General features: G+C 35.5%; 1 pseudogene; it reads right to left on the bottom strand.

Annotated features, from left to right (window-relative positions):
* Positions 1-15,106: 15,106 nt before the first annotated feature.
* On the bottom strand, positions 15,107-66,274 carry LOC129078491 (L-lactate dehydrogenase A chain-like; annotated as a pseudogene).
* Positions 66,275-72,089: the final 5,815 nt, after the last annotated feature.

The raw sequence follows: 72,089 nt of genomic DNA, 5'->3' as shown, positions 1-72,089 counted from the left end.
TGGCTACATCTAAAGATCTTTGGGTCTTAAGAAGACTTATTTGAAATGAGATTTTAATGAATTTAAGGAAAATCAACAAGTATTTAAACTTTGAAATGCTGTCTTTACCAGCTGATTACCATATGCAAATCACCACAGGTCCAATCATAAGTGGTTTCCTGTGATCAGAGTTGAGGCTAGTGGAATCTAAGTGTGATATTCCCAGCTTCTGCCCAAAGATAAATATTTATGATTTATCAAAGAACTTACATGTTCAGAGACTGGTCACAACCTCCCTCCATCCTTCTCAATGTGAAGCTCCAAGCAAATAACTAGAACTTGATTATAATTGAATATGAGATTAAGCCTTCAAGCCATCTCTGGTGAAACATATCTCACAGACTTTTGCATATACATTTTTCCTTGTTTTTAATATGATTCAGGTTTCTAAAGAATTTTGTATACTCCCAGAATAACTTGAAAAATCTTGAACTTCACTTGATAGATAGAAGAATGCTTACCATTTCTAAATTTCAACACCAGGCAGGTAAAAATTGTTAGAACAAGCAGCCAGTGTACCTAATATTATGGAAATGCAGAGTATAATTGGCACTTGCAATGGGGAGTATCACTTAAATTTATTATAAGATTGACTAGGGTAGGCATCCTTGAGTCTACCCAAATATTATTCTATCTTTTAAATGCATTAAACCAAAGATTTTGGCTGAGAGAATTAGACAGTTTATACCCTGACTATATTGATAGTAATATTCATCAGACAAAATGAAAAACCTTTTCACATTATGGCTAGTGATCCAGGAAAAACAAGCAGCAGCACCTTCATTCTAAAGACTTGACAAAGTGGTTTCTTTTGATCAAAAAAAAAAAAAAAAAGGAACCACCCACTGAAATATGGTGAGGGAAGAACTTAGGGCAAGGAGATGCTCAAATCTGTCCAGTCTGGCATTCAATCCAGCACCTGAAAAGAAATTACTCAAATACAAAGGAATTACCATGTGAATAATGTTCCTTCACAATTTCTGCATATGCTGCCTTGCATTTTTATCAAGGCGACAAACATAAACCAGCGTGAGAAAGCAGGTGCCTTTTTCCCCCAAATCTTTTGAACATCGGTATTTCCCAGCAGTTAACTGCATGTGATAATGACCAGAGCACAGAAACGTTTTGATTTGGATCCAAACTCTTCACCCAGAAGCAGTTTTTTGTTTTATATTTTAAGCTTGGAGCTTTTGATCCAGATTTCATTATATGGCAGATCATTTAAATAAGAAGACAAGGAGGTTGATTGAGGGGGAACTTCGTAAGATGTTGGAGTCTCAAAGAATATTTCCGCTCAGAGGGATTTCTTTTTTTGGAGCCAAATTCAGATCCCACCTACTGAGTTAAAACGATTAATTATTAACCACAGACATATTAAAATTACAAGATATCAGGTTGACAGCACATTACAATGAGCCTTCAAATTGTGATTTCCCAACCTAATGATGATGATAAGATAGGACTGAATGGCAAATTGCTATTGCTTTCAGTTGAAAATTTTAAAGTGCTGTGCCCTGATCACTTGTTACAGAGAACTGCTATTCATTCAGCAGTACTCCTAGCAGAAATAAATGCAGGGTCTGGTGTGGTGGCAGCTGAGATGTTAATTCACAAGACAGCAAGCGGAGAGAAGCTGCTAAGTGGCACAGTGGGTTAATGACGCACTACAGTGCTTCACCATGGGAGACATATGGGTTGATTCTGGCATTGTTCACAAGTGAAAATTGGTTTACCAATCTTAGCTTGGTCCCTTGTGGACAGTTGTCCTTGTCTTAGACCTCCTCAGATGTTGTCCTAATTTTCTGCACAGGAGAGGCTCAAGTGTGGAGCAGGAGGGTTACTTATAAGAGTACAATTGGCTTGGCAGAGTCAAAGAAGGAAATGGGCCCAATATCCTCTTTATTTTCATTCTGGTCCCTGCCAGTACCTCATTTTCACAAGCATGAAAATCCACTCAGAGCAGCGAAGAGAGAAAAGCAATAAACAAGGCCAATTTCCTTTCTGATAAAACTACATCCCCGAAGAGCTAACGGATTTAACATTAATTTATTAAAACAGGGATACTTGTTTGCAATAGGCCTTGTCCTTTTTATAGGATCCATGAGACAAAAACCTTAAGATTGGAATAGCTAGTTAAAAATATGCATTTGCTAGAATAGCTATATAATTGTGTGTAACTCATCATTGTAATACTCATGCTTTCAATATCAAGAGAATGTGTGGAATGATATTTATAATTTTTAATCTATTTGTATATTTTAGAAGACAATATATTTTTACATTAAATCAAAGCCTTCCCTTTACAGATTGTCACTTAATTTACTCCTCATGGGAAAAAAATCAACAGGAATAAATATTTAAAATTGCATATAAAATAAAATAATGAGAAAAATAGGATTTAAACAAAAATTTTATACATAAGCTCAAGGGGAAAGAAAATAGGAAATTATAAAAGTAGATAATACTAATTTTTTTCCTAACTCAGGAATTATCAAAAGGTATGATAATACAAATAATAACATTGATGGAAGAATGAAGTGAAATATTTAAAAAAGTAAAGAAATATATAACAAAAAAGAAGATTTAACATTTAATGATAATTAGAGGCAAACATCTATAAAAAAGACTTTAAATTGACAATAAGTGAAAGATAAAATACCAAAATAGTCTACAAATTTCAGGCTGTTCAGATATTTTCACCCTCTATAAATATTTTCTGAGATTATTATATTTTAAAGAATGTATTTATTTATTTTTAGACACAGGGGAAGGGAGGGAGAGAGGGAGAGAAACATCAATGTGTGGTTGCCTGTCATGCACCCCGTAGTGGGGAGCTGGCCCCAGGCATGTGCCCTGACTGGGAATCGAACAAGTGACCCTTTGATTCGCAGGCCAGCACTCAATCCACTGAGCTACACCAGCCGGGGCTATTTTCTGAAATTATTTAATAAACAGTATCATTAAATCTGCCTTCAACTATCATTTCTTCTCAATCATATTTTTTTTTAACTTTTAACTGATTTTGGGAATGGTTCATTGATTCAATATTAAAAGAACACATTCTGTAGGCCAATGCTTCAGAGAGGAGAATCTGTATTTTCATTAAAATTAAAAAAAAAACTTTAAGAAGAAATGAAGATAATAGAAATAAGAAAATCAAAACGTTTTTTTTCCTTCTGTATTCTGCTAAAGAGTCTTTTGTTGACAATACTATTTAGAGTATTGGCAGTGTTACATGGGCCAACTGCTACGCCAGATTTTGTCTTTCAAAATGGTCCCTGTCAGGGCCATGGCCACACCCAGCATAAGACCAACTACCTGAAAATGACAGCCATTTTGAAGAGAGATTTAGCAGAATATTCATCCACAAGACTCAGTCATGAACAACAGTGTCATTTACTTAGCACAATAAACGTTAACTGTGCATCCCTTTACTTCATCTCACATACTATTCATACCATTCTGGGCTTCTTGTCCTCACCAAGAACAATATCAACTACTATTTGATTTTTCCAGGTTGTCTAATCATTTCTCCTTGCCTATCTTGTGTCCATACTTTTTTAAAAGTTCTAAAGACCAGTAAACCTGTTTTTTCTAATTGTTTATGATCTTGTCTTTACTGATTGCACTTCAAAGAATAAAATATCAGGTTTCCCATAGTGTCAGTATTTCTGGCAAGCAAAGAGAGCGCCAAAGAAATATGTTAGGCAAAGTAGAGAGTGCAATGTTTCCAGAAGAGATGATAATCTTTTAGGTACCAGCAAATGGGCTATTATGATTTGATAAGGTTTCAGAACATATGAAAAATTATACTGTAGGATAGAATCCACAAAGAAGGCCAAAAATCGAGATCAAAAACTAATTTAATTACAAGGAGGCAAATAGGAAAAATGGAATCACTTATAAAAGAGGGGTTGAATTAATGCAACGTAAAACATGGCTCACCATTTGTATATGAAATCACAGTCATGAAATGAAAGATTGTAAAGCTAGACTATCCTTTGAGTTCTAGTTTCAACCTATTTAGGCATCAAGTAGTTATTTTGAGGCTAAAAGGAATATACTTAGTAGACAAACACCTCAGACTGGAGAATCAAATAGAAGATGAGAAATTTATAAATATCACATTAAAGTAGAAATGGAAGAAAAGTTCAAATGCAAAATTATTCATTTGAACAAATAATTTACTTTTTCTAAAGATGGTAGACACAAGTCTATTATTTTCCTTTACTTGGAACCTGGGCTTATTCTCTCTAAAAACAGAGTCAGCTTCATGAAGTAAAAACTGTTCATTATTCACTTCCAACAAGAGTCATTCATTCGTGGTCTGTTTGTACCCTAATTCCCACTCCTGTTTCCACATCTACACAAATGAGTTTTCAAAATTCTGTTCTTCTCACATCAGTCTAAGTTTCTCTTTGGATTGCCTCTACTGTCTTGGCCCATTCAAATCCAATCTTCTTTTTTCTTTTTTTTTTCCTTTTTTTTTTTCTATTCACAGCACAGAATTTTATTTTACTATTTATTTATCTATCCTCTTTCACTTCAACTCACTCATGCCCCCCCGCAAATGCAATCACCACACTGTTGTCTGTGTCCATGAGTTCTTTTTCTTTTTTTCCCTTCTTAGAAAGACACCTTTGGTCAACAGTCTTCTCAGAACAATTAAGTCATTAGGAATTACAAAAAAGCTAAAATCCTTGCCTTGGAGTTTCCTAACTTTATATGGTTATGAATTCTTTGTGTGTATTTGTCTAATCTCCTCAAATAAACATTAAGAAAAAATCTATATGACAGACCTGTTTACCCTAAACGTTTTGAGATTATATTTATCTTTTGATTTTACGTATTTATTTTGATACTATACCAGGATGCTATACACAATGCTTTGTCCAGGGAAATAGCTTAATACAGCTATGTTTGAATGAATGAACACCATAAAATAATTACAACTTCTGTTTCTCTGTTAAAAGATTATCTTCTCCAATTCTAATGAGATATTTAAAACCATCATAAAATTTAAATGGAACATAAAGCAGAATCATTTAATTTTCTACTATTAATCTGATGATGACAGACTATAAAAGTAGCAATACTGCATTTTGATTTAAAATCCTTCATTTAACACTTTTTAAATTATGATACAACTCAAGTGCAATTTTGGATTCTTTCAAAATAGTGACAATTTTGAAATTCTTTAAAACCCTTCAAAATTTTTTTCTGTACAAAGCATCAGATAATAGTAGTCTTTGTTTAATTTTAGGCAAAGTAGGTTACCCAATTAGAAATATTTATGCATCAAAGTACTTGAACATATGATTCAACCTAAATATATCCAAAACAGATTATCTGAACACTGGGCTATTAAGAACCTGTTGCTACAAATTGGTGGGACTTTGTTCCATATGCATTCTTCTGGTGCAAGTAATTTTAAACAGAAGACTGCCATAAATAGAGAAGTTATTCATGGAAAAATAATTTTGCTGGAATAAAATAATGTTTGGAAAAAATATATATCCTTTTTTGTGTTTTTGTCATATACTAATGTTAAAAAACTGAATGAAATCAGGCAAATTACTGTATGCCTTCCCACTTTATCTTATCTGTTTAGAACCATCTAATTTATTTCACCTAAAATACAAGACAGCCATCTTTTCATAAGATGCTCAGATTTTGAAGGGGTAAGTGCTACCCCTGCCTGTCCCAAACTTCAATTGCTCTCTTTCATCAACCAGTCTAATAAGTTTCAACTTTATATTTCTCCATAAGGAATGGGAGACAGGAGGAGAGAGAGAGAGAGGAGGGAGGGAGGGAGGGAAGGAAGAAAGGGAAGGGCAGAAATAACAAAAGGAAAAAACTCAAAAGGTAAAGGGATGACCACTAGTGGTACAACACATTCTGGGACATGTATCTACTATACAGCACTATAACAGGGGATAGTAGACACTGGACTGAGAACACATAATTTTGTCTGTGAGAAAGCCCCAAGTCTGATGGATTGCTTCAAGAATATACTGACATAAATAAAAATAGCAATCACAACAATAAAGTGGACTTTAACATTTCTGCAAAACAAGGAAAAATATATATTGTCTGAAATGATTTTCTCTAGCCAAGATTACCAATCAGGGTGCTGTGATACACCTGGGTGCTGCAGACAGAATACAAGTGACTGAAGTTCATCCTTCCCAGCTCTCAGGGTGACCAGGTCTAACATTTAAGCCTTTGATCCATTTTGAATTTATTCTTGTGCGTGGCATAAAAAGGTAGTCTCGCTTCATTTTTATGCATGTATCTGCCCAATTTTCTTGACACCATTTACCGAATAAACTATCTTTAGACCAATGTATGTGCTTGTCTCCTCTGTCAAATATTTATTGACTATAAAGCCATAGCTTTAACTTTGGGGATCTCCATTCTGTTTTGTTGATCTATGTGTCTCTTTTATGATAGTACTATGCTGTTTTGATTACTGTAACCTTATAGTATAGTATGATATTAAGTAGCCTGATACCTCCAACTTTGTTCTTCTTTCTCAGGATCACTGTTACAATGTGGTTCCATACCAGTTTTTGAAATATTTGGTCTAGTTCTGTGAAATACATCATTGGTATCTTGATAAGAATTGCACAGAATCTATAGATTGCTTTGGGTAGTATGGATCTTTAAATAATGTTAATTCTTCCTATCCATGAACACAGTATGTCCTTCCACTAATTTATATATTCTTTAATTTCTTTCTTACGTTTTTTATAATTTTCTGAGTACAGGTCTTTTACATTTTTGGTTAGATTTATTCCTAGGTATTTCATTCTTTTTGAAGCAATCGTGAATTGGATTGTTTTTTTTTAAATTTCGCTTCCTCATAGTTCATTATTGGCATATAAAAATGCAACTGATCTCTGAATATTAATTTTGTGTCGTGCTACTTTACTGAGTTCATTTATCAGTTTTAGTAGTTTCTTGATAGAATCTTTAGGGTTCTCTATGTTCAGCATCATGTCATCTGCAAATAAAGACAGTTTTACTTCTTTTTCATTATGGATGTTTTTTATTTCTTCTTTTTTGTCTGATTGCTATGACTAGGACTTCCAGTATTATGCTGAATAAGAGAGGTGAAAACAGACATCCCTGTCTTGTTCCTAATCTTAAGGGGAATGTTTGTAGCTTTTGCCAATTGAATATTATGCTGGAAGTGGATTTGTCATATATTGCCTTTATTATGTTTTAGGTATGTTCCCTCTATTCCCTCTTTGCTGAGATTTTTTAACATAAATAGGTGTTGGATTTTATCAGATGCTTTTTTTTTGCATCTATTGATATGACCAAGTGGTTTTTATCTTTCATTTTGTTTATGTGGTGTATTACATTTATTGATTTGCAAGTGTTGTACCAAGCTTTATCCCAGAAAAAAATCCCACTTGATTATGGTGTATGATCTTTCTGATGCATTGCCGTATTTGGTTTGCCAATATTTTGTTGAGGATTTTAGCATCTATGTTCATCAGGGTATTGGCCTATAATTCTCTTTTTTGTAGTGCCTTTATCTGGTTTTGGAATTATGATAACACTGGCCTTGTAAAATGAACTTGGGGGTCTTCCCTCCTCTTAAATTTTTTGAAATTGTTTGAGAAAGGGAGGTGTTAGTTGTTCTCAGAATGTCTGGTAAAATTCACCTGTGAAGCCATCCAGTCCAGAGCTTTTGTTTGCTGGTGTCAGCCCTGACTGGTATGGCTCAATTGATTGGGCATTGCCCTACTAAGCAAAGGATTGATGTTTGATTCCTGGTCAGGGCACATGCCTGCATTATGGATTCTGTTCAGGGTCAGGGTGTGTAAAAAGGGGCAGCTGATTAATGTTTCTCTTCCTCTCTTTCTCCTCACTTTCCCCTCTCTTTAAAAAATTAATACATTAAAAAATAAAGAAAATTATTGAGAATATGTGCAAAGTTTGATGTCAATTAGTTTATTAGAATTGATGTCATAAATGACCTTCAATTTAAAGGATAAGGATATAGAAAACAAAATAATATAGAATATTGAAAAGAAAAACATGTTATATTTCAAAAGACCAAACATTAACTATGTCCCATAGTTAAAATAATCTGAAACCATCTACTGAATATAAAACTAAGATTTTAATGAGATTTTATGTTTATTAGGGGAGAAAACCATTGCTCACTAATACAAAACTTATTTAGAGATGAAATTTCACAAAAAAATCAATTGACTTGTATGGTAGAGTTATACCATTTATTCCTGACATTCCTCTTTTGTGGAATTCTAATGGTCAACCTGATAATCTTGAGTAAATATAATAGGAAGTGGTCCATTGATGTCCTTCAGTCCTACTATATTTATTATTTATTGTTTCCTCTACAAAACTCATCTAGTATAAGAACAATGATATGTGGCTCAAACATTAAGGGGAAGTTTTTCTAATTGTACTTATCCATATAGCATTGAGTCCTTATGAGTCAAAAGGAATTCTGGATATGTATCCTCTCTCTTCTCTGCATTTCAGTTCATCACCAATTTCTTGCATTACAGATTAGAAGGTACAGAGTGAAGATCCAAGAGTATTCCATTTTGGGTTCTTTGTAATGAAGGACAGAAATATCCAGGGATATTGATTAACTAATACCAAAATTATTTATATCATATTCAGAAGATTTTTGGGAACGATACTTCTATATCCTTTAGTATTTTGTAATAATATTTTGGATATGGTTTATGTCCCATAGTTTTCTGTATAAAATCAATAATCAACAAAGATATATATATATATATATATGATTGTATCTATTTATTTTTAGAGAAGGAGGGAGAGCAAGAAGGAGAGAAACATCTATGTGCAAGAGAAACATTGATTGGTTAATTCTTGCACATCCCCAGATGGGGACCTGGTCTGCAACCCAGGCATGTGCCCTAAGTGGGAGTTGAAACAACAATCTTTTTGTTTGCAGGACAACACCTAACGCATGGATCCACACCAGTCAGGGTGACAAAGCTATATTTTATGTTTTCTTTTTCTTTGAAACTTACCCCAACTTGTGATTATACTACTGGAAGCCATATTATAAAAAGAAACATGATTCCTTCACAGAAAAGCTTTCAACATTCACCCTGACACAATGGAACATGAAAGCTTTGGGATATTTTGAAATTGATGTCAAAAGTACACATACCGGCTGTAGGTTTTTCATATATGGCCTTTATTACGTTGAGGAATGCCCCATTTATTCCCATTTTGCTGAGTGTTTTGATCATAAATGGGTGCTGTACCTTGTCAAATGCTTTTTCTGCATCTATCGAGATGATCATGTGGTTTTTGTCTTTTCTTTGATTTATGTGGTGTATCATGTTTACCGATTTGCGTATATTGAACCATCCCTGCATCCCTGGGATGAATCCCACTTGATCGTGACGTGGATAATCTTTTTAATGTATTGCCGAATGAGGTTTGCCAATATTTTGTTGAGGATTTTAGCATCTATGTTCGTCAGCAAAATTGGCCTGTAGTTTTCTTTCTTTGTAGGGTCTTGATCTGGTTTTGGGATCAGGGTGATGCTGGCCTCATAGAAGGAGTCTGGCAGTCTTCCCTCCTCTTGGATTTTTTGGAATAGTCTGAGAAGGACAGGGGTTAGCTCTTCCTTAAATGTTTTGTAAAATTCTCCTGGGAAACCGTCTGGCCCTGGGCTTTTGTGTGCTGGGAGTTTCTTGATTACTGCTTCAATTTCCACAACTGTTATCGGTCTGTTCAAGCTTTCTGTTTCTTCCTCCTTCAGTGTTGGAAGATTATACTTTTCTAAAAATTTGTCCATTTCATCAAGATTTTCAAATTTCTTGGCATATAATTGTTCATAATAGTTTCTGATAATCATTTGTATTTCTGTGGTATCAGTTGTTATTTCTCCTCTTTCATTTCTGATATTATTAATTTGGGTCCTCTCCCTTTTTTTCATGATGAGTCTGCTTAAAGGTTTGTCCACTTTATGAATCTTTTCAAAGAACCAGCTTCTGGATTGGTTGATCCTCTGAATTGTTCTTTTTGTCTCTATGTCATTCAGTTCTGCTCTAATCTTGACTATTTCCTTCCTTCTACTTGCTCTGGGATTTATTTGTTGTTGTTTCTCCAGTTCTTCAAGTTGTAGTGTTAGGTCTTTTATTTGAAATGTTTCTATCTTTTTAAGGTAAGCCTGTATTGCTATGAACTTCCCTCTCAGGACCGCCTTTGCTGTGTCCCATAGGTTTTGGACAGTTCTCTGTTCATTTTCATTTGTTTCTGGAAATTTTTTGATTTCTTCTCTTATCTCATTATTGACCCATTCATTGTTTAATAATGTACTGTTCAGTCTCCATGAGTTTCCAAGTTTTTGAAGTTTCTCCGGGCAAAAACTGAAAGCTTTTCCACTAAGATCGGGAACACGACAAGGATGTCCGCTCTCACCGCTTCTTTTCAACATCGTATTGGAAGTCCTAGCCACAGCGGTCAGACAAGAGAAAGAGATAAAAGGCATCCAAATAGGAAAGGAGGAAGTAAAGCTATCATTGTTTGCAGATGACATGATAGTGTACATAGAGAACCCTGTAGACTCTACCAAAAAACTCCTCAACCTAATAAGTGAATTTGGCAAAACAGCAGGATACAAAGTCAACATTCAGAAATCAAAGGCGTTTTTGTACACCAGCAATGCAATAGAAGAAGAAGAAATCAGGAAAAATATACCATTCGATATAGCACGAAAAAAGATAAAGTACCTAGGGATAAATTTAACCAAAGACACAAAAGACCTGTATGCAGAAAACTATACAACATTGAAAAAAGAAATTAAGGAAGACACAAATAAATGGAAGCATATACCGTGCACATGGATTGGAAGAATTAATATCCTTAAAATGTCCATACTACCAAAAGCAATTTATAGATTCAATGCAATCCCTATTAAGATACCAATGACGTATTTCACAGAAATAGAACAGACATTTCAAAAATTTATATGGAACCATAAATGACCTCGAATAGCCGCAGCAATTTTGAGAAAGAAACACAAAGTAGGAGGGATCACAATACCGGACATCAAACTCTACTACAAAGCCACTATACTCAAAACAATCTGGTACTGGCACAAGAACAGACCCATAGACCAGTGGAACAGAATAGAAAGCCCAGAAATAAGCCCAGGTCTCTATGGACATCTAATATTTGACAAAGGGGGCAGAAGCATAAAATGGGGCAATAACAGCCTCTTCAACAAATGGTGTTGGGAGAGCTGGATGGCTACATGCAAAAAATTGAAATTGGATCATCAGCTGACACCATACACAAAAATAAACTCAAGATGGATAAAAGACTTAAATATAAGTCGCAACACCATCAAAGTCCTAGAGGAGAACATTGGCAGGAAACTCTCAGATATCCCACGCAGCAATTTTTTCACTGATATGTCTCCTAAAGCAAGGGACATAAAGGAAAGAATAAACAAGTGGGACCTCATCAAAATAAGAAGCTTCTGCACGGCTAAAGAAAACATCAGCAAAATGAAAAGGGAGCCAACCATTTGGGAAAATATATTTGCTAATGATACATCAGATAGAGGTTTGATCTCCAAGATATACAAAGAACTCACTCGACTTTACTCCAAGAAGACAAACGATCCAATCAAAAAATGGGCAAAGGACCTGGGCAGATGCTTTTCTAAGGAGGAGATACAGAGGGCCCAGAGGCATTTGAAAGGATGCTCTGCATCACTAGCCATCAGAGAAATGCAGATCAAAACCACCATGAGGTACCACCTCACACCGGTCAGAATGGCCATCATAAACAGATCCACAAAGAACAGGTGCTAGCGAGGCTGTGGAGAAAAGGGAACTCTAGTCCACTGTTGGTGGGAATGCAGACTGGTGCAGCCACTATGGAAAGCAGTGTGGAATTTCCTCAGAAAGCTGAAAATGGAACTGCCTTTTGATCCAGCGATTCCCCTGCTGGGACTATACCCTGAGAACACCAAAACGCCAATACAAAAGAACCTATGTACCCCAATGTTCATAGCAGCACAATTTACAATAGCCAAGTGTTGGAAGCAACCTAAATGCCCATCAGTAGATGACTGGATCAAAAAATTATGGTACATTTACAGAATGGAATACTACACAGCAGAAAGAAAAAAAGAAGTACTAAACTTTGCAACAGCATAGATGGAACTGGAGAGCATCATGCTAAGCGAAATAAGCCAGGGGGCGAAAGACAAATGCCATATGATCTCACCTATAAGCGGAACCTAACCAACAATGCAAAGAAGCAAGGAAAATATGACCAGCAACACTGAAAGGAAAAGAAATCAACAGAGACAAGAGGGAAGGGGCGGGGGCAGGGAAAGGGAAGGGAAGGGGAAAGTCAAGGAACATATAGCAAGGACTCATGGACAAAACCAAAGGGGAAGAGCTGAGGGAGGGAAGGTGGGAGGGGGCAAGGGAAAGAGGTGGGGGGAAGGCAGAGACAAATGTATTTAAAAAGTAAATAAATTAATTAAAATAAAAAAAAAAAAAGTACACATACCATTAGTCTCCCCCAACCAGAGCACTATGTTGACTAAATCATTGAGATGTTCTCCACGGAGCTGTAGTTTATGCAGATTCAGCCATTGTCTCAACTTATTCTAAAGCAAGCAATGTATATTTTGCTGTAAAATCAAAAGGGAAATATAAAGAAGTTCAGCAACTCTTTATACAATATTGTCTTGAATCATTTATACATCATAACAGGGATTAATGGATTTTGTGAAAATTGTTGTGGAGAATGCAATCCAAGAATAAATAAACATGACTGCTATTTACTTAAATTGCATGAAGCCAGGAGGTACTTTCAATAATTAGGACTTATTTGATTTTCTGTTTTTAAATGTAGTCTCTGACCACAAATTCCTTAAACGCAAATGAGATGAATAAATCCCAACATGACATCAGCAATCATATTTAGTGCTTAGAATCTATCAACTTTTTTCTCTTCTTATAGGGAATGTGTTTTCGAAACTTGACCTGGATCAAGCTTATCAACAGAAGACTGCTTATTGTATCAGTAAAGAGCCGCTAGTAATCATAACTAATCATAAAGCAGCTTTTCTTAAACACCACACCTTCTACTGTGAGAAATAGGAATTTACTAGATATATATTAGATGTTTAATTAAAGCAACCAAAAGGAATACATTTGTTATAAGCAATTTTACTTCCAGAGAATGAATTCACTTGTGAGCAACCTCTCCAAAGATACTCTGACATTTTATTTTATAAGTATTTGTATCACACTGATACTCAGATATTATTTGTGATAGCAAGCCAAAACTTGTAAAATATGCTTCCTAACTTTCATGAAGGCCAGGCTGAAAAGATAGTATAATAGAATGATATTGTACTAAAACTGATAACTGCAACTTCTGGATTTTTGAAATTTTTCAGGCATGAAACATTCTAAAAGATGAGTCAAATCCTGCTCTCAATCATATTGTCTAATTTAATGGGATAACTTTACACCAAATGACATATTTCTAGTTACAACTTAATCTATCACATTTTCTATTTACATAGGTACGTCACACACTAGGATATCACATTTTGTCCCTTAAAGCAATCGTTGTAAACCCAAATCTTCATTTAGTCTGGCCAATAACTAACAAGTATAGGTGGGTGATATAGTATATTCAGGCTTGTAGATAGTGAAGGGCTCTTCAGGAAGATGTTACAACATTACGATGCACCTTTTATGGAGCCAATGGGGTATGAGAATTCAGTGTCTCAGAGGATTCAAACAAATGAAAATATGGTAAAAAAAAGAAACAATTGTTTCATGTCCAACACAACTGGCAATATGGACTCGCTCACTACATTTACCAAAATTATATAAACACATACTTTTAAAATGGTACATAATTGGTGATTAAGACTACATCAGCGAAGGGGGGTGGTTTGTATATGTGAAGGGTAATGTATGTTTGTATTTTTTATTCATGTGTTTATCTTTTAACCATAACTGAGGATATCAGCAAGAGTTGTTTGGTGAAATAATTCACTAAGTCTTCCACATCTTTTCCTTTGTGTTGGTATATAGCATTACCCATACTCTTTCTTGTGCAACATTTTAAAAGAATATGTATATAAATTATGTAAGTGAAAGGTAATTCTGCAGTAACAAATGGACTATTACTTCCTAGTGAAAGAAGACTAAAAAGTAAGTATTAAAAATATGAAAACCAAACTCCATATATTGCAAAGCAACATGTTAATGACAATTATAATAAAATATGACTATACGTAGTTGATACACTAACTTCTAATGCAGAGTGTTTTGGGTTCAGTTTTGTATTTTTTCCCTTAGCATATTACTAGATACATAGTTAGTGCTTAATAAATGCTTACTAGAACAGATTAATTACAGATATTTCAGGTAGAGCTATGCTATTAGTAGATGAATAAAGTTTGAGCCAATTGCTTCATTATCACACATTGTCTTTTAATAGCAGACATTTTTTCATTATGCAAAGTTCATTTTGCATTTTAATTGGTATGACACTTGGATAGTTGCCCACATTATTTATATGTAGACTTTTCTTTTTACATTATATGGCAATGTACACTAATCTGATACATATAGCTTACAAAATAAGATCCTTTAGAAGAGTATGTATAAGACATAAGCCCAACATATATAGGATTTATACTTTGGATCCAAGGATGTGATTGATTGGAGGAAAAAATTGGACTAAGCATGTCGGGTAAAGGAACCACAAGTTACACACACAGTGAGCACAAATCTAGTTAGAAGGGCAACTGTAGTGTGTGCCACATTGACAGTGGTGCCTGAGGATGTGGAACTATTTCACACGAACCAGGTTAGGACCACACAAGATAAATACCATCCAGCATCAGGATACAGATGCAGGGTTTTATGGACCATTACTATTTCTATCATTAGGATATTGATCATATAGTCACAGGTCAGATAAAAGGGACAATATGCACAATCTCCAACTAAAATTCTATTGTAGCCTAGGCAGTGGAAGTGGCATGACACTAGAAGACTTTAAACTGCAGCTCTCTCTGGATCCCCCAAAGTATAACTGCACTCTTCTTCAACCGGTCTCTCCCTCATGTGTCAGAGTCACCTTCACAACGTCTGAGATTTCATTCTGTCCCAAGATGGAAGGAACACTAAGGAAGATGTTTTCTTTTATACCATACAGACCCTTATTCATGGTGGAAATTGGATGCACCCACCTAAGATCCTTCATTATACTTTCTGCTAAATCTGCCACAGATAGTCCAATGGCTCAGGATGTGTAGCCTTTCAGTTTGATTATCTCATAAGCACTATTAACCACCTGTTTGTGAACTTTTTTCCATTGTTCCTTATCTGCATTTGTGCCTAAATCAGGGCGCAGAGTCTTTAGGGAGACACTGGCAACATTCACTCCACTCCACACAGGCACACTAGACTCTCCATTATCCCCAAGGACCTGTCCATGACAGCTTAATGGTTGAACTCCCAGCCTTTCTCCCAGTAGGTAATGGAACCGGGCTGAATCCAGATTGCAACAACTTCTAATAACATGGTTTTTAGAAAAGTTGCTTATATTCCAAGATACACAGGTCAAGGCATCCACTGGATTGGAAACAATAAGCAATTTTCAAGTTGGGGCTGTATTTTACAACATTAGAAATGATGAATTTAAAGATGCTCATGTTATGCCGGACCAAACTAAGACAGCTTTTTTCCTCTTGTTGATGTGCCTCAACTGTGATAATAACCAGATTGGAGTTTGCAGTCACATTATAGTCTTTGCCAGAGACAATATTTGGTATTCTAAGCAAAAGCCTGCCATGTTAAAGATCCACCATCCCTCACTCTAATGTGTCTTCCATGACATCAACAAAAGCAAGTTTTTCTGCCCAGTCCTTCATTAAGATACTGATGGCACAAGCCATGCCAATAGCACTGCCCCCAATGACTGTAATCTTATTCTGGGGGCTTTGTTCTTCCTTAAGAAGATTCACAATCAGCTGATCCTTGAGTTGCCATTATGGACTTAGAACCAAAAGGAATTAGGAGTGCAGAGTGCACGGTGGGCAGGTGTTGGCGCTACACAGTGTTGCATCAGACTTGGCGGCAGCTGCTCAGGTATCAACAGCAGACGTATTTTTAAAGACCTTTAATTCACTTCAGTAAATAATTTATCATGAGTATTATTTCTTGGAGAGGTAACTAGGTTAACAGCTAGTGTTACTCTGTAGCATAGAAATGATATTTGAATGAAGGACAGGTATGAAATGAAAATGAATAGGTTGCAAATTGGTGCTTAGGAAAGTTCTCACAAATATTCTGAGACAATGCCATTTTAAATTTTGGGAAATAAAGAACTTCTGAATCTCCTTTAATCTTGGCTTTAGAGATGGGAGACTGTATCAAGGACTCTAATATCCCAAGCTTTCAAAAGTTCTCTTCCTGTTATACACTATAATAGGAAAGATGATAAGCTTAAGGTAGATATAGTTATGACTATCCCTAAGCCAATTTTAGTAAAAAAAATAAACTATTCATAGCATGAAGCAACTTGTACACATTACTTGTATTTGATAGACAGAATGCACAGAATGTCAGAACAGGAGTGTTATTTAAAATTGTAGCCCTCATATTAACTTTAATATAAAAAATTGGGATTACTGTTGACAGAATTGCCAAAGGGCATGAGGTGTTCTCATCCAAGTTCAGGCTTGGCCTGACACTCGAAAGGAGTTTCTGAGCTAAAAGAGATATTAGACCTTCAAAAACCTATCTTAAAAGTAACTAAGGAAAAAAGAAAGATGAGCCCACATAAGTTTCTCTGTTCTTTAAATCTCTGTCTTCCGATTATGCTCTGTAGAAATATGTGCCATTCTATATGTCCAAAGGAGTTTTTGATGCATTTCTTTACCACCAAAGACTATGATTTTCTGTTGCTTTAGCAGATAAAAAAGACACAGATCATTTCTGTTAGATGAACCTCTTTGTTACACTATCTGAAGGGTTTTGAAAAAAACAATGTCATATTCACCCAAAGGCAGGGAAAGAAACATAACATTACTGATTCAATGTGATAGCTATTCCTAAGGTAGAATTAAAATGGTATAATTTCAGCAATTTACTTTTTTACACTAATACCATAGTTCATTATTTTATATATCGAAGCACTTTGGAACCTCTTATGTGCTTTTAATCTATCACTTACTAGTTGGCAATTACTACTTCATCTTTGGTCTTTATACTTTTAAGAATTTGAACTCATAAAACAACATTGTTCTTATAATTGAGTAAAAACCACAGGAAAAGAAAAATTCTCTTTTTTTATCAAGCCCCACTTGTGAACATTTTTATATTCATTGTACTTATTATACTTTAACATGTTTTAAAATTAAGGTGGATTTGCATGATCTTTTTGGAAAAAGGGGAGAAATAAATCATTCTCACAGGACTAAATGGGGAAACTACATTAAAAGGATTTCAAAAAAAAATTGAGACAACCAGCCATGCTGCAAAATTCAGTTTAAAAGTCTCTGAACTCCAGTTAATGCCACCAGGGGCTCAAGCCCCAATGGAATAGAGTGATGCTACACCGTGAACATGGAGTCAAATGGGCCAATTCATGTGACAAGAATCAAGGGACATCACAAAAAAAGTGGAAGTGATGACGTTAGGAAAAGCTACTCGATTTTGGTTAAGTCAGGGTTAAGCTCGGGTCTATGAAGAATCTCTATAAGCCATGTCAGTAGGCAGTTTAAACTACCACTGAAGTTAAACTAAACTTCAACTGATAGAAGGGGAGAGAAAGCCCAAAAGTCACAAGACAATAACCAGTGAAATATGTATTGGTATATAAGAAACAATGACAAATTAAAGAACAATGAATGTTGAAAATACTGAAGTAGGAGCACCAGGAACAGTCAGTTGCAAAGCCAGTTAATCATTGGTAAAAGTGAAATGCATTTAATTGATGCTTCTTTTCAACAGGTCACTTACACACTTGCCTTCCCTCATGTCAAGAAGCACAATCTTAAAAGGGTCAAAATCCAATAGAAAAAATCTTATAAAGAGTTGACATTTTAAAATTATGTTACAATTATGTAGGCAGAACACACTGTTGAAAGGCTAATTTGATCTTTACAAATTTTTATAATTTTAAAAGATTATATTTATTATTAATACGGTAGAACTTTGCCTAAAAGTATTTGAAAATTCAACATGTGTCAGTCAACAAATATTTCATTTCCTCTTTCATTGGCATTGTCAAATTCCAGAAAATATAAAAATTAAATGGGCATGATCATGTCCTTATCTTACAAGTGAGAGAAACAGATATTAAGCAAATAGTAACACAGGTAACTATTACATTACAGTTACAATCAATGTTTTGAGAAAAAAACAGTATACTTCACCTAACTTGGAATTATGAGCATGCAGTACATCATATATGATTATATGCCTATTCTCATTGATTTTTTAACAAAATAATTTCTTTAATAAATCTTGAGTTTCAGATAATGATTCTACTAGACAAGTACACCACTCTCTTTTTTTGAAGATGTTTCATTCAGTAAATAGTTTGAAATTTGAGAAACCATAAAAATCAAGAAAAATATAAGAGAATATCTTTTTCCCTTTGTTTTCCCAATAAAGAAAGAATAACACTATTTGTATATTTCAAGGTAGTTAGTGTAGTGGAAAGCATATGTTGGCATTTTTTCACTCAGAGGAAGTTTATAGAACGTGGTCTTTACTTTGTGGTTTATTATCTTTATTTGAAATGAAATATAGAAAGCTCCAACAATAATCAGGCAGTTTGCCATTGAGCCTGTAGCATTTCAAGAACCACAAAGGAAGAATGAATCATTCCCATATACCCCTTAAACCACAGTTTCATATCTACCAATGATTTTTATAGCACTTGGGATTTGTTAATAGCTCATTAAGATGATTTCAACATTCAAACCTCCCATTTACAATTGTTTATATTTCACTACCCCAAAAATGATCAGTTAGCCCAGCCAAATCTTGATTCATGTCCTACCACAAAGTATCCCCATTTCCACTAACTTTTCCTGGTTTGCATTATTCTTAGTGATTGACTATTGCATTAACAGGTCCATTTTTATCTTTACCTGCCCTAATTTAGTCAATAAAGACACATATCCAAGGCAGTAAACTTGCTAAGAGGGCTATCTTCCAAGATCTGGATAACATGGAAAGATTTCAGGGGTATGTTAAATAATAGACAAGATCATGAAGAGCCATGGCCATCCCTTGTCTGAAATCAGAGAGATAGGAAAATTGAGACCAAACGCAGTAGGGCCATATTTCAAATGAAATTATTTCAAGTCATGCTAATGTCTGGCATCAATTTGAAATTCCTTAAATGAAACCACATGATTTCAGTTTTAAACAAGATCTATCACTTTTAATGATCCAAAAGAAATCTGTGATTGAAGTGCCATAGGGCAATTTAGTGAAAGTCTTACAGCATTACTTTCTTTCTAAAACCAAGACTTAGGAAGCAATTAATGACAATCAAGTGTGGCTGTTATTAATCACCTGTATATCAATTCAATATCAAATAGTTTATTTGTAATCTGATAGTCAAAGAGGCCTCAGTAAGACTGGAAATCCTTAGAAACGAAGTTAGTTTGAGGCTTATCCCTCTAATGTGCAAAAGAAGAAAACAAATAAATATATGTAGATACATGAAGCTGGCATTTATTGTACACAATATGTGGGCCACATGTTACTTTTAATAATAATATCATTTTGGATTTATATGATGATATGCCTCCAGAAAGCCAGAAATTCTCCATATTGAGGAATAAATTATTATTGATATTAACAATTGTATTTATAAATGAGTATTTTAATGCACAAAAAAAGTAACTTATCCAAGGTCATATATTTTGTCAGCATTAAAGCCAGATAATAGTCTAAGTTTTCCAATTCATAATCACATGTTCTATTGATTCCATTAAGAGTTCTTAAGCCAAAGTCTAGAGCTTCAGGGACCTGTGAACATCTTGAAATTAAATACAAAATGCCATCCATATGTATGTTTTTCTCCCCTGGGGAGAGGATCATACTATCAAAAGAGGTCATGACATAAAATATATTAAATTCTACCTTATTGACTAACCCACTTCTGTACTAGATTTCTCTAAAAAGAGATCATATATATTTCCATAACAAATTTAAAGTTCAGCTAACGTTCCTAAATGGCATGTTAGTAGTTGAAATACATTAATGTACCTTAGCAAATAACTTTGCAGACAACAACTTAGATGATGGGGGATTCGAACCCCTAGTTAACTTTCACATGCCTTGACATTTATTCTTTTCACATCACAGAATTCACATAGGCAAATGCTACACTTAAACAGTTAACTATCATTCCCCATTTATAACTTTTAGTATGCAATGAAAAATTCATCTTTTAACTAAAATTGTTCAAAGCAGGAGGCGATATTTTTTTCCATGAATGTGTAACATCAGATCAGCTGGTTTTTACTTATGAGAACAAAACTGAATTTGCTTGTTCTCATTTTACCTTTTGGTAATTTTGTAAGTGCACCACTCCCCCCCCTGCCACACACACACACCACACAAACACCATAATTCAGAACATAATAAAGCATTAAATTCATTTTACCTAATTTTCAGAGTGGAAATGTAATAGTCTATATTTGCATTTTTAATGCTAGAAAGTAAAAGTTAGAAGCAATTTAAATATTGATATTCATATTCACATATAAGCAATTTGAATTTGGTTCTAAATTGAATATATTTACTATTATTTCATTGGAAATAAAAAGGTGCAGCCTTCACCTGAAATCTTCCTATACAGTGCATCCAAACAATGAGATATGACTGAGCCAGTCAATCAATTCAATAAAACAGGATGTTCCATGATCTCTTCACATTCATAATCTTTTGGGTTCATTTAAAATAGTATGAAAGACTTATCATATTATTCAGTGCAAGAAAATCACCAGCACTCAGTTGTACTTAATCAAGCCTAGGAATCACATTTAAGTCCTTCCAAGGACTTATCAGACTTGGACATAATTTCAGGACTAACTGATTTACAAGTCAACAACCTGGAATCCATAATGACACGTTAGCTGATGTGTCAGAAATCTTTAATATGTTTCTTCTCAAAACATAGAAAGTGTTTTGATGGCTATCTTCAGGCTTATTCAGGTTCCCCAAGGAAGATTTGGATAAAGGTCTCTACTTATATATACACAGCTTATCCACTAAGCAACATCAAAGACACAAGGCGGAATGTTTTGTCCAGTGGAGTGCAGTGTGCATTTGTAGTTGCTGAGGGATTAACTTATACTCTTGTCCCCAGCTCATGACTAAATCAAAATATCCCCAGAGGTGCACAGGTCCTGGGCATATACACTGGCTTGCAATGGACAAAGGAGAGGATTATTTCCCCCTTTACTCCAAACGGTGTGCGTCAGTTCTGTCTCATTGAATGTTTATGAAAATGAAAATAATCACCTCAGCCTTCTTTTCTTGAGTAGTGGGGTGGGCAAGAATAGTCACTAGCCTAAACAAAAGTTTGAAATTCAGTACCAAATCAATCCATGAATATAAAGATGATGGAGGCAAGCCTTTTTGAGTCTTATGAACCATGTTAGTTCTGCTACAAAGATTTCTTTGCTTTGATAAAGAAGGGAGGCATGGAGCCAGCTGTCCATTTCAAAGATTATATCCCCTTTCAATTGTGGAAATCTGTTACTTACTGAGAAGCAAATGGGCCAATATTTCTTGACTTTGAGATTAATGGCTGGACCATAGACATCAATAGAGAGAATAGGGATTGCTAATTCCTATGATCAATGTCAGGAGTGGGGAAGAAATAAAAATGTCAGTGATAAATCAGAGGTTTACATGTTGTTTGATCAAGGGATGCCTCACAGAAAAAAAGGAAGAAAAGAAACCTGGAATAGAGGCAGATAAATTGTTTACTGGGCAACCTGACTGGAAGAGGCTCCAGAAATGGAAGGCAGACATCATTGTTATATTCCTGACAGCTGGACTTTCTCTGGTATATCTTCATTTCAGAGATGGCAAAATGGGTTTCTTTAGTGAAAGACAGTCTCTCTGGAAATAAAAAGACAAATATGTCTATATACGATTTTGTACAGGTGGTTGCAGAAATCTCTCCTTCAATATGGGAATATCTTATTTACAAAGCAAGTAGTCCCAGAAAGACCAAAACCAACTTAGACAATACAAGTGGACAAGTCTCTTAGTACAGATAACTTTACCAGGTCAGCTATTCTATTGATGGCAGCATAAATGAATTATTGCAGGTGTGTTTGAACAATTAGAGTCAAATTGAATAAGCCACTCTGCTATAATTAAGCTAATTCTTGAAAAGCAACACAATTTTTATTCCAATTAATGGTTATATTCTCCACTACATTTCTCATATTTATTCTTGTAAAACCTCCACTTCCTCCAAAATGTATATGTTGTCTCCTAAAGACATCTGGAGAGTCTGTGAGCCTATTGTTTATGTCATTCCTTATTTATGAAATGCCCTTCACCATTTCCCTGTTGATCTCTATTATTCCCATTCCTATTCTGAATGAAACCTTCCAGAATGCTTCAGTCCTCCCTGATTCTTCCTTGTTCTACAATCATAAGCAGATTTCTGTACTTGGCATGTATATATGTCCTATGTTGTTGCAAATTTATTAATTTCCTCCTAATAATTTCCTGATTGGTATGGGAAGGGTCCGATATTATAGTCAGGTGATTGTGTTACTAGTCTCTAATTTGCCACATAGTATACCTTTTCTATTTAGTAAGTCACTTAGCCTTTTGATCTTTGTTAGTAATATGAAAAGCAAAATATTTTATTTCCTGTGTTAGAAGAACTATAAGAAGTAACAAATTACCTTGAAATAAAATTCATCATCATCAACAATATTACATTTTTGGTGTTTTTGTTATTTTCCATTTGGATTATTAGTGTTTTTGGAAGAACATTCGGGACTCCTCTGTGCTTCCTCAACACCTTTACCAAAGTCTAACCTTGCACTTAGATCACTATAAGATAGTTTTATGTATCTTTCTCTCTCACTAAACTAAAAATTCCCAAAGCTAAACCTCTATCACATTTACCCTTGAATTAACCCTCAGTGTCTAGCACTTAGTTCCTGGCAATAAATACATTCCCAAACATGTGATAAACTGAACCAATTACCATACAGATCTTCATTAGATGGCACAATGCCTTGCATGTAGTAGGTTTAAATTGCTTTTTAGTTGAGTGATGACACTAGAAATCATTCATTAACTCTGGTTTACTTTAGAACTTCTTGCTCAAATTAATTCAAGTGGAACTGAATGACTGTAAATGTTTATTACAAACTTGAGAGCAACCACAAAAAAATAAAAAGAGAAGTGTAGTTCATATTCTGAAAAAGAAGCTAATGTGCAGTCATATAGAATAGTCAATAAAATTACAAAGGCTCCCCAAATAGAAGACAATAGAAACAATGGACAGACAGGAGAAACAAAGAGAAAACATAAGAAATATCATATATATAACTCCCATATATCAATGATCACTTTAAACATCAATGGCTATACACATCAATAAAGAGACAGAGACTGTCAGAATGGACAAATGAGACACAATTATATGTGGTCTACAGGATACCCACTTTAAATACAAAGACACACACATACTCAAAGTAAAAAGATGAAGAAAGATATACCATGTTTGTAAACACTAATGGAAAAAAAGCTGAAATTTCTGACAAAGTGAAATTCCAAACAATTAAAATAACCAAAGAGAAAGAAGTTGATACAAAAGGATGAAGGGATCAATTGTCTGAGACAAGTCTTAATGTGTACATACCTAACAAGAGAGCATTGAAATATGTGAGAGAAAATTATTAGAATGGCATGGGAAAATAGATGAATCCACTATTATAACTGGAGACTTCAACATTGCTCTATCAGTCACTGACAGATCCAGCAGGCAAAAAGTAGTAAGGGTATAGTTAAACTCAACCATCAATCAATTGGATATAATTGACATTTATAGAATACTTCACCCAACAACAGCTGAATACACATTTCTTCAAGCTCACCTGGAATATTGACCAAGATAAACAACATTGAGAGCTATAAAATATACCTTCAAAAATTTAAAAGAATACAAATCATACAATATCTTCTCTCAAACCACAGTAAAATTAAACTACAAATCAACAACAACAACAAAAATACCTGGAAAAATCTTCACCCCCAAATATTTGGAGATTAAACAACATACTTTTATATGACAAAGGTGAAAGCAGAAATCCCAAGAGAAAAAAGAAACCTGAACTACATGAAAATGAAGATACAACTTACCAACATTTGTAGAATGCATCCAAATTGGAGTTTAAAGGAAAATTTACAACAATGAATATATGTAGTAGGAAAAATGATCTAAAATCAATAATCTAAGCTTCCACTTTAAGTAAAGAAGATAAAATTAAGTTCAAAGTAAGAAGAAAAATAAAAATTAAAGCAGTAATCAATGAAATTGAAAACAGAAGTTAATAGAGAAAAATGAAACTGAAAGCTGGTTCCTCAAAAACAATGAAATTGAAAGATGTCTAGCTAGACTAAGGAAAAAAAAAGAGAAGACACAACTTTTCAAAAAAGACAATGTCACTCCTGACCCCATGTACAATTAACATATAATAAAGGAATGAACAAACATACTGTCCACAAATTTGAAAACTTAGATAAAATGGGTCAGTTATTTAAAGATACAAACACTTCAACAAAGATAAGTAGACCATATAAATAGGCTTATGTTTATTTTAAAATTGAATCAATTATTAATAATCAAAAACAGAAGGAGAAAAAAAGAAAAAAAAACACCTGGCCCAAATGGGTTCACTAGTGAATTCTACCAAGTAGTTAAGAAAGGAATTTACCAATTCTATTCAATCTCTTCTAGATAATAGAAGCTGAGGGAATGTTTGCTAACTCATTCCATAAGGGTGCCCATATCTTTTTTTAACTTTATTTTTGTTGTTGACACTATTACAGTTGTCCTTATTCTCCCCCTACTTTGCCCATTCCATACAGCCCCCATCTCTCCCCTTCCCTCTGATATCGCCACACTGTTGTCTGTGTCTTTGTGTCATGCATAAAAGTTCTTTGGCTAATCCCTTCACCTTTTTCATCCAGTCCCCCCCCTCCCTTCACCTTTAACAGCTGTCAACCTGTTTCATCTATCCATGACTTTGTTTATGTTTTGTTTGTCGGTTTATTTTATTCATTAAATTTCACATATATTGATACCAAAAATATACAATCATTACAAAAAAGAGGAAAACAACATATAGATAACTCTTGTGAACACAGATACAAAAAATTACAAAAAATAATAGCTAATCAAGTCCAACAATGTATAAAAAGACTTATATAAGTATACATATATATACACACATACAATATACTTCATGACCAAATGGGAATAATTCCAGGTATGCAAGGCTTATTCAGCCTTTGAAAATCAATTAATATAATTCAATACATCAATAGGCTGAAGAAGAAAAATTATATGATAGCAAGAGATGTGAAAACTATTTAACAAAATCTAATACTCCTTTTTAATAAAACTGTCAGGAAACTAGGAACAGAGGGGATCTCCTTCAACTCAACAGAGAACATTTACAAAAAACTATAGCTAATACCATCCTCAATGGGGATAACCTGGAATCTTTCCCAATCAGATCAGAAACAAGATAAGGTTGTCCCCTCTCACCCTTCCTCTTCAGTATATTCTGGAAGTCCTAGATAAAACAATAAGAAAAGAAAAAGAAATGAAAAGTACACAGATATGGAAGAAACTGAACTGTTTTTATTTGTATATGATATGGCTGTCTATGTAAAAATCCCAAAGAATCAACAAAAGAGCTCTTGAAATTGATAAGTGACTATAATAAGGATGTAAGAAACAAAATTAACATATAAAAATTAATTCTTTCCTATATACCAGCAATGAACAATTGATTTTGAAATTAAAAACTACAGTGCTTTTATTTCAAACTATAATATAGTACAGTATATTCTATTTACATTATCACTTCCAAAAATAAAATACTTAAGTACAAATCTTACAAAAATATATACAAGATTAACATGAAGAAAACAACAAAACCCTGATGAAAGAAATCAGACAAGTAAAAAATGAGGAGATATTTCATGTGCATGAATGGATATGAAGACTCAGTAGTGCTAAGATGTCAGTTACTCCCATCTTGATCTATTGACTCAACATAATCAAAACTGGAATCATAGTATGTATAAGTTTAATTTCTGTAAATTTATAGAGATAATTTAATGGCTTAGAATATAGTATATACAGATGAATGTTTCATCCCTTAAAAATGAATGTGTATTTTGCTAGCGTTTTAATTAATTAATTAATTTTGTGGTTAGGTAATTTACATTTATTCATATGGCTGGAGGCACATCTACCATTTTTAAATTTTCCATTGGTTCTAGTTCTCCTTTGTTTCTTTCATTCTTCTTTTTCTGCCTCATTTATTAATTGAATATTTTTTATTATTTCATTTTATATACACTCTTGGCTCATTATTTATACCTTTTTTAAGTCAATAGTTTCTATAGGATTTACAATATTTATCAAATACAGCCTTTTTTCATGTCTAGTAAAAATACTTAAGGTTCCTAATTTTTTACTATAATCTTTTGAACTCAAGTGTTCATATATTTTTCTTATTTTTGCTAATGTGAGTGGAATCATTCCATTATATTTTTTAAGTAAAAACAACAATGATAAATAGTTTACTAACAAATTAGTATTGAACATTTACTACATGCCAGATACTTTGCTAATTTACAGAAATCATGGCATTTAATACACATAAACCTCTATAAAGTAAATACTATTCTTATCTCCATTTGATAGCTCAGGGAACTGATGTATAGAAAAAGTGACTTATCCAAAATTGCACATCCTTGTGATATTTAAAATCAATCAGTTTAATTCCAGAGTTCACAACCTCAATCAATACATTACGTTTGATGGCATATGTTAAATTTATTAAATTGTAAGAATTGACAGTATTTTTAGTTTGTTTTCTAAAAAATCTGGGGAAAAAAATTAGTCTACAAATGGCAACTTGTTAATTTCATCTTATTTACTAGCTAATATTTTTGTTTCATATCTTATTGCATTTGTAAGTAATTCCAGAAAAATAAAACAATAGTAAAAACAAATATTTTATTTTATATTTTAAAGTGAATGTTTCAATGCTCTTATTACAGTTTATTAAGAATGTTTCTATGCTCTTAATATATAGCCTATTAGGATTTAACAGTAACAAATTAGTGTATTTATCTCTCTATTCTCTGCTATTTAAACTTATTATAATCAAATATTGTATTAAAAACAAAAATAATTAAGAGAACAAAAATTATTAAGGACAAGTAAAATAAACATTATCTAACTCAATGAAAAAATCAGTTGCTTATGAATATAATGATATGTAATTTGAACATTCTCTCCAGTAGAGAATTAAATCAATAATAATATTCAACAAATTTTTACTAATTATTTAAAAGGGCTAGAAGATTTTCACAGTTCATAATACTAATGTGATCTTCCATATATCAAGTACCTAAAAGATAATTTTACACAACATTTGAGTGGTGGCATTAAATTGTAGCAATCTGTTCTAGACCCAAATTCAAAATTTGATGTGATAATTTTAGTGAATTACAGTGATGAGTCCAGAACATAACCTTATCCAACACATTTTAAATTCTTGTTTGCAATGTATTTTCATGTGTCATCTAATTCATCCTAAAGGTTAAATGGTAGATTCTTAGAACATAAATATATTTGCATGATGCCAGAAGCTCTGCGGATTAGGGCAGCTCAGGTACAACTTCCTACATAGTAAAGGAATCTCCAGACCTTGTCTTCTGAATATCCATCAAAATGAGAAGACCCTTTATACAATATTAACAAGAAAGAGTTTATGTGAGAATGATATTTTAAAACTAAGTAAATGATAACCCTTCACTAATTTCTCCTTCCTTCAGGTTACACGTGACTAGAGAAAGATAAAAAAATTGGGCATGTGAGTGCACTTTAATATACAGATAGTCTATGACTGTACCATATGCAATCATCTCTCTATCAAGACTGATACCTGCCTAACGCACAGTCATGGAGATGTATATATACACCTATATAGACAAAGATATAGATATAGATACAGATATAAATGATACAGATATAAATATACATACTCATAGATGTAAGCATATAACATGCATTTTTCTAGTAAAAATATGGTTGAAAATCAATGATAGAACCCTAAATACAAAATAAGGCTACATAGATAAATTTTAAACCAAATTTGTGGACAAATTTTCTAGCTATCCTTTAAGCCGGCACTACCCAATATTGTAGCTACTAGCTACAAATGTCCATTTAAATTAATTAAAATTAAACAAAATGTAAGATTGATTTTTATATTTACATTAGTCACATTTCAAGTGCTCAATTACACACATAACTAGTGGCTAAGTTACTGGACAGCATAGATACAGAATGTTTCCATCTTCACAGAAAGTTCTATGCTCTAAGGATTAAATCTACAAAAGTGTTAGAACATTTCAAATTTATTACAGAGCTTTAACCATAATGACTCAAGTCTCACTATACATAGAGGACCTTCAGACATATGACAATAGATTTTTTACAATATTCGATGGGAAGTGTTAGAGCAATAATGCCCCTGAGCCACTTGTGAATTATGACTCCCCAAGGAATGTTTAATGAGGCTAAAGTGGAAATTTCGTGGTACTGAAAATTAGAGGATTAACTGGAGGATCAATTTTTTGCTTGCATCTCAAATAGGCAACAACTCTTCATATGAAAAAAGAGTTCAAAACTACATACAAGCACCAGAGCAAAGAGAACACATATTGAGCAGAAATAATGCAGTTGCCGAAGACAACAAGAGCTGAAACATCACTCAACTATAGTCAACATATACAAAGTTTATTGGAGAGAAATGAAACCATGCATAATCATAAATTAATTGAGACTAATTAGTTGAAAACAAGATTTTTAGCAGGTAAATAAGCAGTACACACTCACACACACACACACACAATTTAGTAATACAACTCTAAAGAAAGAAGTTGTCACAGAAAAGCTAATTACGTAACTGGGAACAGCACATAGAATAAAATAAAAAGGTCTGGCAGTATTTTTAAGCTATGTAGCTTCAGGTTTACCACCTTTTCTTTAAAAGCAAAACTGGCAAGTTGATATTAAAAACAAATATATATATATTATACTTCTTTATTTACGAAGAGATATAATATTTTTAAAGCTCTAATTGAGTGTATTGGGTTCTGTAATTTTCAAAATACAGTAGTCACCCCTTGTCTGCAGTTTCACTTTTCATGATTTCAGTTCTCACTGTCAACCATGGTACAAAAATGTTAAATAGAAAATTTCAGAAATAAACAACTCATAAGTTTTTAATGGTCCACACTTCTGAGTAGTGTGGTTAAATGTCACGTCATCTTGCTGGTCCCACCCAAGGTGTGAATCATCCCTTTGTCCTCTTACCCACACTATATAGGCTACCCACCTATTAGTCATTTAGTAGCCTTCTTGGTTATCAGGTCAACTGTTATGGTATCAGAATGTTTAAGTAACCCTTATTTTGCTTAATAATGACCTCAAAGTTCAAGAGCACTGATGCAGTTTGTATATGCCCAAGGAAGTCATAAAATGCTTCATTCAAGTGAAAAAGTGAGACTACAATAAGATATTTTGACTGAGTGACCACATTCACATAGCTTTTTTATTATTAACTGTTGTCAATTTCTTATGGTGTTCAATTTATAAATTAAATTCTATCATAAATACATATGTTGAGGAGAAAACATGGTATATATAGCATAGGGTTTAGTACTATGCAAAGTTTCAAGCAACCACTGGGGGTCTTTGAACATCTCCCCCATGGATAAAGGGGGACTGCTCTTTCTATTTGTTAAGTCTTCAAGCACTCCTCAGTTAAGGAATATCTAGCTGTTATCATCTAAAAAAGACTGGATTGAATGCAATCTACCTTTCTATAAGAGTCAAAATTCTTGTTCCTAAGGGAGAAGAGTCAAGCCAAAGCTTATCCTCCCTTTATAGAATTCTGGTGAGGCTTATCTCAGTGTGTCTGGGTATGTACATGCTGCATGTATACATGTACTTATTCACGTGTTTGCACTATAAGCTACAATTACAGCAATCCTCTATAGATTATGAAGACATCACCCACCTTTGCTTTCGTTGAACTAGAAAGCAGATCAAACTTTCAGGAAATAACTATAAATCTACTGAGATTTTATTTTTAGCAGCAATGAGAATTACCATCCCCCATAGGTTCTTTCTCAAGATGTAAATGATTAAAAGGTCTGTCAGATGATGTCATCCCTTATTACACTCAAGAAAACTTTGAGATTCCTCTTTGTTTCTTGCATGTGACCACATCACAGTGGAATGACAACAGATAAGGAGAATAAAACATCAAAGGCAGCAAGCCAAATTCACTTCCTTTCATTGAAAATCACTTGAAGCAGGTATTTGTCATATAGGATAATAAAAATACTAATTCCAATTCAAAAGTCACTCCAAAATATAAGCAGAGTAACTAGTAAAACATTTCATGTACATTCAGCTTTCTGACAGTCATCAAATAAACCCAAGAATGAGGTAGAGTCTCATTTGATGTCCTTTCAGGTAGTTAAGATTTAATATCAGTGCAAATTTTATTCCTCCTTATTCACTAATTTTTGCAGCTGTATTCTTGGCACTGGTTTATTCTACTTTCTGAGGTCAATCCGTATGATTTAAAGCCTGCCTCTCTTCTCATTCCCTGCAGTAATTAGTCTGCCTTGCTCAAGAATGTTGCTTGCCAAGGAGCATTTTAATTGGGCACTAGTTTCTATAACTAACTATAAAAGTCAAGGTTGGTGGCCCTAAAGTTTGGTGCATAAAATATCCAACTGACCCAATATCAATGGATATACATCTGACTGGAAATTTTAGTTTCTTTTAATAGCTGTTACATGAACTTAGTTATCTATAAGAAGAAGCATTGTCTATTACCTTAGAGTCATTAAAGTCTATATCCAGTGTCCACACAAACCTCACAGTAATTAAAAACTTACAGTGATCCTAGATTCCAGACTCTTGTTACATTGAGTTTTACAGGGTGTAGTTACCTGTTATGCCTAGGTTTTTATTTTTTTATTTTTTACACACTGAAGCTATTTCACCAAAAGCTCACAAAAGTGAATGGGCCTTTATGTGAATGAGCATAATTTATTAACATTAGCAGCAACACCTTCAAAGCATTTATTCATGTATATTGTATTAGGTGCCATACACTTGGGATATTTGATGTGCAATAATTAGAATTGCAAAATTGTAGCAATTTACAATCTAAAAAATATTCCTTACGCACTGTTAGGTAAGAAAATGTAAATTTTTGTCTACTCTAGAGCTATACTCTAACATGGCACTTAGTACAACATAATTCCCTCTTGGAGGCCTTTAATACTTCAGAAGAGACTGCAAGCTGAGGCACTTGGGAATAGTGGAGAAGATGCATTGACTTTGGAGCTGAATAGAACTAGGTTTCAGTTATGCCTCTTCCACTTAGTGACTGTGACAGTTAGGAAGTTTCTTAACTCTGCTGAGCCCTTTACTTCATATGTAAAATAGAGATATAAAATTCCTACCACATTGTTTGTATTGAGATAGAAGCCCGGCCATATGTGCACCATAGCTTAAACAGATCATAGCCTCCAGTAAACAGTCAATATATGGTTGCCCTTGTTATTATTATAAAGTACCAATAAACATTATGCACACAAATGTGCAAAAATCCTTTTCCAAAAGGTCTGGCAACACCTCTGAAATCTTCTAGACACACAGCAGCTCTCTATTGACCTTGCTTCTATTCTAGTACACACTAATGTATTTAATAAATATTTGCAGAGATGTACTTGCCTATATAAATATAAATCTCCTTTTTTTTTGAAGTCAAAGGGGATTCTTCAGGTGAATAAGATTTTAAAAAATAGAGGTTATTTCCTACAATCTTCACACCTGTGCTTACATTTCATATAAACAGTAGATTCCATAATATGTATTTATGAACAGGGTTACCTAAATCTAGTAGATAGACTATTTTGTAAAGAATACAAAATACTTGTGCAAACATTCATGTACATATATATTAACAGATCAAACTTCCTAATGATCTTATGTTTAATTTGTGGTAGAAATTTTTATCCCATTTTTCTCATTTCCTATTATGTACAAAAGAAGTCTTGTGTTATAAAGCCTATTTTATTCTTTCAAATGCATTGAAATTACCATTTGTTATTTTCTTAGATTTTTTATTTGTTTGTTTTTTACATTAGGCAAACCCTCCCACATCAGACTTTAGAACAGGGGGATCCTCTTATAATGCATTTGGAATAGTATCATTTCACAGGATGAATTTAACCTAAGCACAACACTAATTTTTGTCTGAGCCAGCTCCTCTGTGAGGAAAATAGGACTATAGAATGAGATAAGGAATGTTAGTTCTTTATCGCTCCTGTAACAAATCTCTTAATAATACAGAATGGCACGTTAGTTATTTCTAGTGACAATACTAGGATGGTAATGAGAAAAGAAAACCATTATATATTCATTCTCTTGATAGGTATTACAATAAGATTGGGGACAGACAAAGAAATTAATCAATTATACTTGGCCAAAAGAGAAATAGGAATAGGAAAAGAAGAGTCTTGAAAACAGGAACAAAAAAAGTACACTGTGCTGGAAGAAGTTCAATCCCTGTCCACTTCTGGAGACTCTTATCGAGAGCTCTTATCAGAATCTACTTAAATTCCTGTTCCTTGCTGTCAGAGTCTCCTTTCAATTGCTACCTCATCAAAAGGTGCTTCGACTAGTTATCCTTCCTTAACCAGCCCCATAGTACAAGCACAGGGCCCAGCATCTCTCTGCTTCCTAGGCCATCTCTAGTATCAACAATCCTAGAATTAAAGTGAAGGAAATGGCTTGTGATAGGAAAGGAAGAAATTCTACGGGTGGAACAAAAGCCTCGGGGACTTAATTATCATAATTTCAGGAAACTTATTATGTGTTGCTTATCATTAGAGTGGGAGAAAATATTTTACTGAAGTAGATAATTTCTAATGGAGACTACATGTTTATTCCTTACAGTGATAGTACAATTATCTAAAAATGCAAAACTGAAGGTTATAAGCTTATGTTTATTTTTTATGTTGAAAAATTTGGGACAGTAGTCCAAATTTTTTAAATGTGGTGGTACTAAATAATTCTGAGAGCATTACATTACCCAGGCCAATAGAAAGTCTTTGTGAAATTTCCCAAGGGTGTTTTGAATTTACAGCATTTAACTTATATTCCTACATTTCTATTTATTTTTTGTCCTTTTAGCTTGCCTTTGTAAACTAGTAGATTGAAGAATGACATGATTATCAAAAATAATTCTATGACTATACCCCAGGACTCTGAGAAATGTTCAAAAGTAAATTTCGTGCAGGAAAAAAAAATTAACATCACCAAGAAAAGAAAATAATGATAATAAGGAAAGATCTATGACATGCTTCAGCTCAAGAATGGTCTCTATTTTGGCCAGAGACAGCAACAAAAAACATGGAAACTTTTAAGTCAAAATGCTGTTGTCTGGGCTCGGTCTTCTATTGTTTTTGTCTACTAAGAATAAAGTACACAAAACTTTATTGTTTTGTGATATAAAAAGCTTCAGATTTCCCAGCGCTCCCTTCACATACTTCTCTCGTGATGACGGCAGTGCTGGGTTGAGAAGACACTGACATGGAGGGCCACAGGCACTGGACGTAATTAAAGTGAGGTCCCCAGACCAATGACATCTACCTCTCCTAGGAACCTGTGAGAAATGCTACTGGATCAGAATCTTCTGGGTAGAGCCCAACAGTCAGGTTAAGCGAGACCTCCAGGTGACTTGGAAACCTGCCAGAGTTTGGGAATCACTGATCTAAACCCCTCCTTCAGGGCAAGGATCAAGAAAAGAGGTGAAGGCAGCAGCTCACAGCTCTCAGCTGTACTTTTTAGTTCTTCTATGAATATAAAATGTGACATAAAATGAATGTACCATGAGTACCAACTTTTGGTATTCTTAAAAGTTATATGAATTTACCAAAGGCAACAAATATTTTAAAAGTTTGATAATTCAGTAATTATAAATCATGCAGTTTGATGTAAAATGTATAATATTAGTGGATGGGTATTATTACGTGTAAAAATATACTTAGCATCTTAATTTTTCTTAAAATGCTTATAAGCTGGGATCCTTTAATAATGAAACAAGATATCAAACAAGATAATTGCGTTAGAATTAGTTTAAAAATATCTACCAGGACTCAAAACCATCAGGTCTTGTGGCATGTCATTAAAAGAGCACATACTGCTTCTGTAGTACCCTTGCACACCATCTTTAAGGAATGAATGAATCAGGCATCACACCTTTGGACTTTTGTCCATTTGAAAGCGTCACTGCTTACATTCATAACTGCAACTATATCATGGGGTTAAATAAAAGCAATATGGATCTGGAATTTCTTGTGGTCAAAGTAAGGATGCTTTCAAATGTAACCATCAAAGAGTTTACATTGAAGTCCACTTCAAAGTCTAGACATGGGAAGTCCTCAAATACTTAAACAAATATATGATATTGTCCACTGGAACACAGTAAGGTAAAAAAGCCGTAAGTCCAGGATCTATACCAAAAAAGAGCATTATTAAGTTTCCATTTGTGTTTACAGGAAAATGTTAGATATTTATCAATTTACAGTTTTTATTTTTAAAATAAGTATATTCTAAACTATAATTATAATCAACACTTGAGTTATCCATCATAAAATAAAGGCTTATAGAAGATAAATTTAGAATAATGTCTTACTCCACTCAGGCTGCAATAACATGTAATATATCGAGGGGAACCTGTCCTGTGGATGTCTCCTGGTCACGGACGAAGAAATGAGTCCTCCCAGACACAATCTGTCTGGCAGGAAAAGGGGTGAAGATTCCCTCTAGTGGAGAATGCACCAAACCCTTCTCTGAAGTAGCTTTTATTGGGATTGGTGTGTGCAGGGGTATACAGCATGCATGCAAAGCTTATCAATCAATCCCTAAAAGCTATATTTACAAAAAACAGACATGGATCATAGATAACAATTGAAGAAAACAGAGATTTGCCTCAGGTCAGGGTCTGCAGGACATGCTGACGCCAGATAGTCATTAAGGCCTGGCTCCTGAATTCAGGAATTCATTCTTTCTGTTTTGAGCTTAAATACCTGGTTTATATTAACAGGACTACACAAACCAAAGCAAGATTCAAAGGGTACAAGGCATTCTTCAGGCCTGATTTCCCATGGGAACCCTCAGTCCTAGCATCAGATCATGTCTGCCTCCTACACTTCTGATGTCTGGTCAAGAGTTACAGGCCTCTTTCAAGGCTTCACTTGCAAGGGGCTACAATTTCCGATATCACACAAAGTGGTCCCCAACAATATATGGTGGCTTATAAACAACAGAACACTATTTCTTACAGCACTGTAGCTGAAATGTTCAAGAGCATGGCACTGTCAGATTCAGTGTCTGGTGAGAACCACTTCCTCAGAGACGGCACTCTCTCATGATGTCCTACATGGCACAAGGAAAAGGGATCTTTCTTAACACTCTTTGATAAGGACACTACCTCCATTAATAAAGGTTTAGCTCTCATGACCTAACCTCTTCCCAAAGGCCCCATCTCCCAATACCATTACTTTGGGGTTAGGATTTCAATATATAAATTGGGGGGAAGGACACAAACCTTCTGACCATAGTGTTGTTTTGGGGTTATTCTCAAGTGAAATAGTGATTAAAGTATTGATCTATCACATTAAAATGGAGAAAATAGGTTAGGGAATATGTATATTATATATGTTTTATAAGTGATTTGCTACATAAAAGATAAAATTAGCCCTGTCTAATATGGCTTAGGGGGTTGGAGCATCGCCACATAACCAAAAGGTTACAGGTTCGATTCCTGGTGAGGGCACATACCTGGTTGCAGGTTCAATCCCCAGTCTGGGTGTGTATTGGAGGCAAGCAGTCAATGTTTCTCTCTGGCATAAATGTTTTTCTTTCTCCCTTCCTTTCTTTCATTCTTTCTAAAAAAAAAAAAAAGGCAATGGAAAAATGTCCTCTGGTGAGGATTTAAAAAAAGGTAAAATTATGTAGTTACATATGCCTAGGATTATGTTGTTTGTTATATTTTACGGGGGAACAGAACACTATCAAATCACTATAATTAAGCTAAACATGACAGGGGCGGAGGAACGTGTTTGGGGCTGAAATGTACTTGGTTATTCAGGTGTGATGTAGAGGAAGGAAAAAAGATTAGCACACCAGAAACCATTACAGAAAATGAGGAACTGCAGAAGCATTTTTTAAACCTGTGGAGAACACAAGACTGAAGCCATATGGGAAAACATTTGTGGATAAAAGCATGCAAGATCAACAAGTTCTCAGTTATATTCTTCACCAGTTATATCTTCACCATAAACATATCATCTGCCTTACAACTGCTCTCTTCATAGCACTGAGCTCCTTTTGACAGCACAGGTGTTTGACCCCCAAGAGTATAAAATAAGGATATACAAGACTCTTCCCTATAGACTCATCAGTTTAGATGTGGATGGATATAAATCCTCTTATATAACATTTTTTTGTGAGAAAAAAAGCATTTCCTAAAATGAAGGGCTCATAATTTCAGAGCTCCACCTTAACTCAGGAGACAGCTCCTTTATAAACGGATTACCTGCCGTGCTTTAATTAGCATCATCCGGCTCTATTTCAAGCAGATTGGAAAAATGATAGACATGTTAAAGCAGAGTTCTCCCAAACAAATTTTAATTTTTTTCTAGATATGTTCAGATTATTTGGGAAAAGAAAAACGTAGACTCATATCTTCTGGGAAACCACATAATCTAATGGACAGCAAGACCTGACAGGCATAACTGTATGCTGTTCTTTGAAGTTCTATTTGGCAAAGCTTTGAGATTGGCAGCTAGTTAATACAGATCTGCATCTCCTTTACTGAAACTCAGAGACAGATATATTTGAGAATTTAGATAATTTTTCAGGTGCAAAGAAGTTTATGGTACATTTGCTGTATAATATAGAACTACCCACAGATGGGTCTGAGGTAGCATTCTATAATCAAACATATTAACATTTCTACAATAAAGTCACACTAAGTTATTGTCAATACACTCTGATTAGCCTCATGTGACCTCAAGACAGGTTTTGCCTCCAAATTTAAAACAAGGATTCAATTTTAGAATATTTTGGAATTTGGAATGACAGCTAAAGATTGTCAACCCAAAGAACCAAAATTACTGTTGTTATTTACTGTTACTACTATTACTATCATTCATACCACTACATTTACTGCTTATGATATGGCAGACACATAATAAGTAGTTTACTAAACACTTTCTAAATCCTCACAATAATATTTTATATACATAATCAAAACCATTTTAAGAAATTAAAAGTCAGACATCTGTGATGGAGCAGTGCATTTTATGAATGTCCAATCCAAAATCCATATATATATATATGTATATGTATATATAAATACATATATGTATGTATACATATGTACAGTTTTCATATGTATATTTATGAAAATTTCCACTGTTTCTTTTTTTTATTGAATACTGTATATCAAATGCCTACTATATGCCAACCATTTTTCTTGACACTAGGGAGACAACAGGAAACAAAAACATTCTGCTTTCATGAGGGAGAATAGATAAATAAAAATAAATTTTAAAAAACTGTAAAGTAGTAATAAAAATAATGTAGGATAAGAAAATAATAAGTAATGATGTGGAGACACAGACATATTTACTAAAGGGTTTTGAGAAAAGGCCTCCCTAAGACCTTTGAACAAGAGACCTAAAAAAAATGAAGGAAGTGTGGTAATTGGGGAAGAGCATCCCAGGAAGAAAAAAGAGGAAAAGCAAATAGCCTGAGGTGCATGGCAGCCAGGCGAAATACTAGTGTGGTCCATGTGATGCCTGTGATCACTGTGTGTTGTCAGTATGCCCCTTGTAATACTTGGAACACACTTACAGTGAAAACTTATTTGATATTTATCCAAAATGCAAATTTAAGTGGGTGTCTTGTACTTTTTATTTCTCAGTCTGGCAATCTTTCTCAGGCAAAAATGTGTTTGCTTTATCACGGGGACAGCAAAGAGGCTGAGCAAGGAGGCCAAGGTGGCATGAACAGAGTTATTTCGAGGAGAGAAGTATGGTAGTCGATGAGCCACGTGTTTTCACAGGACACTTAGAATGTGGCCGTACAACACTGAAATGTGCTGTGGCTGTAAAGTACAACCTGAACGTGAAAGATTTTGTATGAAATCAAAAGCGAAATACCTCATTAATAATTTTTCATTGATTACATGAATTGGTAATATTGAAGTTGTATTGAGTTAAAGTATATTATTGAAATTAATTTCATTGTATTTGTTAATGTTTCTACTAAGCCTTCAAACTTACATATGAGGCTCACATTATAATCCTATTGGACAGTGCTATATGAGAAGGAAAATGGCCAGTGAAGGAAGGAGACCATGCAGAGCCTTGCAGACCATGGGAAGGACTTTGGATTTTACTTGACTGGGATGGAAAGGCACTGGAAGGTTTTAAGCAGAGGGGTGGCATGATCTGACATATTTTAAAAGAATCACTGGGATTGCTGCCTTCAGTTATCAGTAAGGAACCCCCAACTAAGGTGACTTAAACACAAATGGTTCTCCAGGTGACTACTGTTCACTATCTACAGAAATTGTCACTTACTCTCTCACCTTGTCTCCCTGGTCCCAGACTAAGGCATCACATTGATTGAGATTTACCAGCACAACTGACTTATGGCCAATTTTTCTAAATCCTGCTTCCCAGAGTCACAAATTCAAAAATATTCTTGGAGAAGCTACCATGTACCAGGAACTATTCTAAGTGCTAGGGAAACAACCATAAAAGAAGGGGGGAAAAAAGAACAGAAATTATGCCTCATGGTGTTTATATATTAGTGGAGACAGTCTATGAACAAAATAAAAATGAAATATATATATATATATATTAGATATAAAGTGGTACAGTAAAAAATAAAACAAATGATGGTTAGGGAGTGCCAGAGCAGAATGGATTGTTTTCATTTTAAATAGAATAATGTATTGGAAGTTCTCACATGAACAGGGACAGACCCAGGTAGATATTGGGGGAAGAAAGCTCCAGGCATAGAAAACAGCTAATTCATAGGCCCTGAGACTGAGACTTGGCCTACTGGAAGAACAGCAGGGAGGACAGGGTGTCTACATGGAGTGAGCAGAAGGGAGAGTAGGAAATAAAGAATTCTTTGACAAAACTACCTACTTTAATGTTCCTAAAGTACAATTTGAGGCAACTAGCTTTGTGGAATTGAGAAGTTCTGAGAAAGCAAAAATAGTTCTGAATTCTACTTATCAATAGTCTACTAATACTCAACCATAAGACTGTCTTAAAGCACACACACACCCAAGTCCACTTAAGAGGAGTTAGGGGCAAACTGAAGAAAGGTTGAACTGTTGAACCAGATATGTTCCAATTAAAGTGGCCCTTGTGATCTAGCTTTGCAGCTACAGAACTCACCTAGTATGCCTTACACAGAGTTAGTGTATGGCTATGTCATTAGTATCCATGTCAGAACTTTAAAATGAGTGTGCCCTGAGCTTGCCTAGTCCTCTGGGTAAATGGGCAACAAGCACACAGTGCTGCTAGGGTTGAGGGTATAGTGTTTCAGAGACAGTTTCATATAAGAGGCAAAAAGAGCAACTGGTGTGTAAGGAAAGTCAATCAGAGACAGATAGAGGGTTTCAAAAAAATGTTCTTTTCGTAAAATAACACCAAGCTAACATGAAAAAAGAATTAATTAGAGAACTGAGAAATTTCATATATGCCATTGCCAAAATATGAAATTTATTAAATAGGCTTTTTAGCATAGGACATTGAATGGTATGTTTAGGTGCTCATAAGCAGGAAGAAAAAAAATTTACTATAGGAGTAGTAAGTGAGACCAACAGTGGCAGGTGTGGGAAAGGAAGAGGGACAGGAGGGGAAAGCTCACCAAAGACCCTCATGCAGGAACAGGGCCCTCATGCAGAGTGGCTGAAGCTTCATCCAGTAGCTAATTTCTCATGATCAGAAAAGCCAGGGGTAATTGGAGACATCTTTTTGTGCATTTGTGAGCAACAGCAGGGTACAATAATGAATACAGAACAAGCAATATTTGGAAGGCATAGAAGACTATTGGGGGGAAGAAATATGAAAGTAAATAAGGTACACGCATTTGAACTGCACAGTACATGCTGGCCTGCTGACCCTTCAGGAGTTAGCCATTGGACACCAACTGAGACATGTGTTGGGTCTGCCACTGGGAAAGTGTGACTCCACCAACAATAAATGATGCAATAACTGAAATCAGCATTCCTCAGGTGTGTTCTGGGGACATTGTCCCTTGAGACATGTTTGGTGATAACAAGATCCAATGACCCAATATATTAGGAAAACTATATTTTTGTCTTAGAGATTCCTAATGCATATTACACAGTAAAGGCTTTGAGAAATCCTAAGTTAAGAAATCTCTAGAACCTTGTTTAAGCCACCATTTCCCAAATTTACTTGGATAAGGAATTGTCTTATTCATGTAATACATATTTACATGTATCAGAATTAATGAGCTGTAGAGTCTGCTATGGAGGAACAAGCTTAAGTGAACTTGCTGAGCATTCTGACCTGAGTATGGATAAGGGAGGAATGACAGAGTGCACTTGTGCTGTCTTCCAGACCCTCCTTCACCCCAGCACACTTAGGGTTTCTGAAAGTACCAGCCCTGCCTAACATTTTGATTTTGATCTAGAACTCATCCTAACAGAGCTTAACACTTTGACCTGGCCCCATCCACTCCCTTATCCACTTCTTAACACTCTTTTCACTAACAGAGAGGAGAGCTATCAGTGAAGTCTGCATCAAAGAGGAAGGGAGGAAGGGAAGAAGGGAGGGAGGAAGGAAGGAAGGAAGGAAGAGAGAAAAGAAGGAAGGAAGGAAGAAAGGAAAAAAGGAAGGAAGGAAGGAAGGAAAGAAGGAAGGAAGATGGAAAGAACGGAGGGATGGAGGGAGGGAGGACCTCTCTCTCCAGCATTTAAAATAATCTACATTATCTTCTCTTTCTCCTCTCACTCCCAAATTCTCCTTTATTAACCATTACCAAAAACTAATAAAAATATAAATAACAAAATAAAACTGGCTGTGAAATCACCAACGTGAGAACACATTACAAAGGAAAAATATGAAATAAATTCTGTGGCAGGTGAGGTCACTGGCAGCTGCAAGTCCAAAAAACACAAAAACCCCATAGGGATGCTTAAAAGGTTGGTCACACTAAAATAAAGAATAGGAATGGAAGTTCTAGAAAAGAGTCTACCACAATCTAAGCAGGAAAATCAGGCCATTAGTATCTAAATCTGTTGCTCCTCCCCAATTAGAAATGACTTTTTCCCTATAGCTTTAATTAACAAATCCTGTATTTAACATGCCCACTTGTTTTCCATAAACATATTTATATCTGTCTATTCCATGATAGTATTTTCCCTACATTAAATGTTCAAAGGATAGTAGATTCTCATGTTCAAACATTTACTTTAGCTAAGAAAATGTCAAAACAGAGGAAAAGAATTGCCTGTTTCTTCTTGAGACTTGTGAGGCAACAGGACTTTTTTTTATTCAGAGAAAACTAAATGTAAAATAATAAATAAATCAAAGAACGTAACACAGGATTTTGAAATGTCATGTCCTTCCAACTGGCTAGAGACAATGACAAACTTTTTAAACCAAGTTGGATTTTGGTTTCCTCATATGTAAAAAGGAACCAGTGGTCTAAACTGGGGATCAGCAAATAACAATCAATGGGCTAAATCCATAAACAACATTTTATTGGAGCATAGCCACCCCCTTGTTTATATATTTCCTGTCATTGGTTTTATTACACAATGGCAGAGTTGAGTAGAGTTGAGTAGCTGGGACAGAAACTGCATGGTCTATAAAACCTAAAATATTTACTCTCTGGCCCTTTACAGAAAAAGTTTGCTTGGTAAACTTTCTGCCAGCTCTGACATCCTATATACGGATTGTCACCCCACAGGAGACTTAACCGTTGTCATTGGAATACAGGTGTTAGTAGCAGAGCAAATGGCCTGAGCTAACGACCCCAATTTAAATATTTCATGCACCTTTAGTCAGTCACTTTGCCACCCACAGCATTTTGACAATGAACCACACACCAGATTGCTGTAACTAGTGCCAAGGAAACACATTTTGAAAACAAAGCTTGCTTTCTGGTCCATGCCTTATGAAAATGTATGATGTGAATTACTCTCAAATAAGGTGTGTGTTGTGTTGTGTCTCCAGCTTTGAATCGCAGAAACCACAACATTCCTCAGTTCAGCCTCGTCCATAGAAGAGGGAGAGCTTGCCTTGCCAACCAGATGAACAAACTCTGACATTTTATTTATTTTGCTTTCTGGAAACACTCACTCAAAGGGAAAAGGGTCCCCAAATTTTCTGCAGCTGCTGTCTGGATCATTTTTAAAAATACACCCAAGGAAGCTTCTTGGGTGGCCGTGGAAAATGGTTGAATCAGCCCAAATTTCACATACTGGGTGATTTGAACAGTTCAGAGTGATCAGGTTATCCACAGGGTCCTAACCATGTCTGGCAGCCCACTCACACTGGCTACGTATTATCTCCTAGGATTTGCTACAACACCAAAGGGATTTTCCTGGATGATGTTCTCCCCTTAACATTTAACCCAATACATTGAAAGACAAGCTACCATTCCAGCATTGACATCAGAGAAGAATTCACTTAGAAAAAATGTCAAGAGCATAAAAACTCAATCACCAAGTGATTACAGATACTAAACCTCAGAGTCTCAGAGAGATTCTAAATTTTACAAGAGAAATATTTTCTCTTTGCATGTATGTGTTTGAGGGGAAGGTGTGCATGTTTTGTTAAACAGCGACGTTCGCAAGGTACCAATTTCAAATAATTAAAAACTGCACACAAAATGAAAACTGTAACAACAAACATGGAAAGTCCGTTTTACTGACATTTTGAAGCAGTTTAATATGCCTACGCTGCTGATAGATCCTGAGAGCGGTTGCCGAGCCCTTTGTGACTGCAGCCTTCGTGCACTCTTTCTCTGGTTTCACAGAGGACATGAGAGGCTGGGAAAGACCCCTGTAGGGACTGGAGTGAGGTTATTTCTTCCCATAAATATGACATCCCCACCCATTTTTTTATGTTGGGATAAGAATCCTGCAAGACAAATAAGTGTTTTGATAAGAAAATAGTTTGGGAAGTTTAGGAAAGCTGAAGAAACCAGACATGCTTCTTACCTCAAAAGTCTGTCCAGGGCTCATTCTCCACAATCTTGCTCTTTCGGAAGAAGAGAAGAGAAGAAATATGAGAAGGAATTCAAGAAAACAGATCCCAGAATCTGAAGCTGCTTTTGTGGTGAGGAAGGAGACAGCGCAGGCTTTGGATTTTCTGCCACGTCAGCCCCCGACTTCCAATGCAGGTATGTGGAAATTGACATTCATTGAGTGCTAACTCTGGGTTAGGGACAATGAACACATCATTTCACATAATTGTCACATTGCTGCAAAGTTGGTGTTACTATATGATGATTATCCTTATTTCATGGGTGAGAGAATTTAGGCTCAAACCAAGGACACTGATAAAAGTAATAGATTTAGTAGTAGCAGAGATTTGGACTTAACTCTGGTTCCCAAACCATTGTTAGTCCCACTATACTCTGTGGTATGGAGAAACCCTCCTCCTTCAAAGGCCAAGCTTTTGGGAGAAAACGTTTCCCATTATCTTTTTCCCATAGAGGGTAAGAAAACTCTCTCATGTGGAGTGGACAGGGCCTGGCACTCTCTCCAGAAGTATCCTTGGTACATGCTCCCAAACCCCAAAACTCACTTATAAGCTGCCATGCTCTGGAAAGACTCAGCAGGATCAAGACCAGTTACAGAAATTTACCACTTTATTGTGTTCCCAGTCTACAGTGATTCCTTGGAAACACTTCAATGTATCTTGCCAACTGAAATGCAGAAAGGTATGTGGTACTTCAATACAGGTGACTGCACTGCAGGGGTGTCGGTTTGCCCAGTGTGCAGCTGGAAGGCCCTGGCCATCATAAAGAAGAGAGGGGCCATCTCTTTGTTTTCATTCTCAACTCTCTCTGCTAGGCAGTGAGTAACTTTGCTGCTCTCAGAGATAGCATCAGAGATGATGCTAAAGCTGTCACAGACCTCAGCAAGTCAGACACATGAAAAGCCAGGAGAATCTGAGATAGAGAAAAGTTCAAATTCTATAGTCTTTAAAGAATTACTGCTTCAAAGAATTTGACACATGTACACACACACACACACACACACACACACACACACATTCACACATAAAGAAAACTTTGGAAAGCAGGCAGTAGAGAGTTTGAGATTCTTAAGAAGGCTATTTTGATGATGAACTAAGAATGGTTTATATAATTTATTTCTTCTAAAATGCCTGAAAGCAATTTCTTTTCAGTAGTGGCTGAGAAATCCCACCCTTTTTATTTTGATTATACTATTGTTCTCTTTAGAAAATTCAAGGGGCACCCCAAAAAACAGACTTCATTTATAAGAAATTGTGTATTTATTCTTACATGTTTAAACTTCAGCCATCTTCAAAGTACGCTCCATTTGATTCAATACACCTAACAGGACTTTTTACCACTGCTCAAAACAGTTTTTGTACTTGCCAATTTTGATGCCTTTTAGTGTTTCTGCTGGTTTTTTTGTTTGTTTGTTTGTTTATTTCACCACTTCCACATCAGCAAAATATTTCCCTTTGAGGACTCCTTTCATCCAGGGAAACAACAAAAAGTCACTTGGGGTAATATCAAGTGAATTGGGAAGGTGAGACCCTGAATCATGCCTTTTTTGGTCAAAAATTGTTGAACACTCACTGTGGTGTGGGCAGGTGCGCTTGGAAATCACCCATAATGAAATGGACAAATGTGTTGAAAGAGCCTCCAAAAAAATAACACTGAAGCCAAACTCAGCCTCTCACAACAATGCCAGCTGATACACTGATATGGATGGCTTCCTAGAACCATCACCTGGCAGGGGAAGCCTTTACTACAAGGGGTCTTCCATCCAGAAGGTAATTTGGGGGGTTTTTTGGTCCCCTCTCTTACAATGTACAAAAAGCCACTAGGTCTAAGGTGGTTCATCACAAATTTCAAACATGTGAGACCTGATTAATCAGATTTTGTAGGAACTAAGCCATATCAGAGAAAAAGCTTATAAAAAAGCACTACTTCTCCATGCCAAAAATCAGTGCCTTCATGGCTTCTCTGAGTACCCCAATCCAGAGAAAATACAAGGACACCTGTGAAATGGTGACAGCAGCTGCCTGTGTGCAGGGAACTGTAGAACTTGAGACAGGATTGGAGGGAGACTTCCCGATATACTTACACATCTTTTGGATTTTGAATCAGGTGTTTTGCTTATTCAAAATAATTGAAATTAAATTTCTAAATTAGCATTTGACATTATTCCTTTTACTTATTACCTCTGACAAGAAAACCATTTGTTTTTTATTTATTGAACTTATTGGGGTAACATTCATTAATAAAATTATGTTTTGGAGTACAGTTGCATAATACATCATGCATATATTGTATTGCATGTTCAACACCCCAAGTCAAGTCTCCTTTCATCACCATTTATTCCCCCTTTACCTTCTCCTACTTCTTCCTACTTCCCTTTCCCTCCTGTAATCACCATACTGTTGTCTACTAGGTTTTGGTTGATTTTTTTTTTTTTGCGTAATCCTTTCACGTTGGTTTTTTTTTTGCTCACTCACTCATATCTCCCCTCTGACAGTTGTTATTAGTCTGTTCTCTGTATCTGTGAGTCTGTTTTTGTTTTGTTAGGTTATTTTGTTCATTAGGTTCCACATATAAGTGAAATCATATGGTATTTGTCATTCTCTGACTGGATTATTTCACTTAGCATAATTTTCTCCAGGTCCATCCATGCTATCTCAAAGGGTAAGATTTCCTTCTCTTTTATGGCTGCATACTATTCCATTGTGGTATATTAAAATGTACCATAGCTTTTTCTTATCCACTCATCTACTGGTGGACACTTTGGCTGCTTTCAAGACTTCATCAGACTAGAAAGTTCTTGCACAGCAAAGGAAATCATCAACAAAATGAAAAGACAACCCACTGAATGAGAGAACATATTTGCCAATGATACACCTGAGAAGGGGTTGATATACAAATACAAAGAACTTAACAAAACTCCACACCCAAAATACAAATAACCCAATTAAAAAATGTGCAAAGAACCTGAATAGTCACTTCTCCAAAGCAGACATTCAGGTGGCCAATAGACATATGAAAAGATACTCAACATCACTAGCCATCAGAGAAATGCAAGTTAAAACCACAATGAGATATCACCACACACCTATCAGAATGGTTATCATCAATAAATCAATAAACAACAATTTTCAGGGAGGGTGTGGAGAAAAGGAGCCCTGTGCACTGTTAGTGGGAATGAAGATTAGTGCAGACACTATGGAAAGTAGTATGGAGATACCTCAAAAAATTAAAAATGGAAATGCCTTATGACCTAGCCATTCCACTTCTGGAAATATATCCAAAGAAATCCAAAACACAAATTCAAAAGAATATATGCACCTCTATATTCATTGCAGCATTATTTACAATAGCCAAGATTTGGAAGCCATTTGTTTTGTATTTATTCTCTTTGTGTGTTTTCATGACTTTCAAACTCTTCAAGGTATCTTATCACTCCTTTCTTATCTCTAAACCATGTCCATTTCTTTTGCAGTACCTGAAATGTTCTCAGCACTTTTCACATGATAATGCTGTGTGTCTATATGTAGATTATGGGTCTCCATGGGGTATTGCCAAGGGAGGCTAGTTAAAGGTTAGCCCTGACAGTTGACAGCCTAGATTAGAATTTTGACTTCTGCCTCTTACTAATTTTATATCATTGGCCAAGTCACTAAAAATCTCTCAAAGCTCAGTTTCTTCATTTCTGAAGAGGATAATGTCTTGTAGAATTATCAAAACTGTACATGACTCATAAATAACTATCATTATATATAATATTATTATTACGCCTTTGTGTTTAGAAGATTACATAATTCTCACATTTTGAATTCTTAAATTCAAATAAATTGTGATAGTTTAAAAATATTTCTGACTGGAGAAAATAAGAAATAAGAAAAAGTTGCCTATAGACAATGATGGGAATTAGAAAAGATGGGTAAATGGTAACTGTCATCTAGAAATTATACTTCTTCTACTGCCTCCCCCACAACCAAACAAAAAAGAAAGTATGGTAAAAACTACTTCAGATCATCTCCTTCTGCCTTGTTTTCTCTTGGTTTGCTTTCTTGATATATTGCCAACCAGAGCTTGGAATCCAGGTTCTGTCATTTAGATGTAGTTTTCATCCTGTGTTTTCCTCCATGGTCCTTTGGTTTTGATCTTTGGTTCCCAGCATTCCTATTACTTGGAAGTAGCTCCTAGCCCTAGTCAAACCCAGCCTCCATCATTAGCCACTTGTGCTTGTCTGGCAAGACCTGCTCCAGAGAGGAAGTGGGTGGAAAAGCTTTCATGGCTGGAGTCAGTAAACTTTACTGAATGTCCAACACATGTTGAGTGGTGTTCTCAGGCAATATAGGGTACATGCATGCCTATGTCCTAGACATAAAAGAAATAATAGATTGGGCTCTATTCCCCTGTATTCATGTACAAAGTCAAAATGAAACACAGAAAGGCAAACTCTATGATATATATGGATGTACTTTGTCTTGTGCAACACTGAGTTGAAACAAACGGTCTGGGCCAGTTCCCTTGCTTCCCTCTTTCTTTCTCCTACTTCTCAGCAAATGCTTTATCCATCATCTCTAATTTAAGTGTATTTTCTGGCAGGGAGCTCATCTGGCACACATATTTTAACCAATTCTCAAACAAATAAATAAATACGTGTGTCTGTCCCCCAACTCCTGTGAGGAGCAGACTGTGGGTGGTCATCCTGAGGTTAGACTCCAGGCACGAAACAGCCAGCTCACACTTTTCAGAGTGCCAGGCAGCCAATTAAATAATTATACTCACACATTCTTTTACTCTCCATGGCAGGACAATTTAGCATTGCCACATATAGAATATATTCCACACAGATCTGGGAAACTGTGAAAGGGCCGCATATAAGGAATAAAACAGAATTTTAAAATATGCCAACAGTGAAGCATAATTTTGCCTTTTGTAACAAATCTTGACCCTTATACTTGCACTCACTTTATGGACTTAAGAGTAATGGTAAATGCAGCCCAAAAAAATGATAGGAAGGAAAGGGACATCTTGTTTTGCTTGCTGAAACTTGGCTGTTAAACCCAGAAGTGAAATGTTCACAGGCAGATTGCGGAGGAAGAACACCTGAATTCTGGGGGAAATGCATCATTCATCACTTTTTTTCTTTAAATATGCAGAAATTTTTTTTTAATCATCTGTGCCTTTTTATAGGCTGTTAATGATGAGAGAACTTGATCAACTGCAGGCCAACTTTCACATTTAGAATGGATAAGAGGAAAGCAACAAATCCTAAACACGTGTCGTTCACCACCAGCCAGGGAATGACTTTTTATTACATTTTATAAACTTTCAGATTCACATTGAGTTGGAAGAAAATTCACATCCACACAAGCATGCCTTATTTTGCACACTACTGCTACTAATAATAAACAGGGGATGGTTGGACTAAGTCCTCCTCTCCTTCTGGAAAAGATTAACTTTCTTGCCATTTGCTTTATATTTGCTGGAAACTGGGAACTCCTAAGGTCATCGTGCACAATATCCCAAATATTCAAAGCCCAGATTCCTAGGAAGAAATGTATGAGACTTAGAGATATGACATTCTCTTCCATGAGGGATGCTCTGGAAATGTTAGGTTTGATACTGTTGTAGACAGTCACATGGCCCCATGATTCCCAGCTGAGCACCAAGATACCTGGGGCTGCTGGAGCAAACTCATTTTGGTGCTACAAGATATTTTAAATTTTAAAGGGGAAACCCAGCTGTCCAACACCACACAAACGACAACTATTACAATTGAATAATTGTTTTGACTCATCAATTTAAAAAAATAGAATGATTAGGTATTTCTTATGGCCTAGGAGTATCATGAAAAAATTATGGTGACACTAATGGTATCAAAAAGCGTTCTGAAAGGTGTGGGAACCTCTAATATAGTCCTGTTTATATGAACTCCAAATTCAAGAACATCAACTTATACATGGCACCTGACACTTTCTATATGCTGGAAAGCATATTATAGAGAGTAAAGAAACCTCACTTATATCAATATAATACTTACAGGGGGAAAATGTTGCAGAGCAGGGTTCCAACTGTCTCTTGGCTTCTACTCTATGCTAATTGTTATTTCCAACATTCTAAGGAATTCCCAAGGAGGGAATGAGTAAACAGTTCCCAGCAAGGAGGTAACATAGAACTTGAGCTTTGTGTTGTATGCTGTTCAGCAGAGGATGCTTTGAGAATAAAAGTGAGATGACATCTGTTGCTCCTCATTCCGTCTTTGTTCTCTAACATAACACTAAAGGAGCTTAAGCACTCTCTTTCAAACAACTCACTCTGAAAAGAACTGTGCAAAATCACAGATGTCAAAAACTTAACAAGGATGATGTTCAGTTCAGCCTTTCAAAAGAAATGACGAGACTGGCATGAGCTAGCTATTAAACCTCACAAGAAATTGGGATCTGTCTAGGAAGCAAGAGCTACTTGGGGTCCCAAAATCTGTGGAAGTAAATTTGTCCCAAAGTGATGTAGGCAGTCTAGAATATCAAGACCAGTAGTTAAAAGATAAAAGACTTTGGTCACAATCCTATAAGGAATAGCTAACTAAAACAAGACACAAGGAGTTAGAAAAACAGTGTCAGCTGGGCAATGAATCCTTGGTAAGGGGAAAAAAAAAAACAAAGGGCAGAAACAAGCCTATCTCTTGATTCCACTATGATAGAGCTGTCTTGACGTTAACTGGGGGATTAACCTGTCTCTTTTGCCCTTCATTGGCTACTTAATGTGCCATTCATTTCTTTGTAGTCAGTTCTACAACATTCTTTAAAGAGAAAACTGTTGCTAACTTAAATCCCAATTGTACTCTTATAGCTCTTCCCTAAGAAAATAAGGTAATAATAACATTGTAGCATCAAAACTAAAAGGAAAACTCATTCCAGGAACTGAGCAATTCTGAGTACCTTTTCTGCTGAACCTGGAACTGAGCCCCAGGCTATTCAACTCCCTTTGCTCCTAGGGCAACTTCTTCCTAGAACTTTCATTCAGTCCCATGGCTTTAAAGGCCAGAAATCTACTGCTAACTAACAAATTTGTTTCTCCAACCCAGACACCTTCCCTGAACTCAAGATTCATATATCAAATTACCTGTTTGACTTTCTCCTAGCAACCTGAATATCTGATAGATGTTTGAAATTTCACATGTGAAAACAGATGCCATGAATCTCAGATACCAAACCTGCCCCTCTCCTAGTCACTCTAAATGGCACTACCGCCCACTTAGGTATTCAAACCAATTTGCTGATTTCTTTCATTTTCTTATTTGCTATGGCCAATCCACCTGCAATTTCTCTTGATTATACCATCTAGGGCTCTCATAATCTCTCCAAGTCTCTTCCATGCCATTGTCAGCAGATATTATCTTTCATCTAGATCAGTAAAACGGCCTTGAAACTCATCTCTCTTTCACTCTTGTCCTCTGATATCCCATTTTCTATGCATAATCTTGAAAACATAACAGATTATTTCACATCTTTAGAAACCCTCCAAATATTTTCAAATGCCGTAGATTAAGATTCAAACTCCATAGATACGCCTGAGGGTCCTACGTGATTCATCTCTATGGATCTATCAAAACTCACCTGTTACCAATCTCCTCTTCAATCCTTCCACTCACACTGCACTCATTTTTCCTTTCTTCAAAGATACCAAACTTATTCCCACCTTAAGGCTTTGTAGTTCTTGTATCATATGCCTGAAATGTTTATTCTTCTGTTCTTCACATACCTGCCTCCTTTTTGCCATAAGGTTTCCTTTTAAATGTCACCTCTCTGGAGAGACCTTTTTTGTCCAAGAATTTTCACATATTCTCTAGCTACTCCTTGTCATCATCCCAAAGCAATGACCACTACTTGAATATCTATTTGTTTATTTACTTTTGTACCTTTATTATCTTTTCTTACCTTCACTAAAATATAAGCTTCAGCAGTGTAGGAACTAGATAATGACTCTATGATTTACTTTAACAAACAACAACATGAAGATATTTCTCAATTTGAATTGATCATATCCAGGATACTTTACTGTTTGAAACTGTGTTATACAAAAATAATTTAAAAGGACTTCATTCCTTAAATATAATTGGACACGTGTATGAAGACAGTTGGATACAGAATATAATAAGCTAAAGATTACTGAGGCCCACATGTTAATATATAATTGAAAAATTATTTAGGTTAAAAAATTCCATATGTCTTTAGTAGTTTTATAAACAGTATATTTCTAGTACATAACTAAATATTCCCCAAGTTTTTGGTCATATGTATGATAAAGGAAGAGCATTTGGTTTTTAGAATGGTAAGAAAGGACTTATATCAATGTTAAGCTTCAAGAGTCTCAGGTAATCATAATTCCCCTCTTTGTTTCTTTTTATTCAATATTTGCTGCCTAAATAAGTGATTTTCCTGCCAACTGAAGCCTGTCTACTAAGTATTTCATTTTATAATTTTACTAATTGGAATATAAACATTTATGAAATGGTTTAATACTTTCTTCTTTTTTCTCTCTTAGGAAAAAAAAAACATGTAATCCCTATTTGAGTTTTCACAAGTAGGCATTTCCCTAAACACTTCCAGCATTTTGAACAGTCTCTTAATCTTTCCTGTGGATTTGAAATGGGTTTCTTATTTAGTAGGCATCAACATTTCTCAATGGAATTGAGCTAGTAAGTACTTGAGAATGAGAGATTTGACTTTTTCTGCTCTCTCCACCACCAAAAGGAAAAAAAAAGTGGAAGGTTGTGATTCTGGGCACCTACATCTACTGTTTCCCATAGGTAGACTCTATTAATGTCTAAATTGATGATCGGGTAAAAATATCAAACTCACTTGTCTATCAGACTTCCTTTATGTTCTCCAATACAGCAATATCAATTACATAGGTGATATTTATATATCCGCCTAGCTAACTTCTTTGCCAATCTCTCAATTGTTTCTAAATTTGAGCAGGTATTATTGGTTAGATCCTATCAAAATAAGGCCATTGGCCAGGAACATTGAGAAATAAATAAGAACTACAATTTGAGGAAGCAAAATAATGCTGAATGTTTGAGGTCTGTCATATGATGAAGTCAGGATATGAGACTTTATACCTTGGGGTTTTATAAGTATGAACCATGAAAGTTCTTAACATTAGCATTTATAGTAATTTATATTGTGCTTTGCAGCCAGTAATTAAATTGGTGTAGTTATCTTTTTAACTGGAATGGTTTGAAAGTACAGGTTTAGGATTGGTTTTAGCAATTACTAGAAACATATAATTTTTACTTTAGTGGATCACATTAGCTTATCATGACCTTGTCCATATCAGTGACTATTTACGGGCAGGAAGATGGCTATTCTGTCTCAGCACCAGACTCCTCAGGAAGCAGACACAGCTAATGGAAGTACATCATTGCAGGAAAAAAGGAGTATAATTTAAAGACTTGACAATTTCTTTAACATGTTGGAATGTTCTTCCAGCATTTTACTATGTTTCTCAGGCCAGTTCTGCAGGGTGAAGATCAGGAACTTTAATCCATATAAAGTTGAATATTCAACTTTTAAATTAACATACTATGTTTTAAAACCCAATTCTGCTGGGGGAAGACTTTACTAAAGCTTTACCTCACTCTTCCAATTACTTGGAATAGTAATTACTTAACTTTAGTTCTCGCTATCCTTCCTGTCTCACATAAGGGAATACTGAATGTGAGGACAAAAGGCAAGAAACACTTGTGAACATCACAGTCCTGGAGCGCAGGCCAACTGAAGGACTGAGATTTAGTCTTAAGACAATAGAATACTTCGCCTCCTCAGCAATTTACCACCAGGTCAAGAGGGTTTCTGTATAATAATAGTGGATTACAGCTGAAAAAGCTGCAAGGTACAGATTCTATTTAAAGAGGAATTCTTAAAGACTTGCCAAGGAAGCAGGGGAGATAAAATCAATGACACTATAGATACTGGAAGCTTCTAGCACTTTGAGCTACAGCAAACACTGAACATAGCTCAACTTCTAGTTAGATCAGCGATTTTCAACTTTTTCATCTCATGGTACATATAAACTAATTACTAAAATTCTGTGGTGCACACCAAAAAAATATATATCTCACCACTCTGACAATAAATAGGTGTAATTTTGATTCATTCACACCAGACAGCTATTATTGTGTTGATTGTTGTTATTTCTTTATTTGACAGTCTAAGGGAAAATAGGTCAGTGCCCCTGACTAAATGGTCAAGTATTGCATGTTTAAAAAATTCTTGTAGCACACCAGTGTGCCTCTTGTGGCATACTAGCTAAAAATCCTTGAGTTAGATTAACATAAAACCCCACCCTAAAGGCTGATATACCTGATTTCCTATTACCCAATATATCACATTTGAATTTCAACAACAACAACATAAGTCATAAGGAATGTTAAAAGATAAGAAAAAACAGTCTGAAGGGGCAAAGGAAGCATCAAAACCAGACTCATATATGACATAGATTTAAAAATTGTCAGACAGGGAACTTATAATAGCTATGATTAATATGTTAAAGAATCTAACAGAAAAGTAGACAATATTCAAAGTGGGTAATATATGCAGAGAGACAAAAACTCTAATAACAAATAAAAAGGAAGTGCTAAAAATTTTTTAAAAACACTGTAACAGAAATGAAAAATGGTTTTCATGGGCTCATGTGTAGATTGGGCACTGCTGAAGAAAGAATCAATGAGCTTGAATAAACAGCAATATGCCCTTCTAAAGATGAAAGGTAAAGAGAAAAAAGGAATGGATTTTTTAAAAAAGGCGGAACATTCAAGAACTATAGTTCAATATAAAAAGGTATAACACACGTAATGGAAATACTAGAAGAAAAAAAGAGAAGAAATATTTGAAGTAATAGTAGCTGAAAACACTCCTAAACTAATAACAGACACCAAATTACAGATTCAGAAATCTCAGAGAATAGCTGACTTTTTAAAAATATCATAATCAAACTGGAGAAAACCAAAGACAAAAAGAAACTCTTGAAAGAAACCGCAAATTAAAAGCTTTATCTCTAGAGGAATAAGGATTAGAATTACATTGGATTTCTCTCCAGAGCTTATGCAAGCAAGAAGAGAATAGGGTAAAATATTTAAAATGTTGAGGAAAAAAACACCTATCAACTTAATTCTATATCATGACCTAATCTTCAAAAGTAAAGAAGAAATAGTTTCGCAGATGAACAAAAACTGAAAGAATTTGCTGCCAAAAAGATTTTCCTGGCACTTTTCTTTACGGAGAATACACTTTTCTTTAAGGAGAAGAAAAATTATAGAGGTCCAAAACTTAGTTTTACACTAAGAAAGAAAAAGTGTCAGAGAAGAAATAAATGAAGGTAAAACAAAATATTTTATTTTTTATTCTTGGTCAAAAGGACAAATGTTTATTTAAAATAAAAATACTAACAATGTATAGAGCAATTTTAGCAGATGAATGAGTTAAATGTCAGCAATGTCATAAAGCATGGAAGGAATAAGGTACATGCATAACCCATGAACTGGTATAGTGTTATTTGAAGGTGGATTTATATTAGTTATCAATGTGTGTTGCAAACTCTAGGGCAACCACTAACAATAAAGTTAAAAAGGAGCTTTTGTAGTCTGCTTAGGCTCCCGTAACAAAATACCATAGGTTAGGTAACTTAAACAACAGAAATTTAGTTGCAGTTCTGTAGGCTGGAAATTCTGGAGACTGAGAGCTCTCTTCTTGGCTTCCAGAGGGCCACATTCTCACTATGTTCTCACATAGAGATCTCTCTCTCTTTCTCTTCCTCTTCTTATAAGGCCATAGCCCTATTGAATTGGAGCACCATTCTTATGACCGTATTTAACTTTACCTCCTAAGGACCCTATCTCCAGATACAGCCACATGGGTGGGTGGTAGGGCTTTAACATATGAATTTGAGGGAATACATTTCACCTCACATTAGAAGCGTAATTTATATGCTAAGAGATGAAGGAAAATGAAATTACCCAAAAGTAGCAGAATATACACTCTTCTCAAGTTCACATGGAATATTTACCAAGAGTGACCATAAATTATTAGAGCTAGAAGAGGGTACGAGTATTGGATCAGCTGTCTAAAATTCTTTTTTTTATTTATTTTTAAAAACTGGATAAGGCTCTTAGTTACAGGATACCACATTAACTTGGATCTAGATTGGTTAATGTGAAATCTCTGACCAACGTTCTAAACCTAAAAACCCAACCTTAGAGGGCTATTTTAGAAATAAACAAATGAAAAAGAATAGGGTTCTTATTAAAGGATTTTTCTACCAACATGGATCAAAGAAGGTAAAAATATCATTGCTAAAAAATCAATTTAAAATGGTACATCCTTGAAAATGTTTCTTCACATATTAAGTTTACTCAGGAACTTTATTAGTTTAAATTCCTGAAATAGAATGGTTTAATAAATGTACTTCAGTTTTACTATCAAAATAGGGGCAATGAAATTATAAAAATAAAATAAAGGAAGGCAGATACTGATTAAACCAGTGAGAGAAAGATATTTTCTTTTTTTATATGTTTAAAGAGATATACATTTGGTATAAGGAGATATTGCACTAAAAGTAGGCAATAGAAAAGGGGAAAATGTAGTAAATAGCAGATCAGAAAATGTAGCAAAGCCTAAATAAATCTAACAGAGACAGAGAGGCAAGATCCCACAGAGCAGGCTAAAATTACTGACACAGTAGATGCTAAAATTCAAGGAAATATTAGAATCATCCTTTATAGAGATACATATTTAAACCTCTGTAAAGAGCTATTGAGAAACTACCTTTTGAAAGGAGAGAATACCTAGTAAATTGATTATAGCAATTTGGGCAGATCTGATATCTGGGAAGTCGGGTAAGATTCTCCATGAGTTCGAAGTAAATTTCAGAAAGGTACATCAAGTGAAGGTGGAGACTGTCTCACTTGTCCCCTGAGAGACTGTCTAAGAAATGTAAAAGGAAGGAAAATACCAAAGTGATGAGGCAGGTTAATGCAGAGCCAGCCCTCAGTTAGATGTTCTGAAGGAAATCATGTCCCAAGTGACTGACTAAAACTGGGGACTGTGGACATAGATTTGCTGGGCATTCCTGTAACTCACTAGTTTTACATCAGGATAAACCTGGAAGAGTGTGTTCAAACAGCAAATGACTGGGCTCAAAAGCAGAAGAAACAAGGAAATGGAAGAGCTAACCTTACATGTGGTAGAGAAGAAAAGAGACCATGATAAGAATTACATTACAAACTCTGACAGGTATTTCGGGCAAAGAGAAAGGGCAATGCTCTGGGAAATGGAATATGTGGTCAAAGTAACAACTTCCAAAAGCAGCTTCTCTGGAACGTCTGCAACAGGTACTATAGACTAATTGAGGATATGGATGAGAAACCTGAGTAAGGTTCCAGAAATTTTAGAGATACCTAATGCAAAGATATGGTGGAGGGTCTATCATAGGCACAAGTCAGACCTCATTTTTTTAAGAACGCATAGAAGTACAGGGAACAAAGGAGAATCTGACGTGTTAAAAGTTTAATTATACTGGGTGGGAAGAGTGCAATCAAAATAAGATCGGGTGGGATATCATTAATGGAAGCATAAAATCAAAAACAACAAATGAACAAAAAAAAGTAAACATACAAACAAACAAAAAACCAAACTCATCGATATAGACCACATAATGGTTACCCGAGGGGAGTGAGGGTCGGGGAGAGGGAGAAGGAGGTAAAGGGGGTGAAATAGATGGCGGTGGAAGATTAGACTTTGCAGGTAATAACTACACCATACAGAGTACATAGATGCCATACTATAGAGCAGTACACCTAAAATTTATGTAATATTGTTAACCAGTGTTACCTCACCACATTGAATAATTTAAAAAAATAAGGAAAGACTATCTCAAACACAGGTTTTGCAGACAGTGAGGGAAAGGGCAAAAGTGGATGGACCCCCACTCCCCTCACCCAGATATTTTCAACCATTTTTACCAAAACCTCTCTTGTTGATTTTTTTTTTTTAAGTTCACAAGTCAGAGACCTTAGGCTATCCTACCTGGTTTTTCTCTTTGCAAAACCTTGATGTTCTTATTTATCTATCTTCCTTCTCTCAAGTAACAGAGTCTTTAATAAGGTCTTTAACAGCACTTAAGTGCTGGTTCTAGAATCATAATTTTGACCAAGATTACTGCTTCAGGGGTCGGGGTTCACAGCATTTGAACTTCACGAGGGGCAGTAACGTGTGGAAACCTTATGTATCCTATTAGCTTTCGAAGTCTTTAAAGAGGAAGCACGTGAGAAGCTTGCATGAAAGCAATATAGTTTCTGAGGCCCTGAGAAAACAGCAGAGGCTAAAAGCTTCTGAAGGATTCCATGACTTAAAAATCTTTCTGAGTCTAATCAAAATATGAAATTTAGGAGGATTTTAATATTCATCAAGTTTGAGTTTTTATCCTCCCTGCAAGGTCACAAGATATTACACCAACTCCAAATATCACAGGCACATTCAAAGTATTAAAAAAAGGAAAAAAAGAAAGATATGTCATTCTACTCCTAGCTCTCTTATCAATAATAAAAATATCTTTCCAGAAATTTCCCAACAAATGTTTATGTGTCATTGGCTTGAACTATGTCACATGATCACTTCTTTCTGGAAGAAGGCTGGGAAAATGAGTAATTAACTTTTCCAGCCTTTGTAGTGGTAGAAGGTGACATGTGATAGGGGCTGATAATGCCTATCAGAACAGCCAACCGGTAATTTCAACGGCAAATATGGACAGTGATGCTTTCAGGGGCTGTGAGAGGGGTAATATTTCTGTCCCTCATTTTGGGAAGCATTTGTTATGGATGGTGGTGGTTTTTTTCTTTACGTCATTTTTAACTTTTCTTTGTGTATTCCCACCTGTTTTTAATCTACTGCATTATTTTCAACAACTATATAGCTTGGTAGTGACACTTTTGTGGGGATAAAAATAGTTTGTGAGCTTTGTCATAGCTTTTCTCCATTTTAAGGATATTTTCTTCTTTTATTCTGGTTTCACATGTCTGTCTGAAGTCATTAATGTTACTGTATGGCTGGCTTAGAGATAAAAGGTAATATTGTTTTTAAAGTTAAAAAGCTCCCATTTTTAATTCTCTTTTAGTTGTACGGTCATCGTTAGGATTTTATAAGGGAGGAATCTTGGGATGTTCCAGATCTGGATTATTTAAATTCTGTTAGTACTTTATGTTGGTTATTCAAAATGTGGTTTCCATTTTTATTTTGTGTTATCCTTGCTGTGACATCGTTACCACTTTCTTTTTCTCATCCCGTGAAGTTTAGCCAAATAGTAGTAGAGGGTGCTACCCTCATACGTTTAGTGCAAATGTTTTGCCAATTTTGAATTTTATTCACATTGACATAGGCTTTACAATAGATTCAATTCCTGTTCTTCATGAAAATTTAAAAGCATGGCTGTTAAGATTTTCCCCTTTTCAACTTTGAAACATTTTATTAATAGAACAGCATTACATTATGATGCAATGTTTGTTGACTTTGCATAGATTTCTTTTCCTAAAATGTCTTGCTCTGATTTAGAATTGGCAAAACTTGTTAAACCTGAGGGGATTTGTTTACAGTATTAAGTGTTATAAATGTAATTCTGCTTTTTGAATGTTTCCTGTTTGGTTTGGTAAAAAAAATTATAATCTGTCATGTATGGCATTTAAAAAAAATTGCATAGACAAAGACTTTAGGTCAATCCTTCCAGAAAAAGAAATGTTAAGAGAAATTGGCCTTTAAATTAAAAGTTAAGTAAATCAAGTATAAATAAAAAGGTTGCTTTCCATGTAGGCATTTTTCACTTAAGCATTAATTTTCACATTTTCCACATGCTTCTTACACATGGATAATGAATTGGAGAAGAAGCATACCAATAACAAACAGACCTCAGCAAAAATGCTATATACGTCACCTTCGTACAAGCTGCTGCCAGAATAATTAGTGCAGAATCTGCCTCTCGTTACAGATACAAGACAGGCCTTTTGCCGTGTGTGTGTAGTGACTGCACCCCACGGCCAGGCTAGGCGAGCACACGAAACAGAGCTGGCAGTCACACTTAGGCACTTGCTGTCTCAACTTGCTGTTCGGAAAACCAAGGCTGCCAGACCACTGCTAAAATTGATTGGCGTTCACACTTCATTTGAGTGGGTTTGCATTTGGACAAGGTCTTCATTTTCACCTTTCTTGCTATTTCCTGAGGAAAATGAGCAATTCTGTGAGGCTGGTGTGCTTTTTAATTTTAGGATTGTTCAGTAACCACCCGCCCAACCTTCTTTATAAAACAAAGGCTCTGCATATTTATGCTCATAGGTAAAAGGGTTTATATTCCTCTCCTGCATTTTTCAAGTAGATTTTTATACCCTTATTTTTTTCTTTCTTTACTTAGCTCAGCAGCTGTGAATAGTTGTTGACTGAGAATGTTAGATACATAAATTCATCATTTATCTACAGAACAAGGACAAAATTAAACTGGAGGAAATGACCTTATGACAGCTTTGGGGAAGTTTGTACCAGACTTAAAAGGGGAAAGAGTTGTTAACATACCTTTTCCCCATATGAGTCTTTCCACTGAGAGGGAACAATCTGTTTTCCTCACAAGCAGCTGGCACTAGCCAAGTGGATTTTAGAAATGTTACTCTGTACACAATTCATTCAAAGCTGTGAAGCATCTTCCAAACATTACCAGACGGTGCTGCTGATATTCATTTGATTTTTTTAAAAGCTAAAACCCATGTTCATAATGCCAGACTGGATCAGAATTTGGAATCTCCTACACTAACTTAGGCAATATAAACAACCAGGCAAAACTGCAAAAATAAAAATATTAAAAATTGACCTGAATTCTCCAGATTGATTAACTGCCTGGCACAAACTACCTTCACAGCCAGTCCAGTCTTTACTTCATTTCTGCAGGGTTCTTCTCCAAAAATCATACGTGATCCAAAAAGTATGAGCAAGCTCAATAGATCATTTCAATTATGCAGTACAGCATAAACAGATTCTTTTGAAATAAACCCTAAATCCCAGGAACTTTCCTCATCCTGTTCCTTCTGCTTGGCAATATTTTTCTTTTTTCTACTCTTACCTCCTTTGTTATTGGATAGAACCAACATACCCCTCAAAATTTGTCTCAAATATCTCAGTGTTTAGTTTTTGACATTGCCTCTACTTTAAAAAGTGGAAATATTAAAAATATATGTATGAATTTATGAGGTCTGTCCCGAAAGTGTCCAACCATATATGAAAAATAGAGACATTTATTGAAGAAGGTACAAGATACAAGAGACATTGTAGATAGGACAATGATGCCTCAGTTCCCTTCAAAGTAGGCACCTTGGGACCTCACACTGTTCTCCCAGCCACTATCAGCTGCCTGAATCTCATCGATTCAAGAAATCGCCTCCTTTTCAAAGATTATTTTAGTTTGGGGAAAAGACAGAAGTCACAGGGGGCCAAATCTGGGCTGTAGGAAGTACTGAGTCATCTGGGTGATTTGATGTTTGGCCAAAAAACTCTGCACGAGACGTGATGCGTGAGTGGGCACGTTGTTGTGATGAAGTTGCCAATCACCAGTTGCCCATAAATGTAGCATTCTGAATCATCCAAATAGTTTCTGTGAAGGAATATTCAAGCTTAATCCAAATTTCGATGCAGATTTGTTGCTGAAATCACTGTCATTTTGAATGTGATGGCTACACAGTATACATGCTCACTCAGTGGTGTCTACCACCCCCGCTGACTAGTACAGTGAAGTTGTCATTGTTTACACATATGCATTCCAGTCCACTCTTCTTGGCTGCCAGGTTACATTAATGTGGTGCAAACCATTCTCATTGTATTAACAATGGTTGTACTTTTTTTCCAGACTGACCTTGTCATATAAGTGCTATTACATACACTGGAATGCAAGATACAATCTTGTTCTAAGGAGCAAGTCCCTTAACCTTGTTTTTCCCAGAACCCTTGGAGATGTTTGGGTCATAGATTTATTCATTTGTAATGTATTATTATTTTCATTTCTATCTTCCTACAGACCTGCACTGTTCCATTTGGCAGCCACATGCGATTATTCACCTCTTGATATGTGGCTAGTCCAAATTTAAGTGGCTATAAGTGTAACAGACACATCAAATTTTAAAATCTTATAATGTAAAAACAAAATGTAAAATATCTAATTAATAGTGTTTTATATTATACTGATATAACATAGTGATAATATTTGGTAGATTGGGTAAAGTATATTATTAAAATTTATTTCACCTTTTTCTAATTTTTAATGTAGTTATTAGAAAATTTAAGATGACAAATATGACTACTATTCTATTTGACAGAGCTACCTTACACTAGGAGCATTGTGAGAATAAGGACAAAGTTTTACTAATTTCTGTATTTAAATACCAAGTACATAGAGAACAAAGATGTATGATAAATATATATTAACTAAATGTATATTTGAATAGCCACTGTTGGTGTCTAGAGCTAAGAACAAGAATGCTGATTTTGCAAAGGCAAAAGTTACTTTAGGATTGAAATAATTGATAGTCTCTATTTTTTTTTTATTTCTTAATATATGACAGTTTGAGAACAAATTCCAGTGTTTTCTCCTTATAGATGATTTGATTTAGTTGTCCATTTCATTTCTTTGAGTTCATGATCCTTTCTCAGTTATTCAACCTGGCATATTACACAGAAGTAATTTTCCTCAAATGCCACCTGACTGCTCAGCAGAAAGGTGAACACTGTGCATGACTCTGTGTCTACCATGGTCACTCACTAGAGCTGAAATGAAAAAGACAGCAAGTAATAGCACCATGCTCCAGCAAATCTGCTCATTTTCTCCTGGTATTCCAGTTAGATGTCTGGGAAGCCTCAGAAGACACAAAATCCATTTTTCATGAGTTGCTTAAGGAAGAGCAAAATCTCTGGGAAATTTGATGTTGGTTTGAGAAATTCAAAACTTAGGTAAGATATTATCTCCTATTGACTCCCTGAACCTAACTTGAGCCTCTTTAAATTTAAGAGTTTGGAAATGTTTGGCTATAAGAACTGTGACAGAGCCTTATTTCCCATGGCCCCCAAATAAGTGACTGATAGAGTAAATAATACTAAAGAGATATATCAGCTAAATGCAACATGTAATTCTAGTTTAGACTGATCCTGGACCAAAATTAAGATATTTATGGGACAATGGACAAAATTTGAATAAAGTGTATGAAATAATATTATATACATTAATGTTAATTTCCTAACTTTGAGAACGTTACTGTGGTTATGTATGTTCATTAACATTCCTATTAGTAAATGTTCAAAAAGTGAATTTTCATATTTAATGAAATTCTGGTACTTTTGATCTTTCACTGTTCTCTAATTTTTTTAAATTCATAATTACAAATAGAACTATATAATATTTATAACATTCTTATTGAACTTTATGAAAAACCTAGGCTTCTTCTAGTGACCAAGTAATATTTTCTGTCAATTACTTTAATGATTAAAAGAATTTTAATCTGTCAGATAAAATTATTAGTATATATACAGATGAAGTTAAACCATATATGTATGGGTTTTTCTTTGTTTGCTCTCTGTATCAACTTAAAATGTGCATGTTCAGCCCAAACGATCTCCTCTTTAACTTTGCTTTAAAAAGTTCAAGTAACTCAGAATCTTGATCGGATCTCACATTCTAGGTTGTGCAAATTAACTTTTATTCCTAACTTAGACACTAGGAGTTGTTCACCGTTTTGAGGAACAAAGTGAAATGATCCAATCGAGTTCTAGAAAGGTATTTATGGTGACGCTGTAAAACACAGATTGCAAAGAGGGGAGATTGAGACTATTGCAACTCTATCTGCAACAGATGGTAGAGACCATAACAAAACCTGTGGCAATAAGAATAGAACAGAGGGTTCCAGTTATAAGAACCATTTCAGAGGCAGCATCATACCAGTTGAATGTTCACATTGAGTCAGAAAGAACTCAGAAAGAAAACAAGGGTAGCTAATGCTGTGACTCAAAAAGGGGCCAATCTGAGCGGGGGAGCCAAACAAAGGGTATGTAGGGAAGATATTTTTGCATTATGTTGTCATTACACATCATTTGGAAAGTTCTTTTCTATAATATATTTTCCTTAAGACGCATTTTCCATGAAACTTTAGGTATGAATCTATTATTACTAAGGTTTGGGGAATTTGCTTGGAGAAATTTTTGAACCAATTAAGAGGGTGTGCCTGGGAAGTCAGACTCACCCACATAGATCTGCAAGGCTGAAAATGTTTTATAGACACAGTACTCATCAGGGGCCACTGTGCTCTTTAACTTTTCAGATTTTCCACGGGAAGTACCTAATCAGCTTTAGGATATTACCACGTAAAGGATGGGGCAGCTGGTATTTTCCCAATAGGTCGTAATTAGTTATTTTCCCCAATTATGGTATAACATGGTAGGGAAATTTCCTGACAGAAAAAGTAAGGTTTTAAAAAAATAAAAAAGGAAAACATCATCTATTCCAATATAAGTCACATGTAAAATAACTTACAAAGTAACTGAGTCAAAGGCAGATGTGAGAGCTTAAAATGCTATCACAATCAAATATCTTATTTTCATCAAAAGCTGACAGCAACTAGCTAATGCCTTCACTAAGTGATGTGCCAAAAATCTTCAGCCAAGATGCAGAAATGAATAAAGTGAAAATTACTGCTATTACCTTGAGCAGAAGATGCCCCATCAGGCCAAGCTGACCTGTGAGGACTGAAGGTCAGTGAGCCGAAAGCCGTGCCGGAGACCTGGCCTGCTCTGAGTCCCAGGGACCCTGCCTCTGCCATCAGCAATAATCACTGCTAAAGGCCTGTCATTGCCTCCTTTTCGCCACTGCTGGAGAGCACAGGCGAGTGCCACGGCCGCATTATAGTGTACCTCCTGTGTCAGAACTTGAAGTCTGCTATTGTCCTTTAAACTCTGTCCTTTAAAGAGACTTGTTTTCCTCAATTTCCAAATTCCATGTAGTGTTTTCCACCTCAGATAAAAACCCTTAACTTTGAATGAGCTAATTTACCTTAAATTCATTGCTTAAATGTACCCTTAATCTAAATTATCTTCAGTTTTAAATGAAATGAAATCCTCCCTTAATAGCTTAATTCCACCATACTCCAATCTGTATTTTAACTTATGGTCATACAATGATTTTGATGTTTGTATTCACTGAGCAATTGGCTGTTTTCCTCCAAACCCTCCAACTCCTTATCACCTCCCCCAATACACTTGGGCGCCCGCACACATACACACAAATGGAAATATTTTATCCCCATATCTTCTAGTGAGCTTAGTTTAGCAAAGAGCTGACTAGATGTACGGTTTGAAAATAATGCCAAGGATTCTAGGCCTGAGTATTAAAATTGTGGCTTTGTCCTTAATTCTCTGGAAATGCATCCATTCTTGTTATGTAATCTGCACGTATTCTGCCTTGCAAAGGGTAACTAACTAACCCAGGCTGGTTCTTTTGAGTTACCACATTACATTCCCCATTAATCCTCCAGACAAAAGAGTTGCTGAACAAGTCTCAGTTCCAGAAATGTCTCCCCCTGCCAGCTCCTGTCCTACCCAGATGCGAGTGCTAAAGTTCTGCCATGGGCAGGTCTGGCCCTGTTAGCTCTGCTCCCGTGAGAATCGAGCCTGGCAGTGGGTAAGTGCTTCTGACCCATGAGCTCACCAAGCCTAGAAGCAACCTCTGATATCTGGAGTGAATCTAGTCCTCTGAAGTATTAGTGGCAGCTCACAGGGCTGCTACTGTACGCAACCTCCTCTGTGTGTGGCTGATCTGTTCACCTAGCCCCATTCCTGAGGCTCTGAGTCCAAATCTCCAATATGGCTCCCTCAGACTGAAACCTAACCTTAATGACCTTGACTGCCTCTGCAAGGACTTCTCACAGGATTAGCTCCTGCTCCTCAAATCAACGCAAACCCTTGATACTGAGAACTGTCACCACTCCAAGTGCCACCAAGTCCTCTAGAATTGAACACCCCAGAGTCATGGCTCTTAACCTTGGGTGTGCATCGGATTCAGCCTGAAGCTCAGTTCTCTCCCCTTAGAATGAGAGACACTGCCTTAGACACCGAAGCCAGCCCAGGCCAATTATGACAGCAAACGTGCAATGTAATGTATAACAATTCTAGTTTGGAAGCTGCTTCAGACTTTTTTTAGAAGTAGCTATAAATCATAAAGTAATAAAATGGTATCACAGTATGGAAATTATTTTTGTGAGAATTTATTGCCATGCTAATCTCTGCATGGTTCTTTGCATTAGAAAATCTACCTCCAGCTCCTCTACCAGTAATCCTTCCTGAACTGCATGCTCTCTGGTACTTTCCAGTTCCCCTGACTCATCAGGTCTGTAATCACGGCAACCTGTTGTTACCATACAAGGACAAACATCCTAAATCACTGGTCCTACTTCGTATCAGAACACAATTCCTTGTTTCTTTCTAATCTCTCTGGCTTTTGATTTCAGGATTCATCTGGACTCAACTACCGCTTTGATTAACCCTGCTTCCACAGCTTACGGAAGACTCAGTTCTCTCTTTCGTCATGAATTCAGCTTTCCCTTCAGGTCAAAGACCTTCAGGTACCCTTTTCAAACTATCTACTTAGGTATATAAAAGTTAATTTCTGGGATGTAGAGTTTTTAGAGCTATTTTGTCTTTATGTTTCTGTACATAAATATATTTTAATAATATCTTTATAATAAAAGATGCTAAATAATGAAGTTACTTTCATTTTAATAAAAAGGAAGCTAAACAATATAATACTCCTGATCATCCTGCTCTCTGTAATCAAATCCTTGGATTTATGCAAGGGGAACCCCCACCAAGTTCCCCATGGCCTTCCCCACTAAAACCTATTATTTCTCAACCCCATCTGTGCACCTCTATTGCAGCTAAACTTAGGATGCTCTAAATGTTAGTTCTTCCTCATGGTCAATCTTTATGTGTGGATTTAGCATGCCACTCTCCTAATCCAAAAGATTCATTGATTTCATATTTTCCAAATAACTGACCCTCATTTTAGTGTGGCATATCACACTAGGAGAAATGGCTAAGTATTGGGGAAATGCATGCCCCCAAAACAGTTTCAGTCTTCTAATTTCAAACCGTATTTGTAAAACTTTCAAATATACATCACTCCCATAACAAAACCTGTAGAAGGGACAGCTCATTTACTCATTCATTTAACAACTATTCATCACCTGCATATTATGTAGCAGGCATTATGTAGAATAGCAATAGCTATTCTAGCTGTTGTATCTGTGGGGCACAGCCTTACTGCCATGGTGAGAGGTTACAGACAAGCTGGGAAGGAGTAATACTGAAAAAAAAAAAATGGGCAAATTAAAATCTTGGAAAAATTCCACAAAGTAGAAAACTGCAGTTCTACTACTTCAAGTCTCAACTCTGAATATTTTGAAGCAGCCTCCACTCAAGCCATCATAGAGGGAAGAATGGTGGCCCCCCAAAAGATTTGTCCATGCCCTAACTCCTGGAACCTGTGAATGTTACCTCATTTGGACAAAGGATCTTGAGGATGTAATTGACTTAAGAATCTTGAGATGAGATCATCCTGCTTTATCCAGGTGGGACTTGATCCAGTTATAAGTGTCCTTACAAGAGACACAGAGGGAGAAGAGAAGGCCATGTGAAGATGGAGGCAGAGACTGGATTGATGTATCCACAAGCCAAGAAACCTAGGGTCACCAGAAGCTGGAGGATGCAAAGAAGGATTCTCTGCTAGAGTCTTCAGAGGGAGCATGATCTTGCTGACATGCCTTTAATTCAGTCTACGGACTCCAGAACTATGAGAGAATAAATTTCTGAGTTTTAAGCCACCAAGTTTGTGATAATTTGTTTCAGCAACCACAGGAAGTCAATAAGGCATATACTCTAATCTGTAGTAAGATTTTCTCACCCTGCAACAACAGAGGGTGTGCATGGTTGATATGTAATAAATGGACTCCAGACCAATTAATTTAAATAGCTTAAGGGTTAACTCTGGGGTAAGAGAGAAGGAAAGGACAACCCCAATTGATTTAAGAGTATTATTCTGCTCATATTTTGTAATATTACTCTAGGAAAGATATAGTATATTTTTCTTTTCTTGTCTATCATGAGATACATCAAATAAGAAAGAAAAAAACACATCACAAGGAATTCTGATTTTTTTCCAAACACAAAGTATTCAGTTTGCAAGAGAATTGTTCTCCAAATAATTTCAGAAACACACTTTAATATTTTACATAAGATATACATATATTAGACCCTTGTTTTTTATTCTTTTCAAGTTGAAGACATGTCTCATTAATCTCTTTTGCTACTGATAAAATAAGTAAATCACAAAATAATTTTTATTTGGTAAAAGTTGATTTGGAAATCTGATGTTTATTCTGGAATTATCCAGAGTTTCAGTTTTGTTACATAGTAATTATAAATTAAATCACAAAGCAAGATTGCAGATACCCAGTGGTAAATGTAAAGAATTTTCACATTCAAATAAAAAAAATTTAAATAAGAATAAGTGTAAAGTGGCATAGAAAGTAGCAAAACACTTGTACGAAAATTAAAATGAAACACAGAAATAAAGAGAAAAAGGATTTATCAGTTATTCTTCTGGGCACTTTATCTGAGTACCTAAACAAAGCTTGAGACATTAAGTAGGCATTGAGAAAAGATAGATAGCAAGTGAGGGAAGGGAAAATAAATAGAACTCTGAGTGAGAATTTTCTGACAAATAAATGTGTCTTACCAGTTAATTTTCATGTCCAGAGTTGAGCAACATCTGCATCGCTTGCATTTCCTTTCGTTACCCGGACACCAATCACTTGCTCATTTATCATCCCTGTACATGCAGTATTATTGAAATGTGATGATTCATCACTTCCCATTGATCAAATAGCATCCAGAATTACCTTCCCAATACTTTACATATAGAAGTGACCAAAGAAGTACAAATCTGTGAGGCTTCCTTTTAATGACACATTCAGTAAAAAATTTTGTAAACCTGATTTCTTATAATTTCTCCCATTAGCATGGGGACCATGCTCTCTGCTGACTCCATGGGTCTGCACACCACTCTTGCTCCATGTCTGTTCATTTCATATGCTTTCATGTGTAAATGGACAAAAATTGCTGTCAATTGAGAGCATTTGGGAGCCATTTGCCTTGCCTTCCCTTAAGTAAAAATATAAAAAGAAGTAGGAGCAAATAGCTGTGACTAGTATGTAAGGAGACTCCTTAGTATGTTGCTTGGGTAGTTAATCCCTAGGAATACACCATCTTATAAGTAAGCTGATCAGACTTTGTAAATGAGAACTTAGAGCACCATCCTTCCAGAAAGGGGCTCCTTTCCGAAGTGTGGGTATGCATATTGAACGGAAAAAGAAAAAGTCTCTATGTGAGTCATTTTTGCAGCCCTTTCAGAGCCCTGCAATGTATCAATTGTAGGTGTTCAGAAATTGTTTATTGATTATAATAGACACATGTACTTTCCTTTTCCAGGCTGCAGAGTCTCACTTAGACATGCTGGCAAACAGGATTTAATCACCCTGATGTGTTAGCTCTATTGAAAGTTCGTAGAACCTCTATGGCCGGGCAGTCACACATCTAACTCTATTAGTTTTGAACGAACTGCTGAAGGCAGCTGTCCACCATATACAGCTAAAGGCAACAGCTGAATTCAATGAGAGGATATAGACAGCTGTGAAAGGACATGATCTCTCTTAAATTTATCTGAAACATCTCTCAAGATACATGCTAGATTCTCTCCTACCCTCCTTCCTTCTCCCTTTTTCTCTGGCAGACAGAAAATGGAGAATTGGCATATACAGCACACCTACTGTGTGCTACGTAAGCTCTGCGCCAGGTGCTCTACCTCAGTTAACTCAGTTATGATAACGGCATTGTCCTGGGAGAAACCTGAGGTCAGCATTCACGCCAGCCCACTGCTAAGTGGTGAAGACTGAATGCACAGCCAGATAGTCAACAGCTGTATCCATTATCCTTCTCCTACACTGTGATACCTTCAATTCAAGAAAAGGGGCTCCCTCAATACAATCAATTCATCAATGGGCACATTTTAGAGATGAGTTAACAGGTAAGCAGGCTACATGGAAAGGTGTTTTTTTATTTAAAAAAATGAGTGGGTAAATGTGAGAAAACATTTATCACTGACAATCATTCTAGGAAAGAGGAGACTTAAGTGCATATATGCAGACAACGGCTTTAAATACTGCAATAAGACTGCAGCCTGTGGTCTGGGCCATAGACAAGAATAAAATATGGATCTCCAATCAAGTAGAAAGGAAGATGGGGCAGATCTGGAACTTAAAAAAGACTAAGACAAAGGTTAACATACTTACCAGTTCAGACACAGATACAACTGATAATTCCATGGGAATTTATAGTTTCAATCGGTATTTGAAGCAAGTAAAGACTTTCAGCCAGAGGGATCCCAGTGAGACTTCAGCTGCATATTGTTTCTATTGTTAAAGGTCTAGGACAATTCGAACTAAGCCTAAATCCTAATTCTAGAGCTTGTGTCCCATACAAGGCAAGAAGGTGCTATACATTTTCCAGATATACCTGTCATCCTCCCAGAGTTTCTGAAAATACTTTGTGCCTATAGAGTCCAAGCCTTGGTTTGTCATCAGTGAATACTATCCTAACATGTTTGTATTCCATGGATTTGAAAAGATAATTTTAACAGGAATACAGCTACCCAAGGCCTCGTCAGAAATATTCCAGTTTGTATAGAATGAGTGCCTGCGTTTTCTACTATATTTTTCATTAACAACTAACACAAGTATGAAACTGTATCTTCAAATGAAAAACAAATGAAATCATTACAACAAAATAATATTTAAGATTCTTAATATTCACTTGGTGTGTCTTGCATAACCCTAATGAAAATAAGCATAATGCTATAATAATTCAAAACACAAATGTTCTGTGGTAGCATTTCAGTAGCTATCAGTCAATATATGTTGATACCAGGCTCTGACTAATTGATAGTAAAGAGAATCTGACACCTCTGATCTGATAAATATGGAAGTAGTGTTGATGAAGGCAAAGAAAGATTTTCCACAAACGCTGTTGGAGACAAAAACTCCGGCATTAAAGACGTATGAGATATTCAAAATAAAAGCCCTGAGAAACTCATTAAGGTACAAATTTAAGACCAGACTAAAGGAATACCTGCTGCCTTTTCCCACACCTGCCCTTTCTATCTCTAACTTGGTAGGTGATAAATACTTTGAATTTGGTCATTAGGAGAAGTTGGTCAAAATCTTGTTGAGAGAAAAGGGCATTAAGCATATATAAGTATATTCTCTCTCCAGAATCTCCATAGCTATCCTCCTAAACATGTTTGTTATTTACTGTTATGAGTAACACAAAGATTTATGAGGTAAACATGAGTTAAAGAGACAGGGTCACAAGTAAACATGAAAATATTTAAAACATTGTTTATATATACTACAATAAAAGACAATGATGGAACATAAAAAAAATGGCTTTTGACACAGCTTAAATTCATAAAAATGTAGTTACTAAATAATACCTTTCTATGGCCTATCCCTAGCTCACGAAGAAATTTGAGAATATTGTTTCCCCACAGTTATGGTCATATATTTGTTTTGCTTTGATGCAGTACTGTACATATGCAAAGACATAAAATCTGTTTGGTTCTCTATCCTATTTTTATATTTTGTTTTGGTTTGGTTTTTGTGTAACTAGAGTAAATTGCAATTTTTGTTATGTTAGAACCTAAATGCTCACAAATGTGGAAATGATATCAGTAAAAGTATTTTGCATGTCAAATAAGAAAATATTGAGAGCAATTTCATTAATTAAATAAAGAGACCATTAGACTTAGGGGGCTCTAATGCTTTAGTGGCCTGTGTAAGCAAACCAAAGCCTAAACCTATAATGTTTCAAGGTCAAGAAATTGAAACCTCATAGAGAACATTTTGATGGTTGCCAGATGGGAGGGGGGTTAGGGAGATGGAGGGAAAGGTGAAGGAATTAAGAAGTACAAATTGGTTATTCCAGAACAGTCAAGGGGATGTAAAGTACAGGATAGGGAGTATAGGCAATAATATTGTAATAACCATGTATGGTGTCAGATGGATGAAAGATTTGTCGGAATGATCATTTAGTAAGTTATGTGATGTCTAATCACTTGGGTGT

This window comes from Pteronotus mesoamericanus, unplaced genomic scaffold (assembly GCF_021234165.1).
Source record: "Pteronotus mesoamericanus isolate MK-2021 breed Mesoamerican mustached bat unplaced genomic scaffold, CSHL_Meso_final contig_73, whole genome shotgun sequence".
Lineage (NCBI taxonomy): Eukaryota > Metazoa > Chordata > Mammalia > Chiroptera > Mormoopidae > Pteronotus > Pteronotus mesoamericanus.
The sequence above is the reverse complement of the archived record's forward strand: the minus strand, read 5'-3'. Positions and strand labels throughout refer to the sequence as shown.